This window comes from Centropristis striata, chromosome 20 (genome assembly GCF_030273125.1).
Source record: "Centropristis striata isolate RG_2023a ecotype Rhode Island chromosome 20, C.striata_1.0, whole genome shotgun sequence".
Classification (NCBI taxonomy): Eukaryota; Metazoa; Chordata; class Actinopteri; order Perciformes; family Serranidae; genus Centropristis; species Centropristis striata.
This window is the reverse complement of record NC_081536.1, coordinates 17,163,100-17,224,350: the sequence shown is the minus strand read 5'-3', so window position 1 is coordinate 17,224,350 and position 61,251 is coordinate 17,163,100. Positions and strand designations below refer to the sequence as shown.

The 61,251-nt window shown below is 39.5% G+C and overlaps 2 protein-coding genes across 2 annotated transcripts; both read right to left on the bottom strand.

The window, feature by feature from the left end:
* Positions 1-7,310: 7,310 nt before the first annotated feature.
* LOC131993060 (carbohydrate sulfotransferase 15-like) lies at positions 7,311-22,371 on the bottom strand. Its single transcript, XM_059358766.1, has 8 exons — positions 22,086-22,371; positions 13,297-13,643; positions 11,449-11,788; positions 10,338-10,475; positions 9,423-9,579; positions 9,089-9,245; positions 7,836-7,983; positions 7,311-7,725 (listed from the first exon to the last, which is right to left on the bottom strand). Exons 2-8 carry the CDS (start codon positions 13,618-13,620, stop codon positions 7,535-7,537), a joined length of 1,455 nt encoding a protein of 484 aa, XP_059214749.1. The 5' UTR covers positions 13,621-13,643; positions 22,086-22,371; the 3' UTR covers positions 7,311-7,534.
* Positions 22,372-36,356: 13,985 nt separating this feature from the next.
* Positions 36,357-39,203, bottom strand: nkx1.2la (NK1 transcription factor related 2-like,a). Its single transcript, XM_059359815.1, has 2 exons — positions 38,792-39,203; positions 36,357-37,518 (listed from the first exon to the last, which is right to left on the bottom strand). The coding sequence occupies exons 1-2, from the start codon at positions 39,000-39,002 to the stop codon at positions 36,908-36,910; spliced, it is 822 nt and encodes a 273-aa protein (XP_059215798.1). The 5' UTR covers positions 39,003-39,203; the 3' UTR covers positions 36,357-36,907.
* Positions 39,204-61,251: the final 22,048 nt, after the last annotated feature.

Here is a 61,251-nt window from a genome sequence, read left to right as displayed (position 1 = left end):
TTAAATTGGTTGTCCTCTTTTGCCCTTTTAACATACAGGGGTTTTTTTTCAATTCGTGTGCCTAACAAATTTACTTTATGTCAGCTTGTTTCCCCCCAAAATACCACATACATCATTTGTTCAAGCAGCTTATTACAACCCATATTTACAATTATTGTTAGGAGGACCTCTAGTGGCCGTATTAGGATGTGAGCTGATGTAATAAAGAGCGACACAGTCCACGTAGGGAGTTGGAGTTGGAGCTGAGTCCCTGTTGATTCCATTGAAAGTTGCTCAATGGCACATGAAAACAAAAGTTAGACAAAACAAACAACAGATTTCCATGTATAAATTAACCTGTCTTCAGAATGGGCCCAGAAAGCAAACACAATAGCATTTTTTTAGCCACGTCTCACAGCCACTTGGCCTCAGTCTGATTTATATGAAGGGAGGAAGGGAAATAACTCTCAATTCAGCTTTTAGTGAACTTTACACCTTTTAGGAACTGATTATGTAAATAAAAGGCTATTTAAGTGTTGATACTGGAAAGTTGATGTATCGCAGAAAATGTCCACTAATTTAATTACTCTTTCTCGTTGTAAGTCTATGACATCATGTGATGGATCTGGAAGTCGTAATGACACCATTTGGACAATATATCAAATTGGCTCCAAAAGCTGGTGCTGTTCCTGCAGGCTTGGTAGGGAGGAAATCCTTTGGCTTGAAAGAAACACAGAACTTTGACCCAGGAAATTGCTGTTCAGTCCTATACTGTTTGCATTTCCGTTGCATGGCACCCTTTTGTCATGCATTTACACACTCCATGCTGAAAACAGCAGCAGCAAAAAAGTTCATGGTGAAACCATGAACTTTTTTGCGTCTACTTCATTCAACTCAAAAGTTTCACACAATTGACCCCTGTATAGGTCTTTCACTTTCTTTAATCAGAAAACAATATTAGTCCTATACTATACAATATCCTATACTATACAATATTCAGTCCTATACTGTTTGCATTTCCGTTGCATGGCACCCTTTTGTCATGCATTTACACACTCCATGCTGAAAACAGCAGCAGCAAAAAAGTTCATGGTTTCACCATGAACTTTTTTGCGTCTACTTCATTCAACTCAAAAGTTTCACACAATTGACCCCTGTATAGGTCTTTCACTTTCTTTAATCAGAAAACAATATTATTTTAACATCAGCAGAAAGGTGTACAGCCTATTTTCCACATGCTGCATCCATGACACATCTATGACTAATATGAACATGATAATTGGTGATCCTTTTAGAAGTCTTCTGCCAAAAAATAAGTCATTATCGTGGACCTATTCAAAGAAATTACCACATGAATCTGAAATTGTTTAACAATTATAAGAGTGATTCAGAATCAGGTCTGATTCTCTGTCTGATTAGAGCAGAGATGAACGTTCATATAATTGGATTAATTGGACTGAGTGCTATCTGAATCACAGGGCCAGATGTCTGTAATTTGCTGTTCTCAGTACAGCTGACGTCTAAATTGTAGATGTTTAATATTGGACGTTAAATTGTCCACCTCAAACTACCTTTTTTGTTTTTATCGCTTACTATTTTTATATCATCGTCAGCAACAGTCATTCTTCTCTGCTTACCAAAGATAAGTTTTAATACTTTGCCAGCCAAAACCTTTTTTTTTTCAAGAACAATCTAGATCGCTAGCAAACAAGACGTTTATCTTGAATAACTTCTTCACTTCACGTGAATTCGTTTATGTTCCTGACAGAGACGTGGATTCAAGTCTGTGAGTCTATCCAGTTCTCCGAGTTGACTGCAGGTGAATCTGATTCAAATCAGATTCCTACTCAAATCCGATTTTTAGGGCTGACTGTCCACACTGTTTTAGCAAGTGTCCAAATCGGATATGGCTCTGTTCAGACTGGGCCACATTATTGACTGATCTGACAGGTTGCTATAGTAACGGTGTCAGAGCATCTGACGTCGTAACGGCGTCAGACGTCATATAATTGCGACAGTGACAAGAACAACAACAACAAACATGATGGAGGCAGGTCACCTCAGTATATTGGCCTTATCACTGTCCAGTAGAGGTGCAGAACATCAGACGCACCAGGTGAGAAACCGGGCGGATGGACGCCCCCGTCGGGCCGCATGTCTGCCGGTGGACACCTGTCCGGTGGAAAACCGATCTGAGTGTTTGGAGCGGTTCAGACTGAGACGCATCTGTCCAAATGCGATCTGAAACTACCTCCCGAAGGTGGTTTCGATCCAGTTTGCAAAAATCGGATTTCATGTGATTTGTGACTGTTCAGACTTCAAAAGAGCCATCCAGTTCCAATCTGGATGGGCTAAAGATCGGATTTTGGCTGGCAGTCGCGGCCTTATTGACTCTTTTTGTCGCAGTCTGCCCCTCCTCTGCCTACTCCAGGCTCCAGCTTCACACCTGGTGGTGGCCCCGCCCCCTAATAACACACCTGTGTCTCATCTCCACATTGACTCTCAGTATTTAAACCCTTTGTTTCCCATTCCCCAGTGCCAGATTGTTAGTGTACCATGTGTCCTACTCTCCAGCGTTTTCCTAGTGTGCTTTTTGGTTTTGACCCTTGCCTGTTTTTGGACTCTGCCTCTGCCTCATCCTTTTGGATTGTTTGCCTGCCTTGCCTGACTGAACTCCCGTGTACCGAACCTTTGCCTCTGATTAAAGACTGGTTACCTCCTGTTTCTGCCTCCCGAGTGCTGCATTTGAGTCTTGTTTCTGTGCTGTGTAACACTTTTAGCCTTAGCCTACTCAGTCTGTGTGTGATGCAACACATGAGAAGGGCCAGACTCTGGACCTTATATTATCCTTTGGGCTGCAGTTAAATGTCAGTGACACACAAATTTCTGATCACTTCGCTGTATTATTTAATGTGACACTGCCTCGCTCGCAAGTGAAGCTGTGCACCATGGACCTCGTGTGCACACAATTAACCCGTCACAATTAACTGCTTCTGAGTTTTTTGGGGCATTCAATCATACAGTGCTACATACTCTTGATGAGTTTTCAAACACTTTTAGTAGTATTTGTACTGACATTTTAGACTTGGTGGCTCCATTTAGATCCAAGCGCTCCAAGCCAGCAGCGGAGCCATGGCTTAATGACCGCACTTTAAGACGTGCATGTAGACGTGCAGAAAGAGAGATGGAAGACAGATCGCCTTCACGTTTCTTTGGAGATTTTAAAAAACAGTCTACATCAATTTCAAAAAGCTGTTAAAACTGCCAAGAGTCAGTTTTTTTTTTAATCAAATCTTGTATCAGTCAATAGCCACAAATCTCAGTTTCTTTTTCATACTTTGAATACTCTTTTAAACCCCTGTGACAACAATGGAGTTGTTCCTTCATTTGGACTGTGTAAAAAAAAAAGTTTTTTTATTGACAAGATCTTTGATATTAAGTCCTTCCTTTTGTCATCTGCAGTAGATCTTGCTGTCCTAGCACTGCAGTTTTTGACACATTTGAGCAAGTGTCTATCTCAGAGCTAACTGATGTTGTCCAGCGTCTCAGGCCTTCTTATTGTCCTCTTGACAGTATCCCTCCCCGTCTCTTGAAGAATTTTTTAAATGTTATTGGGCCCTGTGTTACGGATCTGATTAATTTATCTTTGATGTCTGGATGTGTCCCAGCTGCCTTTAAACATGCTGTGGTCCAGCCCCTCCTCAAAAAACATAATCTAGATCCCTCAGTTTTATCAAATTGTAGGCCCATCTCCAAACTCCCATTTCTTTCTAAGGTTTTGGAGATTTTGGAAATTACCTTCTTTTAACAGTGGACTCTGGTAACCCTGCGGTCCTGGTCCTTCTGGATCCGACAGCTGCCTTCGACACAGTTGATCACAACATTCTCCTGTCTCGCCTAAACACCTGTGTCGGCATTAAAGGCACTGCTCTTAACTGGTTTGAGTCATACTTGTCAGATAGGAGCTTCTCTGTGCAGCTGGGCCAGTATTCCCCCGACTCTTCCCCCCTGAGCTGTGGGGTGCCTCAGGGTTCTATTTTGGGCCCCCTCCTCTTTTCTATTTACATGTTGCCATTGGGATCCATATTTCAAAAGTATAATATCTCATTTCATTGCTATGCGTACGATGTACAAATATATTTACTGCTAAAGATGAATAACCAAACCTCTGTGCAGGTCTTATTAGACTGCCTGAAAGACACTCAGTGATGGATGGAAGCAAACTTTCCGTCAATTAATAAAAACAAGGCTGAGATAATTTTATTTGGCCAACAAAATATTTTAGATGGCTATGACAGCACCATTGGTAGCCTTAAATCTCTGTGTTACCCCTCTGCAAGAAACCTTGGTATTATTCTGGACACTGACTTCAAGTTTACCAAACAGATAAGCTCCAGAGTCAAAACTAGCTTCTTCCACCTACGGCTACTGTCAAAAGTAAAGACTTATCTCCCCACAAATGACTTTGAGCGAGTCATCCACACGTTCATTACATCACGCCTAGATTACTGTAACTCTTTGTTTGTTGGTCTTGACCAGTCAGCAGTGCGCCGCCTACAGGTTGTCCAAAATGCAGCCGCCTGCCTGCTGACTGGAAAGAAACGGCGTGGTCACATTACCCCCATCCTTGCATCTTTGCACTGGCTACCTGTAAATTTTAGGATCCAGTTTAAGGTTTTATTAATTGTTTTTAAGTGCTTAAATGGTCTGGCACCGCCTTATTTATCAGAGCTTTGGTCAACTGAGGTTGTTTTTAAATGTGCTCTATAAATAAACTTTGACTTGACTTGACTTGACTTGACTTGACTTGACAATCTGTCTAGTCTACAATCTGGTGAAAGTACTTGCACTTACAACTGATTTGTTATGAATTTTCAAAGTTATAAACTATAGGTCATTATTTAGTGCCAGCTGGACAATCAGACCCCAAAGCTATGAGGACATTTGGGATAGGACTGGACATATGTGCTTGGAAGAAGAAGAAGAACAACAACAAGAACAAGAACAAGAACAAGAACAAGAACAAGAACAAGAAGACAATAACAAGAATTAATAGGTGCCGAGCTGGCCCCTATTGATGGTGACAAACATTAAATGTACAGCAGCATGATGTGTTCCTACTATATCCTGTACGAAATGTATTTTCCATTCAAAAGACATTTGTTGCTTAAGTAGACAATCTGCTGATAAGTAGGTTGTTTTTCACTCAGCTGACGTATACCAGGTAGTTAGATTAAGTGCTTTCAGTCAATAATAAACGTTTTTACAAAAGTGTTTTTTTCTATTTCAAGTTGGCTCTGTAGAAAATCAACAAATACTTTGAAGTTGAACCGTATTAAGATGTGAGGAAACAAGATCAAATGCTATTTTTATCAGATAATGTAATTAAACCGGTGCCTTTTCATTACATTTGGAGCAAGTATTCAGCATTCTGTTACACTGCTGTCTCCTTCAGCAGCTTTGAGCTTCTGGTGCTAGGTCTAGGCAAATGATTTTTATTCATTGTGTTGTCCATTGATTCACTAATCAATGGGCTGGGGATGCTTTAAAGCTTCAATTGCCTTTTTCCTCCCCAACAAGGCTAATTTACTGTGGTTTGTCACAGAAGGGCCGGACAGAAGAGCAAAACAAAACCAAGTAAGACATTGTTGGCCGTGGATCAGAATGTGAATCAAGATAAAATTAATATTTAATCTTACCAAACCATTTTTACCAAACCAAAAATAAATAAATAATTAACTGAAAATAACACCATGTGACTGTAAACTTGTTTTAGTGGACTTACGTCACACTGCTGCCCAATGGACGACAGGTGATGATGATAATGGCAGTTTTCTTCTCGTTAGTTCTGGTGTTAAGGTGTGAACGAGTTGAAACTATGAAACTGCGTGTGAAGAGGAATAATGAGTGCTCAGTTGACCTTCATGTCATTCTATCTCTTTAAATACATCCAAACTCAAACACGTACTGTCACAAAACACAGGTGTGCACCTTATTGGTTTCTTCCACTTTTGAAAATCCTGCAGAGGATTACCATCAATATCACATGAAGAGTGCAATCAGCCAGGTGTGACCCTTTCTCTCTTCAGCCCTGCAGTGCCCTGGACTCTATCGTCATCTGGGAGGCCAATCACATTGTAAATGCACATAATCAAAGAGCTAAAAACAGGTGATTCTCTGGCACAGAGCCCCCGACATCTCCAATCTTTGATTTTCTTTCCTCAGTAAGTGCATATTGACAATCAGAAGCGGGAAATGTCACCTGTAACAACGCGGCATAGTTAAAGGTTGGAAAATGTTTGTAGAGTGTAGAATGTTGACTAAGACCGCGTAAAATATGGACATAGTGTCCAGGATGTCACCCATTGTTCTCAGAAGAGCCTAAATGAAACTCAAGGTGGGTGCCTCCAGCTGTTGCCATTTTAGTAGTGATGCACTCCTCCTTACTTCCGGCTAATCCAAAAAAGGTGGAGCGAGGGATAAGCTAATCCGGGCTGAATGCAGCAACCAGTCACCATGTCACTCATAATGGCCTTGCCCTTCATTTTGTTTAAAGATAAAGCTTAATATAATATAAATGGGTGAGTTGGAAAAATTCAACCCCATCTTAGTTGTCATGAGGGGGAAAATTTGCTACAGAGAGGAAAACAGTTTTTAGTATCAGGCTGCAAATATTTTTATTCTTGATGTAAATTGGAAAGTAGCTGGGCACATTCGCTTTAATACTGTTTATGAACTCTTAATAACTGAGAAAGTAGTGATAATTTATAATTCTGTATTGGCAGCCTTAAACAACATTGGCTGTATTGACCTGTGTTGCTGGAGTGTTTGGATGTTGAGTTACTGGAGTTAGGATTTAGCGCCCTCTTGTGCTTTATCCCACAACATGCACATGTATTATTGGATCAATGAGATTTAAGACGTTTGGACAATTTAAATGCTGCTATTGCAATATATGGAGTTTTAAAAAGTCCCTTGATGGTGCACTTTGTGCACGAACCAGTTTTCTTGAATCATTATAATACAAAGTTGGGACCCTGTGAAAAAACATATACAGAATGCAATAGTTTGTTAATACTCTGCCACCTACAATAAATACAGTGCAAAGATATCTAATGAATATCTAATAGGTTCTAAGCACCAGTGACTTTCTGCAAAGATTTAATTATCACATATCAGCTGTTATAATGCAGAATCATCTCTCCTGATTGAGGAATGAAGAGAAAACTATTGAGATGTGTAGATGAATGAATGTGTGCTGCATTTTGTGGTATTTTATTCAACAGTGGTATAAAGGCTTTCTAACACTGTAAAAGCATTAAAACGAAACACAAATTCAACTTATTTTATTATGATCTTGACTTGATGAATCAATCACATTCTTTCAAGAACAAATAAATATCCAAAAGAAAACCCATACACTTGTTCAGGCCTTCATATAACCCCGTATACAGCTATACACCTGCGTATGAGTTTTCCCATCATACATTATTTAGCTTCTGGTTCTGGTTGTTCGCTCACATCAATTCACACTTTTGTCCATGCTTATTCCCCTTCAGGTGTTTCTCCAGAGGAAGGCTTTGTTGTTCAACAAATTGGCCAGTTTTTGGTTGAAAGGCTGGTGAAATTTATTGAGGAGGTCTTTGGTAGCTGGAAGCATAGGACCCACCTTCTTGTCTGCTGTCCGCCGGGTGTTTGACTTTGGTGTTTTGGTCAGTGCTGCCTCCACCTGCGGCGACAGAGGACCTGAAGGGAGGATATCAGCGTCCTTTACAGTATAGAAGTGAAGACTTTAGGCAGAAACAACCCCATGAATATAGCCAGGGCGATACAGTAGGCGCTTTTTGGATACGTACCTACACTCAGGAAATCAAAAACTTTCTTCATTGTAACTTTGAGGTTGGCTGAGTAGTCCTCGAGTCGAAGAACCAGAATCTGTTCCTGAGGGAAAACTGTCAGCCAGTCCAACAAGAAGACGATGTAAATCCCCAAACTTAGCCTCACCTGTTGGGAAAAATCAAGGTAAGTCAACATCAACAAAAATGTCCTTAAAGTGTCCTGTGTTTTTTTTTTTTGTTAAATATGTTTATTATTTTTTCCCCAAAGTAATAGGGTAACAATCAAAGTGACTAAGATTAGGAGTCAAACATATGCAAAGAAGAAAAGAAGAAAAAAAAAACAGGGTGTACAGCTCAAGACAAGGAAATGTACTGTTGCATCATGGTACTTTAAATTACAACAGAAATTTTCAAGGAAGAGTCGAGTGGCCTTTGTTGTGAGTTTCATAACTACCCAACGTCTTGATCTACTTGAGCAAGATAGTCTAAGAATGGCTGCCAAATCTTGTAGAACTTCCTAAGACTGTCCATCATGACATTGCAAAAAAGAAAAATATATATCTATAACTAGCAGTTTCTGGGGATTTTATTATTTTATTCTTTCCACACCATTTTTGGGACCGCTGAACACACAGAAACTGAACCTTTTAGTTCAGGACTTGTATGAAGAATATTATTTAATGTGCATGAATGAACATGCTTAGTGACACATACTTATGACATATTTGTTTTGCTGCAAATCTGAATTTCCTTTTTTAATGGTAAAATTAAGAGAGACTGGTTTAATCTTGATGCAAAGGACACTCAGAGTCCTCAAGAGGGCACTACAGTGCAACACCAAACTAAGATAATTTGTTGTGAATCACAAGCAGAGTGACACAAACTGATTTTGAAAGCACTCATCTTCATCTCATCCGTAACAGAAGTAAACAAAAAGAATCTGATGGTGTTTTTTGTTAGATATAACATTCTGCTTCTGTTCCAGTGCTTTCAGGTTGAGCTGATTGCTGCTTTTACTGTAGTAAATCTTTTCTGGATAACAGTGCTGTCACAGACATGTTGTGATTAGGGATTGCAACCGACAGAACTCATCACTCAGAGCTGCCTGATAGCATATGTGCTGAAATGTCTGTAGCTAGTTTCTTGAATTTTTCTCTGCACAGAAAGAGATGGCAGTAACCACTTGGAGGACACATAGAAAATGTCCAAGGTTCAATTAACTGTAGTTATGAAAGCTGACAAGTCAAAGTGAGAATGTCATTTCAGCTAACCCGCATAATGTTGTAGAGGTTGGTGTCGTAGACGCAGGAGCGAAGTGACCTCTCCAACAGGCAGGACTGAAACAACAATACAGAGTTCACGACCTTCTGATGGAAGTCCTCTGCAGACTTGTTGGCCATGTTAAAGAATAGGTAGTCAGAGTAAAGTCTGGAAACAAAAAACAAAAACAGAGCCAGTTGAAACCATGAAAGAACATTTTTCTGGAAGAACGGTAGGAGTTATGATTTAAAACAAATATTCTCTGCAGGAAAATCCTTGAGGAGCAATCCAAACTGAAATTCCATCTGGATCGATACAGACAGATGTGTGGATGGATTTCTCTACCTCTCTCCCGGATCTCGAAGCATGATGATGATTTTGGCTTCAGGCTGGACCGTGTGGATGAAGTCCTGGATCAGGAACGGCGGCTCTGTCTCCTCTCCGTCTTTGTAAAAGTAGTTGCAGGCTTGGTTGTCCCACATAGTGGATACACTGGCTTCACCTGTCAAGACATTGACAGTCTGAGCATGACTGAGGGCAACAGTAGTTCATTTTAAATGCAGCAAGTAGTGCAGACAGGTATATGCAGGGGAAGTTGAGCTGAACTTTACAGCTAAAAATATGCAAGATATGTAAGGAAAACTTTCATTATCTGAGAACATTTTGTACTGAAAAAAATCTACACTTGAACAGGTTTGTGATTAGGATTGTTTCACTTCATTAAAGCCAAGTAGCACTTTTCCATTGGAAAAAAAACACACAAACCATTGTGTTATGGATAGCCCATCAAAAGATCAATATATGACTCTCATACAAGAGATACTTGACTCTTACTTCAATAAATCTAAACTATGACTTTAAGTCAGTTTTTATTGTAGGGAATTATACACTGTCTCGTAGGGCCAAATTTGAGTAGAACTCATTTATAATTGCAGATGCATGGAGAGTGGATAAATATGGTTGTGACAGCAGCTCCCAGGGGAGTCTGAGATTCTGTGGACACCTCTAAAGACACATCTCCTGGACCAAAGAATTCCTGCAATACGTGAGCACCACTGTAGTTTCCCTGAGGTCAGAGCAGCTTCCACTAAAAAGAACCAGGCCCGGCAATGAGGAAAGGAGAAAACCTGTCATTTGAATCATGCTCAGGATCCATCTGTTTGGCTGTCAAGAGATTACTCCATCTGATGCACAATGGCAGTAACAATACCAAACCGTACCAAACCACCCACACACACAAACACTTTCACATGTGTTCACCTGTTACGAGTGTGCGGTGGTATCCAGGTGACTTTCCACTGATTCCTTTTTGGATGTTGATGGCTGCCCAGTCAAACAGATCCAGGTAATCTTCCAGAGGAAAAGTTTCCTGGAAGCCATTTGCGAAACGAATATAACCTGCACCCCGAGGTATACCAAATAACATTCATTATTATGTGCACTTTTATAGAGTTGTACTGTAAAACACTGTTAAAATTAATTTAATACATTGCATAAACATTAAATCAGTTTGATTCAAAGGCCTTAGTTACATGGCTCCATTTTGCACAAAAAACATCCATACAGCTATTGTATACAGGGAAATATTGAAATAGAGACAAACAAGCAGACAACAGACACATAGCAAAATTATTATACAATATATTGTCATTATTTTTACATATGTTAATTCACAGTAAAAGCCCTCCAAGACAATTAATGCAGAATTTTATTACCAAGCAGCTGCAGAGCTCCTTCAGTTAAAGTCACTGGGGATCTGGACATTTTCATACCACTGTATTTGAATATTTTTTTATAAAGTATGTGGGAGTTTTTTTCATCATATTTTGATTGTGAATTCAAAATTTAATGTATGGAATTTAAATCATATGTAGTAAAAATCAACAGAATTCCTCTTAAAGGTTGTATATTGTTGGGACTTTGGTGTAAATGCTGTAAAAAAATATATATCAGGTGCAGGTGAATATGTTTCTATTAAAAAATGCCATTATGAGAGCAATTTCAAATCTTAGACTTCCTGTGTGTCCCTCAGTCAAATACTGGCTTCCAAAATCTGCACTCAGTCGTTCTCTGGTGCAAAAACACAGAGAAAGAAGATGCAGAAGACCTGTAAATAGTGAACAATCACAGCAGGTTTTTGGGGACTGAGGGGCTTATAGAGACAGACGGCTAAAAATCACACTGGGAAAAGCAGCTTACTGATTCGTAAAAAAAGTTGCTTTTTTCAACTGATTAACTACTATGCAGCTTTGTTCTAAATCAGTGCATTTCCTGTCATCTATTTCGGATGAATTATCTTATAATCCATCAGACAGCTTCCACCATCATCATCAAAACATTTAGAAACAACATCCATCCCCTGATGACTTACCAAAGCGTCTCCTGGTCCACCAGTGTGGCTCCTTAATCATGGTAAACCTGATCTCTGGGTGCAGCAGCAGCCTGTGGAAAAAGTCAGTCGTGCCGCACTTTGGCTGGCCGATGATGTAGAAGAACGGCAAGCAGCGTAGACGAAACAGTTTGCCGTCTCTGTACTGTAAGTGCTGACTGAAGTTGGTCCTCAGGTTTTCACACATTTTCTTGAAGGACTCTGAGCGCAGAGTGAAAAGGTTCCTCCTGTACGGATCATTGCTGGGTTTACCAGAGAACTCCTCATACCAGCAAGGGCTCTTGATGCCAGGCAGGAAGTGGCGAGGGATTGCAGAGAACAACTGCAGAGACAAACCAAAAAAAATAAGGAGAAGCAAGGAAAAACAAAACAAAGAAAGACAAAAAAGAGTATAAAGCATGAGTAGACACCCTTTTGAGTGGGTGGGTGAAACATACCCAGGACTTTTACCCAGGAGACCGTGTGTCAGAAGTTTTATGTGACCAACATAACTATGTTACTTCCGGCACTCATAATGTCCATGTAGCACCTTCATTTTTGACATTTATGTGCATTGATTTGACTCTTTCTATCATTTATAACACCAAGGACAAGAACGTTTTTGCTCTAACCTTAGAGGAGGGGTTTTGTAGCATATTGGTAAGGAAACTACATCTTTTAAACAAAACATAACTGATTTGTTTTCAGCAAGCGGCAACTGAATGGGCTGATAACAACCCTGTCAATCTGCTAAGAGGTGATGCAGGCCCTTACTCGCCTATTCGTATGGGCTGATAACCACTGATGGCGCCTATTCAATCGCCTGATGACATTTGACGCAGGCGAGCCTGTTGGTCAGTCAAGATTTAAAGAAGGATATCGAAGAGAGTAAGTAGAGTAAGTGTTTTAGTAATATTTTCTGCAAAAGGTCAAACATTTTCTGGTTTCATGCTTTTCAAATGTGATTATATGATGCCTTTATTTGTCACACATGATAATAAACTGAATAACTTTGGTATTTTAAACTGTTTGTCAGATAAAACAACATTTTGAGAGCCCTGGGAAATTACACAGGGTATGATTGACTTTTTTTTGACAAAACAATGAACTGATTAATTGAAATAATGTTCAGCAGATTGATCAAAAATGAAAATATTGCAAATGGCAGCCCTATCTTGAAAGCTGGCAGGTAAAAGATGGTAGATTGTACCTTCAGGGGAACAGCAGCTACTTCGAATTCATGTCACAACGTCCGCCAGCAGTTTAAAGTTTACAAGGTGATTTTGCAGCTTTGCAACTGATGCATTACCACCTACAGTATTTGAAAACTCACTTAGATATTCATGTGTCAAACACTGACACAGAGCACTAATTGGTATTCAACTTTCTGACAAACTTGATCACTGTAATTGTGACTTAAAGTGTCAGAATTGCTGATGCCTTAGCTATAAACACTGCAAAATGATGAAGTGTAGGGTGGAGAAGCATGATGAGAACATACACCAAAAACAGGAGAATTGCAGCACATTAGCACATACAATAGTAACCTCAAGTCCTAAGCAGCACTTAGCAGGAGATGTAACCTGATATTTACTTAACAGCCCTACAAATATATGTTTACTGCAGGAGTGATTATAAGCTGGCTGTTATTTGTCAGTCTCCTTCTATTCACTTTTGTCAGCAAAATATAAAGCACTAATTGTGGCCACTTATTGGACTTAATTATCATTTGCCAACATAGTTTTGACATTGCATAATTGCAGCCTGGAACCATAACAAAAACATCCTTTATTTTAGTTGGCCCACTTATATACAGCAACAATGAATCACAGCATGTTTCCACAGACTCACATGGTAGTCTGTTCCAATGACATCCTTTTCACCAGGCACCTTCCTGGGTGTGTACTCCAGTTTGGAGTTGATGATCTTCACCAGCAGTTTCATGTCCAATAAATTCTTCCCGAAGGAAAATTCGGCTGTGCTGTTCAGGTCGACCACAGGTCCTTGCTGATAAAGCGAGGGGGTGAGCAAAAGACCTTTCCAGTCCCAGGCCAAGATGTAGGAAGCCATGATGAGGAATGTGAGCGTCAAGCCAATCAGGAAGCTGACTACTTTGACTTTTGAGATGCTCGGCAGGCTAGTCAGTGACAACAGGCGAACCAGATTTAGCATCATGCTCCCGTCCTCTGCAGGGCCTCCTGTAAATCAAAAACACTTGGTAAAAACATGGCTTTTCTTATATGTCTTCAGTTTTATTTTCACCATAAGAGCAGCTGTAGTTTCCTTTGAAGTATTTCAGTCACCCCCCTCATAATTCCAAGAAAGGTGGTATGAGGATTTTTAATATTAGGGTATTTGAAGGAGCTTTATTCCCACTCTGAGGCATCAGTATGTGAATTTAAAGCTATACTCCCTTCTCGTCACCTCTAAAAATGTTTGAGGTCAGCGGCAGAGTGTGTGTGGTCTGCTGCAAGATCCCTCGCTTTATGATGAAGGCTATATAGCAGGTTTTCAAGGTCAGAATAATAGTCACTCTGTAATTCAAAACTGAAAACACACAATTATTCTGTGTGAGCTAAAAGCCCACTGAGAGCCTTATTTTGTTAACCTGGAAGCATTATTTTCAAGATCAAGGTTTTTGCACAGAAAAAAAATGAGTTAAGTATTGATACAGGTGGATATGCAGTGTGGCAAGTGCATGCATTTTGTTTTCTTTTCCCGCCACATGAATAATAAGAAAGTAGGAACTGTTATTTCTGCTGATGAATTCCAGGCATGGAAGTGTGAAATGTTTTTAAAACACTTCTCTGACACTTCCTCAGCCAGTAACATATTTCTGTATCTGTTGTTGCAGAGTTTATAACATTTAACAATTCCACTGGAGCGCGGATTGAAATCCTGCACCAGGTCGAACAAACTAAATAGAATTCTCTAACTGAACAGTGTTTTTTCTTACTGCAGAACAGGGAACTGTTGAACATGTTCACACTTACATCATTAAAGGTGCTAATTCAAATATAATGAAAGGACACACTGCATCAATCTTAGGTGACATTATTGGGTTGAGTCTAATGAAAGACTATCAAGCTGCATTATGGGGGTGTAGGGTGTAGTGTTTTTGTAGCTTAAAGCATACTTAGGACTAATACTGTGTCACATCAAACACAAAGCAACTTTTTTTTTAACACGTTTGATCGCTGGACCACATTGGGATCATTTATGTTTGTTTGCATTAGTTGTGCAAGACAGGCGTGTGTAGACAACAACGTTCCCTTCTGCCAATTCTTTCCTGCCTCCATGGCTGAAATATGCCTTTTTCCTGTTGTAGAAGATTGTAAATTTATGGGTTTATAACATCATCCAGAGATGCACACAGGTCAGTGAACCTCATAGTTTTATCCAGGAACTGTGTCCAGATGACTGGCACTACTGCAGCCATGCTAAAATAAACAGATTATGTTGTGATTTAATTGCAAAATACAGATCAAAAGTAGGCAGAAATAACTACATTGTGATTCAGATGTGAACCAAGTCTGAAATCATGGTTTGTCAGGTCTGTCCATGCAAAAGAAAAGAGTAAATGTTCATTTTCTGAATGGAATCCCGGGTTCTCTCGTCTTTGTATTGACTTTGTATGAAATTGTGTTAGGTGGGAACACATCATAAAAGACATATTCAAACAACCATAAAGATTTTAAACAGACAGTGTTTGCTTATGACCTGTGTGCCTTCTATGTGTGTATATAACATGCTTACAGCCTTCCCCTCATCCCTCCTTTAATGTTGCAACACTGACATAAATTGTGTGTTCCTAAATCAAAGTCTGCATGAGTATTGACTTGCTGAACTGTGTGCCCAGAGGGCTTTAAAAGTCCAAAAAGAAAGCTCTCACACACATGCAGATTTCGTAATGGGACAGCTCTGAGACCGTGTAGACTTATCAGGAATGCACAGCAATATCTGCAAGTCTGCGTGGGATTGGGCAAAGAACTTATTTTTAATCCCTCTTGAGGTGTTACGGACCTCATGTAATGAAATATCAGACTGAGGTGGGATCTTTAGCATGCAAAGGACACCACCTGCTAATTACAATTCTGACATCTACAGTAGTTAATAGTTTGAGTTATTAGTGCTTCTGGTTCTTATCATGATCCCTGTCTTATATTTCCATATTTTAATGTTGTTTTTAATGCTTTTTAGTGATGTGTAAGCCCTTTCTTGCTGTGTTTTGCATTGAAGTATTATTCATGAATGCTTCTCTAGTCTCATTTTGTTCATGCCTCTGCATATAATTATTTCTACAAATCCAGGTAATTGTTATCTCCTCTGTTCTCTGCAACTATCAATCTAATATTCCCATTAAAGATTAATGTTTAGTTAGATCAAAATTTCAAAGTGAGAGAGAAGAGAGAGATTTGGAAATGTGACGGAGCATAAAGAGGACAGTGAGAGTCAAGGGTAAAGCACGACATGGGGAAGTGAAGCAGCAGAGATGAGGAAAAAACTGTGAGAAAGTGCAGGAAAGACAGCCTTTAGACCTCTTTGGTCTAAAAAATCGATCTGCTGCAGGGAAGAAAACAGCAGGTGGGATTGACTGAGGTGAAACTCCATCATCAAAATCCTGCTGACTCAAAATAAAAGCCTGCATTCATCATTGTATTAGACGCCTTTGTTGTCCTAAGTGCACAAAATGTCAAGACTCATCTGGTATCGAAGACAGAATGAGACATTTCTCATGTTGTTGGTGCAGTGTGTTGGGTTGTTTGTGCTGTAAACTTGTGAGATTATTTTGGCTCCAGGCTGCTTTTGTTGAATAGTTCAGGTATGAGCTGATCTGATGATCACACTAGACGAAAAGCCCAGAAGAGCATCAAAGTTATTACAAATCATCCTCAGTGGGGTATGATTGTCTCGAGCATAATTCATGGATTTCCATGCAATAGTTTTTCAGATATTTCAGTCTGGACACAAGTAGCCTTATGGTGGTGATTTTTTCAGACAGGTGTTCAGTCTGACCAACACTCGGGGCCAAATCATATCGTGACAACTGCTAGCGAAATGTATTGATGTATTTGGCATTGATGGTCCCAAGAGAGTTAATCCTAATCTGTTAAGTAAAACCCTGATCCTCTCACCAAAATGTTCTATTACCAAATGGGAAGATTGCCATGGAAAGAGTTCAACTATGTTCCCACAGGATGAACTCTTCACTGAGTATCCCTCTTTCCCATCCGTGGGTCAAAAATATCAACTTTGCACAAGATAAACCCCATGAAATAATGTCCAGACTACCATGAAATATGTGGAATTTATTCAGGCTTAGTGGGTAGAACCATTTGATTTAACTTTTATCCGTCATAAAACCGTCATGGCTTGTATTTCTACTCTTCCAATAATCACAAGCTCTGGTGAGGTCAAAATGAACCCACTATTCACATTTTTTTATTCTGTCAACTGAATTAAGGGTGTTTTATAACAAAAAATAATGTTTTTGTCAATGGAGTCTGGTTTATTGTACAAGAATTTTACTGCTGTTTCTAATTAAAATACATTTTACTCTATAAGCCAAAGCAGCATGTGTATAGACATGCTACTTAATGATTAATGTGCTGTACTCTGCTAATGTTAGATCCTCTTTTTTTGCACCCATTTGATTGAAAGACACGTAGGCTATACGTTTTAACCATGACGACCTTTTCTGTATTATATAGATGTCTTCAAGCCTACTGGATAAAACACAAACTTTGGTTGCATGTTACAGAGTTTACAAAGTGTACCAGATTTATATTGCTTATATACAACTTCTAGACGAACAAGACAATCCTTGTGAATACTGATGCAGTCTATGAAATGCATGCGTTGTGCCATAGAATCTCTTTGATACAGCCACCAGGGGCATCAAAGATGAATGCTCCAAATTCTACACATAGTCACATAGTCACTTTAATTATGTCTTCAGCACACACAAATGTAATTTGTGAAATAGGCCACATTCAAGAACTGTAAATAATTAAATAAGTTTCCTTACTTTTGAGATAATATGGCTTCTGTCAGTCTATTGAAGCTCACCAATGCAATAATGAAATACATGATTAACACTGATTTGTAATAAGGATATGTTCAGCTGTGATAATGGTCCATCATATCAGTAGCTTGTGGCTATTACTTGGACAAACCCTGAAGCTCATTATCTTTAATTAGCCCCAGCTGTACAGATTTCCCAGCTGTGTGTCAAATTTGGAATTCAACCTTGTGAGCGGCTGATAAATATTCAAAACGTACAGGCCAATGTCTTGATCCTTCTCCTTCTACATCCTTCATATAGAAGACAAGGTGACAATATATTAACACATGATTGCATTTACTGTGACATTTCGGTCTTCAGATGGGCTCTTGTGCATCTGCCTGATTTGTTTGGTGGAATTCTGTCTGAGGTGTTAAATTAGGTGCAGGTTATGTCATTACATGGGAGTGTCTCACGCCCTCTATTATCCCTCTCTGTCTACCCTTTGTGATAAAACGATGCCAATCAGTCTCAACCTAGTCTGTGCTGCTGCAAAGATACCAACTGAACAGCGACTGAAAATCAGCATCCCTGCAGAGCTCCTCCAGAGACAAAATGCTGCATGCTGTATGCAGATGTAAAGCTCACTTTGGCATTAACATTATGAAACCTTAGCATTAAATGGATCTTCTGTGACTGCAAAAATCAGTTAAAGAGGAGACAATCAGTTCCAAGAACCAGCATTCATTAGAAACACATATCCCTGCCTCTCCTGAAACATGTTTTAATCATGTCTTCATGTTTATAACTGTGTAAACACAGCCTGACCTTGTACAGTACACTCTGTGACTGGAACTTGGCTGAATCCCAGCGCTGGGAAATGGGAGGCACAAGAGAAACTAATGCCACAAAAGGAAATAAGAAAGCCTCCCTGGTGATGGGGAAGTCCAACAAAGATGAGCGGGATACAGTAACAGAATAATAATAATCATAATGTCTCACCGTGGATGAAAAATGAATATAAAAATGTAATTTAAACAACAGGAATTAAAAAGTACTTCTGGCTGGGAGGTACTCTTTTCTGGCAATTTTCACAATCAAGATAATGGATAATAATTGGCAGGAAATCTAACAGCTCCCTGAGAGCAAACATATCTCAGAAAGTGGACTTCCGTCTCATGATGCTGAACTAGTCATCCCTTTCCTTTTCACTTGACACTAAGAAAAAGATGGGCGGGGTGGTTTTCTACCACTTGAGGATGATGTTTGCCTTCGCAGGAATCTGACTCCTTAATCTGTTAAATATGCACACGGTTGAAGCAATAGTATGGTCTAAAAAAAACAGAAGCTTGCTAAGAAAAGCTCTAGAAATATTAAACCTCTTGTTTAACACTGTGTCTGTCTCGATCAGCCAGGTCACCACAGTCCACACTGACATCTGGAGTGCAGATGTGGTCCTCTGAAGCTAAACTGTGTGCATGCATGTAAGTGTATATATTTGCATGCATATGTTTTTCTAATAGCAACAGGTTGTTTGCTTTAGCAGCGCTTTAAGGCTGATGTGATATTCATAACAAGCAGAGGATATTTGAAATGTTTTTCCTACTGTTTAACAAGTGAGAGAGACAGAAGAAATGGGCTTGTCTGAAGGCAAGGGGGGGATCTGAGGTCACTTAAAGGGTAATTCCAGTTTATTAGAAGCCTGTCTACCCAAAGTGTTAGAAATATACCCTAACTGTGCAGTAAAAGTACAGCGAGTACAGTAAGTCCCAGAACCAGAACATCAGTCTATAAACGGCAGATGTATTAAGAGAACCACATTGTTCCAGGATGACGCTCTATTCATTCCAATGAAAAAGGGTTAGTAGTACTATAAATATATGCCTTGTTTTACTGTATTTCCTAGAACCATCATGCATGGGGTAAAAAGGAAAAGTCCCAACAAACAGTATTTTTGTCTTTTGCAAAGGCAGACCCTATGTTTGCTTAAAATTTGTCAGATTGTCTGGCTGCACATGTTGTTTGCTTCATCTGCCTTTCCAAATCTCAACAAATAACATACAATACCAAAAATCAAAGTTGTAGTTAACCAAAGTGATCATTTAATGTGCCCTGGGGCCTTCAGGTTACATAATTAACCAATCCAGAGTCCCATTATTGCAAGGATGGAGAAGCTTAACAATAAAACCTAAACATGGTTAAAGTTTTCTTTTGTTTTCAACATAGACAAGCGTAGCACATTCCATATCAAAGGACAGAAGGGAAGAGGAAAGTTGACCAAGTTCTGTCGGCATTATGGGCCCCAGAAGCAGGGGTGCCAGGGGCCAACAAAACTGTATGCCTAATCACTTTACTTACTATTGATTAACTTAATGGGCAGAAAGTGGCAAAAATTCAGCTGGGGATTTAGTTGGTACACAAATCTTGATGCTCTCCTCAAACTGACACATGTTTCTTCTTGCATTTGGCTGCCGATTACGTTGATGAAAAGCCGTTGAAGACAGAACTCTCAGCACCCTTCCACTAGCTCTGCTTTTGATTGTGTGTGAATCCCTACAACTGTAAATTCTGTTTGTACCCACAATGACTTTTGAGCATATTTTCACTTAAGCATTGCCCGATCCCACAATATAATGCTTTTAGAGATTATGGAAAATATTTGTCTTGGCTGGTGAGTCATTCAGGATTACAGCACATATGCAGCTAACTAAAACACTTTTGATTTGTTGAATTTTGTGAACTTTTACAGTTGATTTAAACTATTTGGAGTTTTAAATTTGGATGGAGATAAAAGTTGCATTGTTAGACAATGAAGTCAGCATTTAAAAATCATTGTGTATTAATTAACTGCGGCCGATTGGGTACATTTATAAAGTACTTTTAACATGTTCTAAAGTTTTTTTGTTGTGATGCATGCAAATTCAACCACAAACAAATGGCAGAATTGGTTTCTAAATCAACTGCAGGTATCTGATACAATTGTAGAAAATATGATCTTCAAACAAGGCATCACTGAATGGAAAAAAATAAAATAAAAAACAAAAAAAGTAAATAATATTCATCAGGAAAAATAGTCAACAGCAGAAGAACAGGGGAGTAACAGATCCAGATCAAAGTTTGACTACATTGAATCTTCTTCTGAAAAAGAAATAATGCAGAGCCAGTCCTGCATTACTGAGGATGCTTGTCATCCAAAGTAAAAAAGAAACCAACTCAAATAGAAACTTGAAGCTGTTGCCAAAACAATTAAGTATCTTGCAAACCTCCCACATTCCTAATGCGCTGTTTCAGAAACTTTTTCTTCCATTTGTGGTGGACCCCCAGAGTCCAGTCTAAACAATCTGATATAGTTCAACCCTCTCGCTCTCCCTCTCCCCTCTCATACTTTTAGCATTACCTAAGCCCTTGAAACATTAGCCCTTGCCAAAAGAAGCATGGCTTTGACATCTCAACAGCTCCGGCCAGACATTTGTTCCGCAAACTCGGGGGGCAACTTAAAACCTTCCTGCCCAGTAGACCTGACAGACTGCAGGTCTGGGTTCAGCAGCAGGGGTGAGGTTTTTAGCTTGGGTGGGAGCAGTTACTACAAACTGTCACAGCATCTATGCTCCATTCTCCCCCTCTCCGCTCTTTCTCCATCCAATTAACAATAAAATGTAACTTTGGTGATTTAGAAACTGCACTGAGAGTCCACAGAGGCTGCCTGGTTTGTCCAAAGGTCATCTGCCTACCTGTCAGGACTGCCGCGCTGCAGCCCATTTAATAGACCAGAATGGGGAAAGCAAGAGAAGGAAAATGAACTAAATGTCAAACCGAAACTGTGAGCATGCAAACATCTCACACATCAACACATCTCACCACAAACTTCCAACTAAAGCCCGACAATGAGCTGGAAAACTAATTCACACTTCACGGCTTTTTTTGCTCGGATGCATGTGAGAAACCATTTAGGGCATAAAAGAAAGAATTATCGAAGGGGAAATCTGTCAAATAGTCAGATGTAGACAGGGAACACAACACTTTGTTAGGTTACAATAAACAGAATAATAATTACAAGATAAGATGTCAGGCATGTGTGTACAAATGTTTACAGCTGTGTATCTCTGCCTCATAGCACACAGTGTTGTTTGTGGTTCAGTCTCTGGTAGACCAAGAGTCTTTTACCCCCCTGGAGACATGACACTGAGATATTCTGCAGCTGTTCAGTGTGGAGGAAGATTTTACAACGAGAGGATGTTAGTTTAAACCAACGCATAGCATTGTTTTAAGGGACTTTATAGCTAATTCTGGACATTTGTTAAAAAAGCTGTATGCAGTGTTTTGATAATATACAAAGTTTAGACTATTATGTGGTGTTACCTCACATACAAGCTGTCTTTTCATAGACACAGCTATACTACTCTGGTGTCAAATTGTGTGATAACAGATTGCCATGTTTCCTGTGAGATTGATGATAAAAACTGATAATACAATTAAATACAATTAAAAAATTCTGCTACAAGGATAATTAACTTTTTTTTAAAAAATCAAAACGACATAAAGCTGAGGAATAATAACAACAGAACTGGCAGAAAAAAAGCAAATTCCCTTCCACATGTTTTTTTAATCGATTACGATGTCAAACAAAGATACTCACACTAGAGTGGGTTCAATCCACGCGCCTCTTATCCGCGTTTAGCCGCTCACGAGCCATGATGAGCACCATTCAAGGCGATGAAAACCACCTGACGGGCGTCTGCGATAAACGAGAAGTGGAATAAATGTGAATAAACGCCGGCTTCTTTTTGACGCGGATATGCGAAACAATCCGGAGTCTCCATCTGACTGAGCTCCACTGCGCGCGGCTCAGACTGAAGAGGAGGGGCGGTGCGCGTGAGGAGCAGCAGCGCAGGAAACACCAGCGCGAGGACCAATCTTATCTGCGCTTCAACCCTCCAAATGCTTTTATTAACTTTGACGTGCCGTTATGACGAACGCTAAATCACTTTAAAAAGCAGGTCACATCTGCAACTGAGTCTCCTATTGGTCCCTGTGTGCGGTGTTACCCACTACGTAGTTCACCTACCTTACTTCATTAAAAGTTATTCTATTGAGAGGAATGCCCAAACACACTTGATGGAATTTAAAACTCCAATCAAAACAAAAGTTCCTGGATTGAAACCTCTAATATACAGTGGCACACTTAAGCATTTGGGGCACCGGTTCAAGCGCCACAGTGGGTATCTTTTAATTTGTTTTCAGATGGTAAGAAATGGTAAGAATGTAAAATTTGTGCTGTTTTATTTTCTATAAATTATTTTAAAAAATAAAAAAAGGATGTAACAACCACATGGAGCATTGTTTACTTAAAAAAAATAAGACAAAAAATATGTGCCCTTGGAAATAAAATAAAAAATGAACTGATTCAACCTAATATGCATTTGCAAATTATTTTGGGGATGCCATGCTAGCTCTTCTATACTTTCCTAATGTTATCCAACCAACTTGAACAAATTCTGATTGTGAAACATGTAATTTCACAGGGATTGTGTAACTTCAAAACTATTTAAACTCAATGTTATAGCTGCAACAGGAGCCAACCATAGACTCTATGGCGGGGATGGGCAACTGGAGGCCCGGGGGCCGCATACGGGCCGCACCCTCACTTGAAGTGGCCCTCAGTACAACTACATTTAATTGAGCATGAAATCTTAAAAGTGCTGTGTAAAAATGCACAAAATTACTTCTTGCATTTAATGTTGGTCTGCTGTTCTTGCACTAAAAAAAGAAATCACAGTAAGTGGTTATTTTTTATTTGCTTCAAACCTTTTGTATGTGTTATACATGCATTTGAGCATGAAATATGTTAAGTTACTGCACTGTAAACATATTTGAAATTGCAGTTTCATCATATCTGGTGAAGTCCACAGTCCTATATGTGGCCCTGTGGTAGTGTCGATGAAAAATTGTGGCCCCCTCCAGCATTTAAGTTGCCCATCCCTGCTCTATGGTATTGACAAAGTGGGCCCTGGCTGTGTCTACAACATAACCACAAGTTTAACTAACTTGTTTGTGATTGGCCAGTGAGCCCAGTGTTTAGTTACTTTGTATGGGAAAAAAATTGTCTTCCAGCAGCGGGGAGTGAAGTGGAGGGACTGTGGAATGCAATAGCTAGCTCATTCTTGTTTCATTTTTGATGTGATGAATTTTAAATTCATCCCAAAATGCTCTTGTTTCATTTAGAGTGGGTCGAAGAAACGATTGGCACATACAAGTCGCTCTGATTACCACAAAAACGTGACAAGAGAACAGGCACACAGAGCAGGCCGATTAAGAGACAGACAGGGCAAGATGTCTGGGGAAAACCTTTTTTAAAAGTGTTTAAATTATTCACTTGTTGCATGTCAACATATCTAAGACCACAGGTGACATAACATGCCTTTGTGTTATTTCACGAATGTATTGTAAGAACTCCCTTTATTAAAAGCTACTGTATTATAGTGTCTGAGATCAGATTCTGATGCACAATGCCCTAGGGGCTTCATAAAGCTTCACATAAATCAGTAACATACCATACCATGCACACCATTAGCTGCAAATGGTCCATTTTATTTAATTTGGCTGCATCACAGCAGGCTTATTTTTATGGACAGATCAGACTCTTTGAATACGTAGAAGCACTGCAGCCTTGATGAGAAGGTGTAGTAAAACACTGCACGGCCTTCAGCAATTTGGAGAATAGGTGCCCTCAAACTTAATCATTCACCAGCTGTCAGTGTATGTTTTTCTTACTTTTTAATTATCTCTAAATTGGACTTTTACTCTTAAGAACAACCTGTTCTTAAAGTGAACCGACAAATGTTTTTGAAAACAATATTGTGCAATCAGGGATTTTTATTACTTACATAATATCTACAGTATATCTTATTATTACCGGAAAAGCTGTCATGTGCACACACGGTATAACGACTTCTCTTTAAATGAGGTCATAATGTTCCTTTCAACTTACTCACTTATTTGTCATGACTCATTCGTTGTGAGTGGGAGTCTTTGTGGATGTTTCACAATGTGGCCTAATGATAAAACCACAAGCTGTGTTGAAACTGAAATGCAGGTCCACACGAATGTCAGGCAATGGTATTCATCACTTTGTTTATAAAGCACAGACTACATATTTGTTCAATTATCCTTTTCAAAATCTGTGGGCATGTTTTGCTGTTTACCATTTGCCATCTCAAGACTCTTAAAGAAAAATTAGGCAAAAGCCTCTTATCATAAACGCTCAGAATAACCCAGGGGTTACAGTATTTGCAATAAATTATTTTGTCTTATCTACTTTTCCCTCAGTGAATTTGTTATCAGTAAATGTGAACATGTGCCATAAAAACACACTGTAGCAAGCTAACCGACTACATTTTGAACATTCTTGTGCATCTGCGACCATGTGCTTTGCTAAAAACCCAAAATGAATTGGCTGGTGGTGTTAAAATGATGTACTGAAGCATCAGGCATTATACATTTTCCCATGTTCTTGTACTGTGTCCTGTACTTGTTATATCAAGCCGAACCCTTTTTTCCTATGAGGTGTGGTGCCTAACCTTAAGTCATAATACAGCCAGCATGTTTAAAACAGCAATCATCTCCTGTTAAAAACAGCCTCTGCCACTAAACAACAAAGCAAGCCCCAAAATGCAAAGTGCATTGCCAGTTAGAGCTTTTATCAACATTCATGGTTGTGAAAAGAGCCTATCATGATGAAGTAAAATCCTGTCAATTCACTTTACATCACACAAGATAGAGTATTCTCTATAAGCCCTGTCATTGACACATTTCCTCCTCTTTACAGGAAGGAAATTAATTCTGTTGTCAAGAGCCGACTCCCTTGCCATTCGTCATGACATCTGTTTCTTGAAGGGAATAAACAGAAGGAAAAAACGAGAGAAAATAAAATGAAATACTGGGGGATGATGTTCATCTTTGAGCTCCCGCTGGTAACAACTTTAAAGAGGTGAGATGGTTCATTTCTGACAAGTGAAAGGGTCTACCCTGGGAAACTGACACTGCTCTATGAAGATAAAGTCTCATTTGAATAAACTACCTCCCCTTCAGAACATATCCATATGCATGAGACGCTGAGTCTAATTGCTGTTAATTCCTGTTAAATTGATTGTGATTTATTCGCATCTCACAGAGACGCACAAGCTGTGTGTGTGAATGGAGTCTAACAGAGAGATTTCCCTACAGAGTCACCTGAATCAGTTTTGATTAGTTTGAATGTATCAGATGTGGTTTGGGGAAATAGATGAGCTCATATTTCTACAAATATTCAAACATGTCATTAAATGATGTTATCATTCTAGGGATGGCAGTTTGGGTATGTCAGTTGGTCCGCCACTTTAGTTCAGACTGGGATATCCCCAAAAAATATTGATTGGACTGAATAGGTATACACATTCATGTCCCCTTAGGAATGAATTGTAACAACACTGGCGGCTTTATGTGGCTGTACACAGGATTCCGAGAGTATTTTCTGCCTGTACATGCTCTCAACATGGCGGTGGCTAAGCATAATAAATCAAGAGACAAGCAGGGTCATTTTCTCAAAGACTTCTATACAACACAAAATAAAATAGAATATAGAAATAATCCAAGTTTAAGGCATTCGCCTCGCTTTTCAGACCCAGTTGCCGTTTGTTTAGAACCAATAACCTGCAAAACAGATGACATTTTCCTTTTTTACAGCTCTGTTTTGCTAATACGCTAAATTAAATTGTGAAATGCTAATATCTTCTCTGTATATTAGCATTGTCTTTGTTAGAAGACTTTGTTAGATTTTTTGTCACTGATGCACTGATGACCCCAAGTACAGCCCCACAAAGCTGCTAGAATGGCTGTAGTTCTTCTCAACCTTATGGAGTTTCATAGTGACTTTCAGCTCAGTGTTTAGATACCCTGCCCACAGCTTTATAGTTTTGGTTCACCCTCACCACAATAAAAAGCCAGATATTTCCATCAGGTACTGGTAGAGACTAAAAATCGAGCTAAAAGAGAGTGAATGTTGGAATAACATCCACCAGGTGGACACTAACAGGACTACAAATAATTGCTAATGTTGCTCCCAAACAGCTGGATGTACAAACAAGCAACTGCTTTATATCAATATTAACTCAAAATGTGATATGTCAATGGTGTGCTCATACCTTGTTTCTGCTGCCCCCCAGGGAACAGAAAAGAAAAAAATCAGTTATTGCAGGTTGGAAACTCACGTTTTAAACTTGCTTTTATATTATCTTCATACATTATTCAATCTACCAAATTATACCAAAGCTGACACTTTCTTTTTCAATTGCAGTTTATTCTCACTGACTCTTGGGAACCTTGGAGTGTTTACTATCTCGCACATCAGGATTTCAACAACAAATAGACCCTTTGCTCTCTTAACTCCTGATTGAGAAATTGTGCTCTGCAGATTCTGTGCCTAGGATGTGAAAGGAAGACAGACTGTTGCATCTCTCTTCCACATCTAACAGCAGCAACCGAGTTCATTACACTGCCATTAGTTCACTCCGCAGCCGTTGCGAGATAATGTTCTCTAATGAGCATGTGTGCGAGGGAGGACGAGTTCTCTTCCAGCACTGTGGTCTTTGACTTTGAGACAGACTGTAATTAACAGCGCTCTGTCCTCTTCTGCGTTATTAGCTCAACTGACCTTTGAATGCATCAGATGAGTGAAACAACACATCTGGTAAAGCTGCAGTGTTTGGGGAGAGGAGAGGTGAAGAGAATATTAAACAGAGATTGTCAGTGAGAGATAGTTTCACAGATCATTGCAGGGTTTTTAACTATTGATGCATTGTTTTGACTATGAATACCCAGATTCTGCCTCAGTATCCTTTTAGGATTTTCAATATTTATTCTCTCTGAAAACCATTATATAAGACTTCATACAAAACGTATTACAGAAGTACAACTTTTTTCAGAGGATTTAAGAGAAGATTTAACTAATGGTGTCTCTGTCGCTGGTCCAAGCTAATCAGATGGTAAAATGATTTAATACTCAGCCCAATGGAATCAGAGTCAGAAACTACTCCTTTCTAAAAAATGATGATAGGAAACACACTCCTGTCAGCTCTGCCTGGGTTCAGCCTGGGTTGATTCAAGGATCTGGAATCCCCCCTTATTTTACTCCCAATGAAATCACATTACACTCATTTCCCAAACCATGAAGCTTTCCCTTGGAAAATCTGTTTTTATCCACTGCTTCACTCCTGTGCCAGTTGTCTTGTAATCACATCAGCGTGTCTACGCTGGCCTGTGTGCAAAGATTAGAAGACATAGTCAAAAGATTTGTGAGGGACAGGGAAAGATGGACCATGCAAGCTTAATCAAGATTGCCTGCCTGAGATTCATCCAACACATCGCTCACAAGCTGCCATGCCATTTCCGGACGGTCTTTAGCAAAAATCCCAACTGGGGAGTTATCCAAATGTTTCCTGAAGTCAGATCAGGCCTGCAGTCTCACTCTTAATCATACGCTGTATAAAAGAGGTGGACATAACCACAGTGATGTCACCTGTTTGTGGACTACCATTTTGATGCCTTGAGTTTGGCATTTTAGCCATCACCATCTTAGTTTTTTTTGGAGCCAGAAGTAACAATATTAGGACGAGAGGTTAACAGCTTGGTTGGGTCAGGTACTGTAGTATGGAAAATGTTAATTTACCAGCAAACACTAGAAGTAGCTACAGGTTTTGTTGGAAACACCCAATAACATGTTCACTGCTATTTAAATGTACACAGTGTCATTGAAACACATTGCTACACCTCTAACCTGACTGACGACAATTTAGGTGACTTGTCAATTACAATGTAACCCCCACCCTGAAGCTTACCCTGCTTTAATGTCGATTTTACTCGGAATAGGTTCATAATTTACAAAATGAACATCATGCAGTGTAAAAAGTCTTGGCTCATTTTCTGATAGACTTCCATACAATTGGATAATTTTATAACCAGTGGTGTTGCCCTCTACAGGCCATTAGAGAGAATGCATGTTTAAGGCATTTCCCCATTGGATTCGCTCTTTCAGGGCACTTCTTAATAGAAATTGCTTTATCAGACAAAATATTGACTTTCTCTGAATATCTGAATACACTCCCTCGGGCAATTTCGTAGACAAACCCCATTAGGTTACACCAAAAGGAAACTATGATTTAATTATAAATATGGAAAATATGATACTTACTTACTTTTAACACTGACAGATTTCATTTTTTCCAAATGTCTGGTAACAGCTGGAGAAGGCAGCAAAATGATGGCAGACTGCAGGCAAACAGAAGGGAGCAGTTGGATTGTCAAGCATTTGGCAGTTCTCCTACTTCTCAGGCACAGTAGCTGTCTGAGGTCTGGGTAATTTGTGTTGTAGCTTTGAGGATTTAGTCAGAATTTAACTGAAAGAAACAGCTGGTGTTAGAATCATAATGTAAATATTCTGCATGTATGAAACAACTGATGTTGACCGATTTCTTGTTCTTTGTAATGGTGTTTAAATGTTTATGATTTTCATTGTTTGTCATTGAACCAAGCCCAGAGAAGAGGTTGAACAATACAGCTCACTTTTGAATACCCAAACAACCAAACCGCTGAGGACTCGCTGCCCTCCTTTAAACCTCACACAAACTTTCACTTTCAACAACTGATTAAAACACCATTACAAGTTGGTGCCTTCTTCTGGCTGACTGCCACTTGGTACTAAAGAAATCAGTTTTATCTCCCCCTGCCTTGACTAGGGTCCATGCTGCGCTGGAGGATGCAGATGAAATACAAAGCAAGCATCTGAGAGAGATGTCAACGATTCAAGCAAAAGCAGACATCTGAAAACTCTTCAAGGCTAACTTTTGCTATCTATTCATTCTGTTTTTCTTACTCACAGCGAGGCCATTCTGTTTCCAACAGAAGTGTCCAGTTGGAAACCATATACCATTATTGAGGAAAAGATTTATTGTTTTTTTTTTTGCCTTAATCATCTCCTCATGACGCCAGCCACCTATGGCCTCTACATCCTCAGTTGATCAGATCATGTGATTTTACCCCTTTAAGATCATCACTTCTTTGACAATTTGCCACATTCATAGGCATCAGATAAGAACTCAGCAAAGAAGAGCTAGAGGGAGATTGTTTAGTTATCAGTTTAGTTTATCAGTGTTTTATTGCTGACATTAATATTGGTAACACTTTACTCTAAGGTGTATACATAAGAGTGACATGAGTGTGTCATAAACATGAAATGGGATGTGTCATGAACATTAATGACACTTTGAAGTAACATTAATGCTCATGATACTTGTCATGTCATGTTTCTGACAGGCTTTTCACCTTCAAAAAAAAGTGTTACCATATCTTGCTTAAGTCACAAATGTATTTCTCTTAATTTACATAATTTACACACAGTGTTATTACTATGCCAATAGCCATCCTTTGTTACATCCTTTTTGAGTGAAATCATCAATAAATGTCATACGTTACACTTTTGGTGAAGTTTTTTGTGTTTGTTGCAAAACTTGAAAAAATGAGTTAGGTGATTATTATAACAGGGTGACGATTTACAAGAACGCAAATGGTGAAACTCAATGTAGAAAACTAGGTATAAATATGAAATTTTAGTTGTTTCACACCCCTTGCTCCGTAAATTTATCCATTGACCATTTTACAAGACGGCAAAATTGGACTTCTGACTGCAATGAAAAAAGCTGGAAGCCACAAAAAGTAAAGAACAAGAAAACTATAGCGATGGGACTTCACAGGCAACGGATTCACTTCATATCAGGTAACGTTAAGTTACAGAACACAACGCTTACTAATGTCAACTAAGGTTTTTTTAAATACTTTTTTTATTGATTCACCTGTAATACTCATATGACAACTTCGTTTTATCATAAAGATATGATTTTACGTCTGTGGTACATTTCAAAACTGATTTATAGTTAGCTAAACGGTGATAATGTAGGTATGTGAAGATACAGACCAGCTAACACTATATACAAGTTAGCACACTGGTTACGTTGCTATGCTAACTTTAACTCCTCGTTGCTACAGTTACCCTGCTAGTGATGACACACATCATTAAAGTTACCAGGTAGACTACATTGTTGAATATTATTCACACATCCAGTTTTCGTCCATCTCTACCCCTTAGGGCTTTTGATACGCTGTGAGGGACTGTCCAGAGCAGGATGAGGGAAAGTTGATCAGTTATTGTAAGATGTTTGAATGCTGCAGGTCTGTTGCTTTGTGTGTTCCGGCTGTTTCAAGGCCGGTGAAAAGCATCCGGGGGGCATTATAGGGTCAGTAATGTGTAATCCAATTTTTACAATATAACGTTCAATGTCCTTTGACTTTAAGTGCGCAGTGAGCTCTGACGGCTTGTTTGCTGACACCATTCATTTTGCAAACACTTTTCCTGCCAAACTGGCAGAAAGGACCAGATCATTTTATCAGGATACCAGAAAACAGGCTAAAGGAAGAGTTAATACTTGGACACACATACTAAATCCTTAAATAAGCTGATGTAGCCCCAATGCCATAGAGGATTGATTTATAAAGCAATAATGTGTCAATGACATTTAAGATGTTTTAGATGTAAAATTCAAATAAGCAACAGATACTTGTCTTTTCTCAGGTCAAGGTCAAATCAGCATGAACGTCTTTTTTTATGTGTCTGACACTAGGACCACATGATGATTAATGCGAGTAAGTAATCATAAACAAACCATCCGGATGGATAAAAATTTAATTATCATAGGAAATCAGAAATACTCAGTGTGTTTTCTACCTAGAAAAGCTATTTTTTCTGTCTTCCTATATCTATTTTCACCTCCCTATCCCACTCCATGTTTCCCTTCTGAACTGTGAACCTCAGTGTAGATGATGCTTGTCCCTGTGGACCACCACAGCTGAATATACCACACACACACACACACACACACACACCAGGAAATCCTCAGCTCCCTTTTATTTATTCAAGCCTCCTACTCGTTTCTCTGCAAAAGATAAGTACAGCGTACAGGGGCTGTAGATGGAATTTTCTCCCCATACCGCAGCACACACATACACACACACGGACATGAAAGTACTATTAACATCTGACCTTGTCCCAGAGCATTCTCCAACATTAATTTTAAACACGCGCCCTCTTTGCCCGGACCTAAATGACCCCCTCAGATAACTTGAAAAATTATTCATCACATTGTCATATAAGAGTTGCCTCCAGCCAAAATACGGGATGGCTTCCTTATGCTGTATTTCCCAGAGTAATGATCAAAACTGTCAAATTCTTGGGCTGCATGCCAGGCCTCGTTGGAATGAAAAATATCACTGAACAAAAGCGGGAGACATTCATATGTGCTGTATATGAAAGAAGGAGGACATTTTTTTAACTACACTAACACCAGCATCTCAGCGACAGGTTGACACTGGCCAGGTTTTGACAGCAGTGAGAAAATCCCATCTAATTGAAGGATGCTTGTCAACCTTCTAACCATCAACCTGATGTCAGGAGGAAAATTGCCTATCAGCCACTCTAAGTCTGTTCTCCTCCTGTTTCTTCCCCAAGCAGAACACTCACTGTCTGCAGATATAGACAGAAGCCTCATATTCAACCAGTGTATTGTAGATCAAAGTTGTGAAAGCACAACACACCCTTGAAAGATGTCAACTAATGACACTGCCTTGACAGTGGGTTTGAAGCTCTTCTATCTTGCCCCTCTGCTATAGGACTACACACATCATCCTGGCTACCTATAGCTGATTTACTACATCTTCTTTGTCTGTCTTTCTCTGGCTTGCTGGCTTCTTTCTGCTCGGTCGGGGAGAGATTGCATCCATCATGTGCACCTGTTGCACATGAAAATGGAGGTAAATGAAGTGTAATTAAAATAATTGTGTATTCCTCAGAAGTAACTACTAAGTAGTTAGTAAGACATAACTACTAAGAAGTAACTACTAAGTAGTTACTAAGACAAAGTGAGTACATGAACCGAGACGGTTACGTTAGTCAATTAAAAACATGAAGATCTAATAATATATTTTGAAAAAAACATGAAGATCGAATATTATCTTTTGTTTTCACAAAGGACACAAACCCCAATGTCCTAAACACTGGTAATAATTTGCAGCCATGGCTGATAACGGCCTACTGGCCCTACTTGCAGGCCCCTAATCGCCCATAGTCATGGGATGATAACCGCTGATAAATGTCCATTCAAACGTTTAATAACATCTAAATCTGATGGTCTTTTTGCAGCTGTTTCTTGTCTCAGTAGTTGTTTTGGTCTCTTTGTAGTCTTTCTGGGTCACTTTGTAGTTTTATGTTAATTTTTGAGTCTTTCCTGGTTGGTATGCATCTCTTTAAGGCCTCGTTCAGACTGCCAGCCACAATCCGATTTTTAGCCCATCCAGATTGGAACTGGATGACTCTTTTGAAGTCTGAACAGTCACAAATGACATGAAATCCAGATCAAAATCACCTTCGGGAGGTAGTTTCAAATCGCATTTGGACAGATGCGACTCAGGCCGCGTTCAGACTGCAGGCAAATCTGATTCAAATCAGATTCCTACTCAAACCCGATTTTTAGGGCTGACTGTCCACACAATTTTTAGCAAGTGTCCAAATCGGATATGGCTCTGTTCAGACTGGGCCACATTATTGACTGATCTGACAGGTTGCTGTAGTAACGGCGTCAGAGCGTCAACAACAACAACAACAAACATGATGGAGGCAGGTCACTGAACCACTCCAAACACTCAGATCGGTTTTGACTGTCCGTGACGTCACTCTAGCCCAGTCTGAACAGAGCCATATCCGATTTGGACACTGGCTAAAAACTGTGGACAGTCAGCCCTAAAAATTTGAGTAGGAATCTGATTTGAATCAGATTAGCCTGCAGTCTCAACATGGCCTAAATGACAATCCATGTCATTCCTATTGGGTCCAGGTAAAGACCAGGACCCAATAGGCCTTTTCAGTAATCCCTCCATGCTCATATATAATGATGAAGAAATAATAAAGATGAAGTACGGCTTCAAAAATTCTAAAATGACTGACAAATATGCCATAAACAGATGACACTGATGATCATAATACATCATGAATTCCAATAAATTGGGTCTTTTCTGTCACTGGTTTTCCAATTTAAACTGAGCTTTTAAAGAAATAATGAAAGGAAATGGCGACACTGTGTGGTTGTATTATGTAAGTGAAGGTTGTACTATGTCCAGATGTATCAGCAGCTAAATGTACGAGTAAAACAGCCCCTTTGTGGCTTGGTACTACTTTCTAATTCAGCACCATGTATAAAATGTTTGTAAAATATAATTAATGGCTGGTTAATAAATTATTTACAAATGCAACTGTACAGTGTCAGAGTCAAAATTACAAAAACAACTAATAAATAACAATAACAATTGAACAACCTAGTGAACAGAATGGGGATGTAATAAGTGATTTTTAGGTACAATATGCCAGCTTAAACAGATGGGTTTTGAGCTGGGTTTGAACAGTGAAAGAGAGTCAATGTTCTGGAGTTCAGGGGGGAGGGAGTCAGACGGGCTGGGGGGACGATGAGGTGGATGGATGAGGAGGACCAGAGGGAGCTAGTGGGAGTGTTGACTTGAAGGAGTTCAGTCAGGTACGGAGAAGCGAGGTGGTGAATGGCCTTGAAAGTGAGAAGCAGGAATTTGTACTCTGTGCAGTATTTGACAGGAAGCCAGTGAAGTTGCTGTAGTACCGGAGTGATGTGACAGGCGTTCTGGTGGGCGTTCTGGTGATGATCCGGGCTGCAGCGCTCTGAACCAGTTGAAGTTTGTGCATGAATTTTTGAGGGAGACCAAAGAGCAGGGAGTGACAGTAGCCGAGGCGAGATGTAACCAGAGAACAAACCATGATGGCAGTGCTGTTGGGTGTGAGGGACCGATGGAGGCGGTTACTGAAAAGAAAGCAGACTGGGTGAAGTGATGTTGGCATGAAATGATAGAGTCCTGTCCAGGATGACACCCAAACTCTTGACCTGAGGGGAGGGAGAAATGATGGAGTTGTCAATGTTGATATTAGAACTGTCAGTTTTTGATCTTGTGGATTTTGAACCAATGAGAAGAACCTCTGTTTTGTCACTATTGAGCTTGAGAAAATTGGAGGAAAACCAGGATTTGACTTGTTGAAGCCAGTCACAGAGGGAGGATGGTGGGAGGGTGAAGGTGGGTTTGGTGGAGACAGAGCTGGTTGTCATCTGCGTAGCAATGGAAGTGGATGTTAAACTTTCTGAAAATGGCCAGGGGGTAGGAGGTGGATAATAAATAGACCTGTTGTACACAAACAAGAACAACTTTTGGCTTTCCAAGTTGTGTGAAATTCTCCTTCAACACTGAATTAGCTGTTTAGTGAATCAATCTTTAAATTTCTCGCATTTTAATCAGTAACTTATCTGCAGTCATAGTACGTTTCTTAATAAACAGTGGTAGTTTGTCAGTTTTGCCAGTGATCGGCAAGTATTTAGCTACTAATAAACCATGGATAAAGGCTTCTTTTAATAATCCATCAAGTCCACAATTGTGATTTTAATACATTTTTAATAGATCTATAGATTTTCTTCTCACTTCTTGTTTTTTATCATCTCTTTAATGCAATGTTATTGTTTTCTTAATGTATTATGTGTAATGGTGCTGTAAAAATAAACTTGCCTTTCCTACTTGCAACTTTATAATCAACTTGACAATAGTTGAATGATGTGTTCACAGCTTGTTTCTACTGTCACCGTGTGGCCACATTTAGTTATTGCAGGCTTAAGAGCTAAAACACCTAAAAAACTGTCCTGCTGGAGGATTTTCCACAACCTGGCAACCCAGAAGTTGCTCTTATTAATAGCTTAACTGATCTATGAAGCATTAGCAATTATTTGTTATCCATAATTAGAGTGATAAGTGGTGCAATGTAACAAAGTACAATTTTGATATACTTGTACTTTACATGCAATTTCCGTTTAATGCTTCTATTTAAGTCCACCACATTTCAGATGCAAACTCTGTACCTTGAACTCTACTCCATTTATTTGGCACTTATTGTTTTATGTGCTTTTACATATAAAAACCTATGACAATACACCCAAAAACAGTGAGCTGAACTACAACATTAAAATGAATTAATTAAATGATCTTACATGTATTTGTAAGTGAGAAAAACTGAATAATATGGTATTAACAGAAGGTATACTTTATAGATCCCACTAGAGGAAATTCAATTTAAACACATGACTTGGTGTCAGAGTCATTTGTTTGTCACTGTTATTAATTCCAGCATATAACCCCTTTATTATTATTCCTGATTAAAAATGTGGTGCCTGTATATTTCAGTTTTAGATTATTTTAATTAACACTTACTTTGATATTATATACTGTTGAAATCGAATCAATAACAATGCAGTCTATTAAATGTTTTGTGTGTAAATCTGGAAAGTAACTTCAGCTGTCATAATACACTATTTACCACTGAAATGTAGTTGTAGAAACATGAAGTTTAAATGGAAAGTAAACTTAATTACTTTCCACCAGTAAACAGAACATATTTGGAAATGTTTTCAAGTTGTTTGCTTAAGTTGAGTGTCTTTAATGGATGCTTCATTTGCTCATAAAGTAATTCAGATCCCTCTTCTTGCATCTTGTTGCCCAGGAGATGGCAGCATATGAGTAATTTCCACCGGGCCTTTTAACAAGGACATGACTATTACAAACCTATTACTGATGTCACATTTTGCCTAATTAATGTTAAGATAGTACCAAATGTCCCACTATTTATTTTAATTTAAAATGTTTTACTTTGTAATACACCAGCCACACACAGATGTTTTATGTGTTTTTTTAATTAAGTTACACTGATTATGTTGTTGAAATGGCAGCAGACAGGGGCTATGCAAATCTTTTGAGAGGTAAACACGCAGCTGCTGCGTATTGGATGGTTGCAATATGCCACAGTCTGATATGCAAGACAGTACACCAGTGCAGAAAATGATACTGTATGAGCTGTCAGATATAGCCTACAGCATGGGCAGGACAATCAGTGCGTAGTTGAGCCGGCTTTAAAGAAATGTTGATGTTTGAATACTTGCCGGGCTCAGTCACATATTCTGTCTTTTGTCTTGATGTTAAAGTTTTGGAAGCATTCCATGACAAAAGATTAAAGACAGTCAACAGCTTATCTGGACTTTTATAGGGAAGTTTTATTTTAATTAAAGGTAACTCAGTTGAGGGAAATGGTAATGGGGCATGACAAGAGCTGTAACAAACAGGTGTCTTGTCTTCTCCTCAGTTTGTAGAACATGATATGGCATTAGGTCACAGTTACACTGATTCTGGACAGCAAAAGTTCAGCTGTGAATGGTTATTTTGTTCCCAACCGTGCCACCAGCTGTATCATGTCAGTCTTGGCTTCTCTCATAGATGTGGATTAAAATAAGTGGGCTGGACGAAACCACTAGGCATGAATGGGTGTAAGAGCCCCCCAGTGGATGAAAGCGGAACTCCACTCGCCGTGTGGAAGATCACGTTCCCAGAGCTGAAGTTAGGGAAAGTTTGGTGGAAGCTGGCGGAGCTTGCAGCACAGGTGGGCGGGTTTGGACTGACGTTGATCAGGGAGTTTGAGCCGGGCTGCAAGGTGCTGTCCGCCCCGGGGTTCTGCTTTTTCCACTTGGTCCTCCTGTTCTGGAACCAGATTTTCACCTGGGTTTCGGTCAGGCTCAGGGACAGAGCCAGGTTTAGTCTCTCGCACACGGACAGGTACCGAGTCGCGCGGAACTTGTTTTCCAGAGCCACCAGTTGCTCGTACGTGAACGCTGTTCTGGCGCGACGCGGTTTGGCGCAGGCCTGGTCCGGGCGCCGGCGCTTGTGGGGTGAGGGGTCCTGCAGAGTGGCCGCCGCTGACTCCTCGTCGTCCTGCTCCTCGGTGAGACAGGGCTCCGCTTCAGCCGGTGGGGAGAGCAAAAGGGGGTCAGCAACAACCGCAGGATGCCTGGAGTCTGCACAGAGTTCATCTCCTGTTTCTTCCTCTGTAAAAAAAAAAAAAAAAAAAAAAGGGTGTAAGTGCACATCCTGTAAACACCTGCAGAAAATTTAGTATCGTATTATCATTTAATTTTAAATTCATTAGGACACTTATTTAGGGGTCAAACTGAAGGCCATATCCACCGTTTTGAGGTTGTAAAATAGCCTATGCAGGGTTTTAATTTATTTTAAAGGATAAAAATAATGAACATCAAGGCTTGGCTTCCCTGGTATTTTAACATTTTAACTGTGATTTACAAGATTGAACTATATTTTTGAAATTTTTATTTTCTAGAGAAATAAAAGAGGAATCAAAATAGACAGACTATTAATGTGTCTGGGTTTTGAGTTGTAAGCCTGCTTGAATGGGCTAAATTGGTGCTGAAAGGACAGCTCTTTCCAAGACAAAAGTCACGTGTCAAAGGCCCACACCTGCTTAAGAAATGTAGGCTTATTGTGCAAAGATGTTCCTCTTTGTGCTGTCTGAACTGCGGTTTAAATACCAAACACAGAAGAGCTGAAGTTTACATCTGTAAAGCGTTTGATTTGGATCCTGAGGTCGCTGGAGCGGAACGGAGCATAAATTCAGAGGAGAGAGGGGGAGACTTGGTCACTAATCCTTAAATAATTTATAAACCGCACAGCGCCTCAAATGTCATGTTGCGGAAAGAAATCTCGTCTAAATCCAGCTCCGCCACCTCAGCCGTGACGTGCTAATGGAGTTTCATATTTGCGGCTGGATCGATAAATGTCATCTATTTAAAGGGAAGTTTTAATCGAACGATATTTAGGATCAGACATGGATGGGGTGTGAAGTTTGTACCTGCAAGGTGCTGGAGGGAGATATGCAGGATGCAGTAATGGGATATCGATCAAAGCGCGCAGAGGCATCCTCAATGGGACGATTTAAACAATTATCTAGCCTGCCTGTCCCAGTGCCAATCACACGCTGGGGCTCTGGGAGCAAGCCTTTGTGGCTTCCTTGAAAGGAAACGCAGCCTTGGAAATTAAGGGAAGGTCATAGCGAGATGACAATAAATCTGATAGAAAATAGCGTCTTACTTTATCGTGTTTAAACCAAAAGCAAAAAACTTTTTTATTGTAAGAAATTCATAATAAAAATGTATTTGAATGTCTTATGTTGCAGTGTTTAGATATGACTGTGCGTATTAGTCTTTTGAAATCACTAGTATACAATAAAAAAAAAAAATCAAATGAAAACATTACACTTAAACATTTGATCTATATAGGTAGTATGATACTCTAAAATGCATTTACCTGCTTTCGTGCGCTCAACTTTGAAGTCTGCACCTGCAGTGCAGTCCGACTCCAAACTTGTCTCTTCTTCATGTGGCGCATGGAACTTCTCCTTGGAAAGTTCGTTTCCCCGTTTGCTGTTGAATTTGTTCGGATCCAATATATCAATTATAGAAAATGAAATCTTATGACTGGACGTCATGGTCACTCCACAATCCTTGGGGTCCAGCATCCTTCACAAAAAAGCACCCTTTAAAGATGGAAACGTGCGTAATTACGCGTGTGGAGAGGGATTTCTCATAGTTTAGCCTACTTCTTGTCTTCAAGCTTCATCAAACAAGATTAGCGGTGGTTTTTCCTCGGAGTGTAGACTTCGCTCCTCTGCTTCTGTCTGTCAGTCTTGCAGCGTGAATGAGATGACCGGAGCGCGGTCTTTAAAGCGTCTGTCCCCCTCCACAGACACGTGACACAAACACTATTAGTGTTTCACACGACCACCTAATGGGCTCAAAGCATTCGTCGATAATCACCCATATCATTAAATTCAATATCCACGACCTGAAAGTAAATTGGGCACAGGTGGCACTTGATCCATGTCAGAGATCACCCTGTCTTTCCAAATTGGACTCTTTATAGATTCGGTGCTGATAGAAAGAAGATTTTGTGTCCTCTGAGCTCCAGAAAAAAACGGCTCCTGCTTATAAACTCAGAGTCACGACTCCTATCAGTTCAAATAGTCTTTTTTTTCTTCATTAATTCTAAAAGGCATTGAAATGTTTCTCTTCCCAATTAATGTTGTCAGTAATGAGAGAATCAGTAAGCATTAAAGCACAGATATTGTTAAATTAGTATTAGCATGAAAGAAAATTAAACATTGATAGGCAATTATAATGTTTTCATGTAAAATATAGGTGTTGATATAATATTCAGGAGCACACAGATTATTATTATTTCCAGATATTATGAGGAAATTGTGTTGCAGCTGCTTAAATTTGTTTTTTTTTTTTTAAATAGATGGTAACTCATTGTTATGGCATCTATCATTTAGATTTCCTGTTTGCTTATTCACAATTGCAGGTATGTTATCTTAATAATTTTATATATCTGCTCTCATTTGTTTCTGTTGTTATTTTAAAAACTTTTTGGATGATAATGTTCCCGATATTGCATTTCTGACATCTTTTTCCCAATATCACACTAGACTGCAGCAACTTCCATAGAATTTAATGACAGAAAATGACTCCCAATTAAAGAAAATAGAAAAATAAAATTGTTTCCACTTAATTTAGTGATAGAATATTCCAAATGACTGTGACTTCTACTTGCTCATTGGAGAAAACAAAATAAGGATGTGTGTTTTGGACAAATCATGATTCTTGATGCCTCTTCATAGCATCCAAAGCTAAACTGCAAGATGAAAATAAATATAGCTGATTGTTTTCTCACCTAAGGTGATAGATTTATATTCACAATCAGTCGGCTCCCTAGTCTTTGCTATTAGTATTCAATATAAAGTGACATAGGGCTGTTTAAAGCTCGATGCCTGGTGATGGCTCAAATGGTGAAACCAGCACAGGATCAATATTCTCAGCAGGTGTCCAATACAGATAAAACCTGATGGCTACAGACAGTCATTTTGGATACTGGAAGGCCAAACCAGTAACTGCAGCAGCACTGGAGCTTCTAGTCCTTAAACAACCTACTTGTTTTTTTAGTGAATGCTTTTCCTATAATTTCATTAAGATTATTTGTATTTTTGTAGGATTAGAATATGTTCAAATTTGTGGTACAATTTAGCCTTTCCTTTCATAAGGATAGCTGCGGTTTGTTGCTACTTTTTATTTTATTTTTATTTCTTTTAACATATTAACATATTTTACCATCCGAGCCTGTGAGGTCTGAGACAGATGCCACTTCTCTGTCCGTCTGCTGTTAGTGACATGGGGGATCAGATCATGTTTACACACACAAATTCCTCTTTATACAATTTCCTGTGTTACTTCTACAGTTCAGGGTGATTACTCTGCTACATGGAGGTTTCATTGCTACCCAGTCATAGTCTGGTGCACTGGCATGGTCTGCAGTAGTTACATAGTCAAACATTTGTTAAAGCCGCCCCTACGGGGTGTATGCATGTCTGCATTTGCATGTGTATGGCACTTGCACGGCCATCACTGTAGGCCTTCCATATGAATAGAGCTCGCTGCACACTGGAGGTTTACAACTTCCTACGAGAAATCCCAGTAGCTGGACATCTGTTTGTGTGGGTCAGCAGGACAAAGGGCTAAGCCCTGAGGACAAAGAGGCCCTCAGGTAGACTTCAGAGAGCGGGAGTCTGTACGGGTCGGAGCAAGACTTCAGAGAGGAGGAGTATTCCACTGCAGGGAGCCAAAGAGACACACTTCCATCCAAGACCCCCCTCGAGGGTCAATAAAGTAATCACTTCACGGGGAGGCTGCCCCAGTCTGCTAAACGTCAGATAATTTGTCTAATGGCAGGAGCAGCATTATGAGCTGGGGTTCCACTCACAGACTCTTGTGTCTATTGTTTCTTATATTGTTCTCTAAAGTCCTCCAGTGTCTCCCCAGCTCTCCTGTAAAGTGGGACTCAAACAAAGCGTCAGCAAGTGTCCGGTGAATCATTAAGTGAAGCTGTTAGATCCTCCATGGCAGATTCCTAAACTTAGTAGTTATTGTGGTTTCTAAGATACAGTGACAGAACATGGTTTTGGCCCGTAACTGTAAACTTTAGTGTTTAGTGTTTGTCTGTACCCTTTAGTTTTAGACGAGACACACGTCGTTTGTCAAGTTAGTTTTTCGATTTGGGGCTATTTTCCTTCCTAAACTCGTCTTTTTCTGACTAGTTTAAAAATAAACTTAGTCACTTAGTCTATTTGTGTCTGCAAATTTCTCTCAAATTCCCCAAACATTAGATAAAGCCTCATTTGCATATTTAAAAATATAATTTCAGAAAACTTACCAACTTAACAAAAAATAATTGTCTTAATGCCATGGATCTTTAAAGGCCATTTTCTCAAAATTAGTTTTTTCCTCATACTCCGAGCCACAGATCTCCTCCTCAGTAGCACTCAGATTCACTAAACATTCCAGTTCCATTCCTAGCTGCATTATTTAGGCTTTTACGGAGGGGTTTGTACATATATCAGTCATAGCCTGATTACAACTTTTTATATATATAAACATATTTTCTAATTTATGAAGTGATAAAAAGAGTTATCTAACATTACCCTTGACTCTTATTTGTCAACAAAATGAAACAAGAAGTATGATCCTGACTTTATCTTTTTATATATGAACAAGAAAACTGAGCAATGGATAATGTATCATTAGCATATTTTCAGAAAACTTTGTCTGTATGCAAGTTATTAACTGGGAAAGTGTCATGGTGATATCTATTAGTTTAATATTTTAGCCTATTTACCTAGTGTCTCTCCTTTCGTATATGTTGTATCAACTTGCAGATACCTCCTTGGTTTTCTATTTTTTATATATCAAATCCACATCATCCTTTTCACAGCATCCACATTCATATTTAAGATCTGGGGTTGATGACCAGTAAATTGTGTTTGGCAGCTAATCTGCAGCTGTTCAGAGACTCCTAAATGATAATTGATTTATTACAAATTCTACACAGATTTAGGCTTAGCAAGTTGGTTTCCATAAAAATTAAGCCCATAATGTACAGTGTGTTGTTGTTATTAGGAAAATTGTCAGCATGGTTTTGTCATTTGACTTTCTAATGTTGTTTCTACTTTATTTGCACTCAGAGGCAGTTAGCATCGATGTGTAGATCTGTAGACCGATACAGTACAATCCTCCCGTTTTGCCAAGTCTCCTGTCTGCACTGCATGCCTGCAGGTTTTGCTGCCAGGCCTCCTTTCAGTAGACCTCTGTGTTTGTTTGACTCTCTCTAACAACAAGGTCAGTGGCATTGCCCAGTAATTGTCCTAACGGCCTGTATACCTGTTGGGTGGAGGCGAGTAATGAGAGTTTTTCATTATGGGCGGGACGGGTGAGTGCGCCTGGCAGATGCTGACAGGCAGCAGATGTGTAAAGTTGGGAGTGATTTGTAAAGGGGTCAACTGCATCACAGAGGAGATGGAGGGCGATGTGGGGTGGGGGTAAATTATGCTGAGGGACACTGTCAGTCATACTGAACTCCTGTCACAACAAGGTAAAGGTCAGTTCAAACGCTAATATTGTCAACTAACGACCAGCACAGTGTGGTCATGTCGATAAAGTGTACAAACTTTCCACCACATACTGACCAGAGATGTTTGGTTCAAAGTTTATTGCATTTTCGAATGTCTTTTTTCAATGTGTTATCATAGGAAAACCTTCCTTATAGCTGAATGTACATGTGCAACAAAATCATAATTCATATATGATTCTTCTAATGTTCTTTAACACTTCAAAGTACACTGGATCTGTTTTTTTACCTGCTAAGAACATCTTAAACATAACCTCATGCTGCCAGATGGTTTGTTACACAGAACTATCTGAGAGGCCTCCAACAGGGCAGACACTTTCAAAAATTACCTGGCAAGTGATTGGATGAACCTTTCGTCTATCACCATCTCACACACACACACACACACACACACACACACACACACACACACACATCTGAAGCCAGTTGGGAGAGGAACAAAAGCCAGTGCTGTTCTGTGCTCTTCTTTTAATGAGAAAATGCTCTCCAGTTCTTAAGAACTGCTGTTGTAGCATCTATGCTAAAGCTAGAGCCAATACCTTGCTGTTTTTTTAAAGAAAAGCCACCTCTCTCACAAATCTAAACCACTCCCGTACCCTCCAATATTTCCTCACAGGACGATGATTGGTCAGAACCCCCAGTTGTTTGACTCAAATCATCTTACTTGGAGCCTGACAAGTAGGATTTGTGATCTTGTGATCGCAAGAACCCTAATTCCTGCATGTATGTATGTATATATATATATATATATATATATATGTATATATATATATATATATTTCTCTGTGTAACCCCTTGGGCAAAGTAAGCGACAATACCTGCAGAGCGTGCCTTTACTTACTAATTTACTATTTGGGCTTGTGTTAATGCAGCTAAAGTTATGACAGCAGAAACAGAAGGCAAATCTGCAGTCACATACTGTTTCCATGTCAATGTTGAGTAGAACTGAAAACAGTGCTGAATCATCGTGTCTCATTAATATCACATACTATGTGCATTAGTTTCCTCAGGCATTTAAATGGCTTTGCAGATATACATGGATTCAGAAATCAATAAAAATAATGATCTTTAGTTGTGAGATAGCTGTAGGTGATGTACCAAAGGCTCAGAGCATCTCCATTCCTTCAGCTTAGACTCACTTTAATTGTATAACAGCAGAGAGCTGATACAGGTAAAAATGTCTTTCAGGGCACAAGAACTGGCTACAAAAGCTAAGCTATCTCGGTCTAATGCCTTGGCTAGACCTTCATATTGTTCTGTCTGTAAATTAGGCTACACAGATGTTTTGGCCGGCCCGTCCTCTCGACACATAACGCTATAGCAGCCACAGGGAGGTTAGTGTACAGAAGAGTGTGAGAGACCAGGAGAAAAGAGCTGCAGCTTCCTGTTTCCACAAGGCTGAGGCCTGCTAGTAATGGCTCTGTGCTCCCTGGCATCTGCACAGAGCACACTGTCACTCAACGTGAGCATTGATTAGCCATTGTTCTGAGAAGGTCACATCATAATTCATTAACAATAATTAGTCCCGCAGTGCCACCTGCACTCCTTCTCTCGATTGCCCTGTTAAATTACGAGCAACCATCACGGTTCACGCGTGGAACAATGAAGATGTATCCAGAACGCAAAGGCAAGAGCTATTAGTTACATTATTTAAATGGACCCGTTTAAACCTGGGGAGCTGTCTTTATGAAGGGCAATTAGGCACTAACCGTAATTGATAATTCGTGCTAATTACAATTAGGAAATATAAATAGTGGGTGCAGGATTAATCATCATTGTGGTTAAGCAGGGAGCAGCCACAGTGCAGGCTGGGTAGGTGTGATGGAAGGCAATGGATTATGTCCCATTCATCTCCATCTAGTGCAGAAACAGATTGTGTTTGTCCCTTTATATTTCTCCATTGACCATTATCTCTTTTTTGTTTCTGTGCCCTTGCCAAATGGTCCACTAGGTTGTGAAACTGTTGGACTGTAGTTAGTGAGCTGCAGAATGAGAGCTCAGTGGCTCTGATGCGGTGGATGTTAACTGGGAGGACTGGTTTCTTTTAATCCATGCCCAGCCTGAGCTGGTGACATTAAAGTCCAACAGAGGGGCTCCTTTTACTTCTGAGCAACATGTCTTTCTTTTTTTTTATTCAGTTCAGATTTGATAAAACATTAGCATTTGGTAGATTAACTTGTTATTTGTTTCTTGCTGTGGGTTGGGGCAGCAATAAAACATGTTTAAGCCACCTAAAAAAAATGTGATTTCACTTTACGTGTGCTTTATTGAAAAGATTTTCACCACTTTACTTTGGAGTTTCCACTGACACATGAGGCGACTGAAACTATGTTCTTCTCCAGACTCCATCGACAAAAACAGGGATTTTACCCTGCAGGACATGGGAGTTGCTGTTTTACTGTTGCCATGATAATGTAGTTTTTAATGGTTAGTTCAGATTTTCCAAAGTTGCACAATAATGCCTGTTTCTGCAAGATTAAATTACTATTTTCATCAACTGAGTCTGGTGACTTTGACTAGAGCATAGACAACGACTTCAGTTCTCCCTGCATATACTTTAAAAGGGCTTCTTAACTAAGGCTGCTTTACTTTAAATTCAACACATAACATTTTCCAGGACACCAAAATTCCAAATATGATGAAAGTAAGAGGTGCCAATGTTGAGGCCTAAAGCATTCTTCAATTTATTTGATTATAAAGAGTCAGAAATTCTCAGAAATGTAAAGATAAATCAGAGATTTTTTTTCCTTACTTAAGTATGCGATTTTAGTTCACTTTGAGTTTTATTATTAGTATTTAGATTTATAACAATAAAATCACCATTATCTTAATTCAATATCTTTATTCTACCCTGTGTTTGGGTCAATTTAATGTTTTTGAGAGCACCTTCATGCTGTTCGCAGAGCACCAGGTCACATTTCTAATTAAATCTTGGCCCTTCATGTCTAATTAGATGTCGGTTCTCCCAAGGTCACCTCATCTGACCTTTGAACTTGGTATCTCGGTCAAAGGGACGAAGATCTCTATTTTAATCCAGCTTTTTCAGTGCATGCTGATAATATCATGTGACACAATAAGATGTAATTTATTCCGTCTCATAAAGAATACATCTCGGTCTGCAAATGTTAAATTTAAACTGCATACATTTATCACCATGCTAAGAGAAGACGCCATTTCAAGCCACCCATGCATGCGAGTGTTTGCAATCTAAATGACTGCACTGATAAGTCAACATACACATCAATTGGCTGACAGCGTCTTTGGTCTAAGAGGAGACAACAGTCTGATTTAAATACAAATACAGAGCTGTCTTAGCTGAGCAAACAAACGAATGGAAATGATCAGACTGGTCTCCACAGAAGGTTTAGAGGCATGTAGACTCAGATGTGCCCCCATAAGACTTTATTGCTTTATTCACAAGGGATTTGAATTAATCATTGCTGTTGGTTTGTGTGCTTGTAAGAGGAAGACAAAAAGAGGAGGACGGTGCTTTATTCTGAACGAGGAATCAACCTAAAAACTCCTTTACCCTGAGCCTGGAGGTGCATTCATTACCATTATGTGTCTATTCAGAATCTTGCTTCGAATATTTTTAATGTGTATTCTGTGTGTGTTTGGTATATTAAGAAAATTGTATTAAACTGAAAAATATTCAGTGTAATTAGGTTTAAAAATAATATTATTTTTTGTTTTTTTCTGGAAAAAAGTTGGTCATTTTCTTTTGTTTCAGTTTAATTTCTAATCAAAGGCTAATGTTGGTGCTTTCTGTTAAAGAAATTGTAAAAATGCTTCCTCCTTCTTTCACGTTGTGGTCTTCAAATGGGGCCCTGCACCGTGAGGCCCCCCTACTAGCAGCAGGCGGCTGGTGGTAATTGCTACAGTGAGAGCTGGATCAGTGGAGCTGCTCTAATCAATAAAGTCTTCATCAGCCATTTCCCCTGATGATTCTCCCTCATTTCTCCCTTAATTGTTCTTTTTCATCAAACAAGGTCTGTGCCGTGAGCATGTGTGTGTGTCTTTGTATGTTTGTGTGCTCCCAGGAGCTCATGCTCCACTCCTCCCTCTCCATGGACTGCAGCTAACAGATTGCTAATGGAAGTTGTGCTGAAAACAGCAGAGGGAACCTTTGCCTCCTATAACTAGACTGTGACCTCCATGGGAGAAGGATTACTGTTGATCCACGCTCCAGCTTCCCCAGAGCAGCTTCACTCCTGACACTGAGCACAACCACTGACTCAAATAAAGACCTAAATATGTTCAGGTGACAGCTCAGCTGTACTGTACTTTAACCCTGTGTAGTTAAACAGAATTTAGGTTCAGCATCGAACATGCTTTTCATATACTCAAAACCGTAATTAGCTAAAATGTTGTTGTTGTTTTTTTAAATGCACGGGCACATGTGGATAACAGTCGGTTCACCCAAATCATGGAGACATTTCAGAGATTTTTTTCAAGAATTGCATTTTTCGAGCACTCCTGTTCTGGAAACTTGTGAAAATGCAGGAAAACATCCATTCTCTGAATGCCTAAGGCTTCTAGTTTGTTGTCATAAAGTTTCATGATGCTGGGGTTATCCAGGTCACAATAGGCCATTTTATCCAATGAGGTAACATTTTAAAAAGTGCTCTCACTACAATTAAATGCTACTATGTGGACTAACATTATCACACATGAATAAATTGAATCTACAGAAGTCATAGCTCTCCAGCCATGCCTGATTTATGCAATTAAAAAACTTTTCAGGGACCGCAGGATGCAGAAATACTCAAATACAATATGCTGAAAAGCTGCATGGGATTAGTATGAAATGGGCTGTAAAATGGAGACACGTACGTATCATTAGAACCCATTTTCATTCAGAGATTCCTTTGAAAAAGCCAATAATAATTTTTCCCTCACCAAAAGTTAGCCTTACTTTGGTGCATTATTTACCCCCCTTAATGACTGACACCTAACATAACATGGTTGGTACCATTGGTTGCCTTATGACCTCTAGTTTCATACACCAAAATCTTCACTCTAGCTTTAAAACAGGGCCTGCTATAGCCTCTTAAAGACAGTATTGTTGGCCAAAATTGCTGCTGGTCTCAGAGGTTTAAGGAAGCAGTTTTAATAGATAGGGTTGAGGGTTGAGATACCCTAAATCTGCCAACAACAATTTAATAAGGGAACAGACAGCCAAATGCTTTTGTCCCCAAAGAAAGTGACTCATATGTCAAGCATCAGTGTCTTCATCAGTGCCTGATATTTCTGTCTTTAAATTCAGTTTTTAAGCCTCCAGTGTTCACATTTGCCCTCTGCTGCTCTGTAACCTTCATCCTCAAGACTGTTCTGGCCCATGAGTGCCAAAGACTGGGAAATGATTGGGATATAATTGTTTTCCTTTAGCACTTATTGCCCTTCTGTGCTAGTAAAACGGTGTGGGTCCTCTCCTTCCCCCAGAGGGAGGAGTCACTGGCTTTCATAAGGCGTCGCCCTGTTTGTCTGGCTCTGCAGGCATCACTGCACATGTGGAGCATCCGACAGGCAAAAGACCAACTCTGGTGCAGAAAGAGAGAAAAACTGGGGGATATGGTGTGTCTTTCAGGTGAATACAATGACACCAAATTGCTATGAATGTTTTTTTGTTTTTGTTTTTGTTTTTGTTTTTTATTAAAGGATCCCCATTAGCTTGTGCCGTGGCAGTTCGCTAGTCTTCCTGGGGTCCACATATGAATGGCATTATGGATTAAAATAAATCCCCAAATAAATAAATTAGACAGTAAATTTATATTGTAAGGATTACAGCAGGATAATATTCATATGAGCATAAATGTAAATATAAATAAAAGTGTCAATATAGTTTCAAATAAATACATGAAAATGATTATATTTCAAGGGACTTCTATTTCATAATTCCACATTTATGGAATGGAAAACTTACCCTTTCCTAAATAAAATAAAATAAAATGAAATAAAATAAAATAAATGTAACTATTGACTGATTTTTGACTAATGACTTATATATTTATATTTACATTACATTACATTACATGTCATTTAGCAGACGCTTTTGTCCAAAGTGACTTACAATAAGTGCATTCAACCTGATGGTACTAGACATAGACCACAGGAATCAAGTACATAACTTTAAGAGCTAACTGTCATCGCTACAGGAGTGCTATATGTTAAAGAAGAAAAGAATAGAAAAGAAGAAGAAGAAGAAGAAGAAGAAGAGCATTATTTATTATTATTTTTTTTTTTATATATATGTTAGGTGACCATGGCTTAACCGAGGTATTGTTGGAAGAGGAAGGTCTTCAGCCTGCGGCGGAAGATGTACAGGCTGTCTGAGGTCCTGATGTCGGTGGGGAGCTTGTTCCACCATTTGGGAGCCAGGACAGAGTAAAGTCTGGAAGTGGTTCTGAGGGAAGTTGACCCACGAAGGGTGGGAGTCGCCAGCTGTTTGGCTGCTGCAGAGTGAAGAGGATGGGCAGGGGTGTAGGTCCTGGATGTAAGTAGGACCTGAACCATTAGCAGCGGAGTACGCCAGAGCTAGAGTCTTGAAGCGTATCTGCGCAGCCACAGGTAGCCAGTGGAGGGAGCGGAGGAGGGGTGTTGTGTGTTAAAATTTTGGAAGATTGAAGACCATCGAGCAGCTGCATTCTGGATGAGTTGCAGAGGTCGGATGGCTTTGGCAGTCAGACCTGCCATGAGGGAGTTGCAGTAGTCCAGGCGTGAGATGACCAGTGCCTGGACCAGGACCTGTGCTGCCTTTTGGGTGAGAAACGGGCGGATTCTCCTGATGTTATGCAGCAAGAATTTGCAATATCTGGTGGTGGCGGTGATGTTTGTGGAGAGGGACAGTTGGTTGTCAAGAGTTACGCCAAGGTTTTTGGCGGTTTCTGTGGAGACAACCACCGTGTTCTGGACAGTGATGTGGAGGTCAGTGGTGGGGGAGCCCTTCCCTGGGAGGTAGAGTAGCTCAGTCTTTCCCAGGTTGAGTTTGAGGTGGTGCGAGGACATCCACTGGGAGATGTCGGCCAGACATGCAGAGATACGTGCTGCTGCCTGTGTTTCAGACTGGGGAAATGAGAAGATTAGCTGGGTGTCGTCGGCATAGCTATGATAGGAGAAGCCATGCGAGTGGATGAGGGAGCCAAGGGAGTTGGTGTATATCGAGAAAAGGAGCGGACCAAGGACAGAGCCTTGAGGGAGTGAGTGGACAGGGTATTTTCAGATGTATTTTCAGCAAAATGTACTTAAAGTGTCAAAAGTACTTATTATATAGAAGCACCCTTTCAGGGTGTTTCATTATCAATTAATTGTGATACTCAGAATCAGAGCTGAGACATCAATCACACACAGTGAATTACAGTGAATTAATTAGTATTTCAGCAGTCACTCTTTCTTGGTGCTTTATTTTCTATTCTGTACTGCAAGTGTGACGTCAATAAGGTTAATGTGACAGAAGTTAATTTTAATTTCAAGGAATGTTGACTCATATCTTATTAAGAGCAGTTAATGACCCTAGTGGGTGGTCCCCATTCTTTATATATTAAATGCCCCATTTATTTATTTCAGGATGTGTTTCATCAGCTTATTTATTTTTTCATTATTTATCCCATAGTTAATAATGACTTAAAATTACATTTTGTATTGTACAGCTATGACCCCCCCCTTTTTATTTTTTTCTGGCACTTATGATGATCCACATTTGCACATTTGCATTTTGGCGTGTAATGAAAGAGTCACTGTACTTTGAACAGTTATGTTTAATTTAAAATGAAGTCAAGAAATATTGACATAATAAATGCTGTCTAGCTATCAAAAAGGTTAAAGAGTTTACAGATTTTCAGGAGTCAATGCACATTAAAAGTTTCTTCATTAAATACTCAAAATTATGTCTTGTAAAATCACCAATAATTCTGGCAGGTAGAATGGGGACCACCCACTAGGGTCATTAACTGCTCTTAATAAGATATGAGTCAACATTCCTTGAAATTAAAATTAACTTCTGTCACATTAACCTTATTGACGTCACACTTGCAGTACAGAATAGAAAATAAAGCACCAAGAAAGTCACTGCTGAAGTACTTTTTTTTTCAATTTACTGTGTGTGATTGATGTCTCAGCTCTGATTCTGAGTCATTAGTATCACAATTAATTGATAATAAAACACCCTGAAAGGGTGCTTCTATATAATAAGTACTTTTGACACTTTAAGTACATTTTGCTGAAAATACATCTGTACTTTTGCTTCAGTTACATATAGGATCTGATTGATACTTCTTTCTTCACTGAAACTTACAGAATGCACAATAGCCAACTTCTAAAGGACAAGGAAAATTGTCATTATAAGTTTAGCATAATTGTGATAATTAATTGTCTGAAAATGTGTCCCTATCACTAAAGTCCATTCCCTGATTGCAGAATGTTGATTAAAGGCACATCCGCAACACCAGTGCCCATCACTATTTAAAATATAAAAATATTTCCTGTCCTATTTTATCCTAAATTTTCCCTAAAAAACACAAAACAATAATTACATCAAAAAACACACATGTTTAGCATTATTATTAAGCAAGATTAGCAGAGAGATCCTTTTACAGGATGACCTGAGACAAATTATGAAGAACTAGTTTAAAAAATGGAAACCTAAGAATAACCCGCAAAATCAGAAGTCAAGAACAATAAAGCTTTGAATGGTGGAATAATAGACTAAATATGACAATCACAATTAAACAAAATAGACAGTCAGCATTTTTTTATTTATATTTGTTGGTATATATGTATGAATGTGTGTAATGTATGCCTGTATACTTATATCTATATATATTTTATTTTTCTTGATTCATTTCATATTTATGTGTTATTTTTTTGTATTTTTATTTATATTAGTTTGATTATTTGTATTACTAGTATTACTATTTTCATTATAGAATAAATAAAAATAAGTGTGAGCAAGATCAAATGCAAACAAATTTTAAGTAATGTTAACCCCTGCTCTTTAAAAAAAAAATACTGGAGAGCTAGAATAACTGTACATATTACACAAACAAAAGGGCTATTTGCCATTAGAGCAAACACAGTGATGGGATTAATGCTGGGCTGGCGTTTTGCCATAACAATAAATACGGTCTTGATTAATCTGTCCTGTATTATGATTTACTGAAGCTTTAGGGTTGTTGACTTACAGGGCTTTATTGAGAAAATTAGATTTGAGTTGTCTAACAGCCGGGCCACTCATCTCCTCAGTAAACTGCCGTAGATTGTGCCGCCATGGGTTTTATCGACATATCCCATTACTGAAGTCTTCAGGTTTTATGACTATTTCCATAAATTCTCTGTGGGACAATCTCAGCTCTCTGTGGGGCTGATGGAAAGATCATCTTGGGGTTGTCGTTTGATGCTCCAGCACCCACACCCACACCCACACACACACACACACACACACACACACACCCATATTCATCTATATATACTATGAGCTGTGTGGCTCACTCTCTCTATCTCATGATCAGAGATCCCTCCCACCCCCGCTCAATGATGATTCAGACATCAGGGGAGAGAGGACGCAGAGTGTTGAATGAGTTTACAGATGATGAGAGTCTTCGTTCAGGTCAATCTGTATTTACAGCTCAATCACTTAACAGAGCAGGCCTCTCTATTAGACCTCTATCTATCTGGCGGGGTGACAGTCAGCAGCAAATAGGGCTGTATAAGGGACAGCGAGGGCAACCGATAAGACCTCTGGGACACAGAGAGCACTCTCAAGGGGTTTCTCTCCATTTTCCACTCATTTACGCTCCACTATTATTCCATTTATGGCAAACTATTTGTCAATTATAGATGATACCCTTAATTAAAATAGGATTGTTAGGTGAGGCTAATTGACTGTAACCAGTTCCATCTAGTAGTTTTGTGTTTAATGTTAAAGGGGAGTAATATATATTTTGGATTGTATAGAAAAAAAGCTGCCAAAAATAATCCCTTTTTAGTCCAGTTAGCTTCAGAATCCTGAATCATTATCTCAACACGTATTGTGAAAAATGTTGTTACTTTCATCTTAAGCCCTTCAAAGAATTGGGATTTTTTCAAATGGGGTTATATGAGGTACCTATCCATAGTCATTGTGTTACCTACAGTAGATTGCCTTTGCCACGCCTTCAGTTTGTAGAACTAAACAGGCAAAGAAGCTAAGCTGCATCCTGTTTCTGTTCAGATTTTGTGAAAGAGTAACAAAGTGACCATCCAGACTCTTTGACATTGCCTCGTATGAAGGATGAGGTCTGTTTCCACTACCGGGCAATATCCGGACAATACCCGGAATGAGGCTGGTCTCACTCGCCGAAATGCCCCTGATTTGAATAAGAGCAGTCCGGAGCCGGCTTTTGTCGGGACTGTTTTTGTCCCCGTTGAAGAGCAGGGCCTTTTTTCTCCCCTGAAAACAACCCGGTTACTGATTGGATAGATCGCTAAGCAGGATGTGACGTAGTACTCTACACCACAACAACACATGCCATTTTAAAAGCAGTGTGCACAGTTAGTGATGGCGAAAACCATACGTCACCTCCAGAGTCTCTAAATCCCTCTGGGGGCTAACTGGTAGTGGAGACACACAGAGTTAGCGGACTTTTGAGAGGGTGAGACTTTCCCGGTGGCCACTCTTCCCAATAGTCGAAAACACGACTACTGGGACCAAGTTACTCTTGTGGTCACATTGAGCAGTTTCCACACCTCTAAAAAGGGGCCTATGTGGTTTCTTGGGATGGTGGGGCATTACTGGTGTTTCTTAAAGAATTTGTCTACTGTTGTGGCACCTTTTTAGGGACTCAAGGGCTCAGTTTGTGTTGTCAGCTGAGTGCCAGGAATATTTTTGTCACGTCTCTTTTGTGCTGGATGCACCCCATTCTGACCATCCTCTTGTGTTATAGGTTTATGTGAGACATTTTGGAGAAGGAGCCATATTGATGCAGGCAGAGGAGCAGGAAGTTGATGAGCAGTCTTTCTAAGAAGTCCAACCGGCACCAGGTAAACAACACTTGAGATGTGGTTGAGATGCAGGCCCTAGCTTTGATCTAAGCCCTGCAGCATTTTGCAGTCTGTGGTGTCTGGGGTGATACAAGTGGTGGTCCAGACACAGACCCCAACCCACTGACTTTTTTTGCACACCCTTCGATGTCCTAACCAGAGGCTGATAAGGTGGTCACTGTTAGTTTAGGTTTACCTTATTTTTATCCTATTTATTTTCACATAATCTATGACACCTAATTTACACAGTCAAGTGATCTACTAAGTGATATTTTCTGTGTCAGAAGAGGGAGCTATGACCTCGGAAATCTCACCCTGAACACTCATTACAGGAGTTTTTCTGAAGGTCTGCATGTGTGTTGAGAGAAATGAATAAAATATTTAAATAACTGAAACAGTATAAGGTTGATTCAATTAACCATATACTGTTAATTCAATTTCTTTCCTTTCCACCAATTTAAGGGTTGCTTTTTATTTTATTTTAGGGAGTTCTGTCAAAATACCACATGATTACTTTTTTATTTTCAGAATACAAACATACCACATTGTGCAACATAGCAAAAAACTGTCTGTGCAATTTGTGGCTTGTGTGAGTATTTAATTGAGACTTTTGGACTGAGCATTGAACTCATCACCTCTGCACAAAAAGCAGAAAAATGCTGCCATCTGCTGGCTTTGCACTGTAATGAGGTGCTACAGAGTGCTGGCTGCAGTGTCTTCCCACAAATAACATGGTTTTTATGATGGGCTTTATTATTTTGGTCACTGTATTTAGCCTTTATATGCTCAGTGTTACTCCAAGTAATAAAGCCAAGTTCAAATATTGCTAAAACATGTGGTGGCTTGTATACTACGTGTGTGTGTGTGTGTGTGTGTGTGTGTGTGTGTGTGTGTGTGTGTGTGTGTGTGTGTGTGTGTGTGTTTGTGTGTGTGTGTGTGTGTGTGTGTGTGTGTGTGTGGCACTGTTTGAGTGACACGGGGAGGCTGCTAGATGCCTTTATTAAGTATGAGCATTATTGGCAGCACAGTTTGTTCCTTGGAGCCAGTGAAAGGTGTTGTGCAACAGTCTGTGAAATGATTAGTGGCCCTGACAAGGACTATTAGAAGATGAGCCCCTGATAGAAAGGTCAGGAAGGGGTTATCAAAGGATATAAACAAACACACACATATTCACTCTGTCACCTGCCTGTGTTAAACATTAAATGTTATTCTGGGTCATTTCTGCTGGTCGACAAAGGAAGGTTAACTGCCATATCTAAGATCTGTGTGTACACACACACACACACACAGCTGCCATGCTGAAGTCAGAGCCACAGCTCAGCTTCATCTATCTTCTCCCACGAAGGCTCTGCTCAGGTTCAAAGCCGTGGGGAGTGTTTGACTACGTATCCCTGACAGCTGCCTCTCGGCCGTAGTGTTGAATAATCATCGCTGGGCTTATTAGTTTGGTTATGGCTTCTCAAATTTCATGTCCTTCTGCCAGATAGGCATCTAGATGGCTTTTTACTGGAGCACAGTGCAATCGAATTGCAGTTCAGGAAGGGGATGTTATACCCCTCGCTGTAAATATATTATGTTTCTATGTACATTAACATTGCACTTGAATGCAATTTGTAATGTGGTTTTTATTTGTTCAAGGACAGATGCAAAAGCTTCGCTTCACTGCATAAATAGTTATGTGATGCCTTACCCAAACCTGTTTATGCCTTGCTGCTTTGCTCTCTCAATTACCTCCATTGTGTATACAAACGTTGCAGGGGCAGACCGGCTGATTAGATGAGATTATTCTACCAAGCCAGGAATCTAAAGGCAACCTGCTTGTTTGGTTTAATTGTCTTTGAAGTAAACAGTGTTACTACTTTACTCACTGAAACCAAATCTTGGGAGATTATTAGAGAGTTCATAAGAAATCTGCTGTTCCATTCTCTGTATTCCATTACCTGACGCTCAGGGGGATTTCAGATGCACTGACATCAATCTCTGAATTACGGGCATCGTCCAAATGGGAATTTGGGGGGAAGCAGTTCAGTTTGGGGTCCTATTGTTCATGTAATGATGTAAACAGACAGATAGACCCTGAAGGAACATGTGGGCCCTGTTTATACTCTCTGCCTCTCTTCTCCGGCAAAACCATCAGCCGTTCTGGGACCCCTCTCTCTCTCTCTCTCTCTCTCTCTCTCTCTCTCTCTCTCTCTATCCCACTCTCTCCCCCCTGTCAGTTCCAGACATTTTTTTTCCTCCAAGAGATTCATTTTGTAAGGTTATCTTCGATTGACCAAGAGTAAACTACATTTGACTATAGTTTGAAAGGCACCACCTTTATAGAGTACCTAAAATTACAACTTTATCATTAACAGCAGTTATCACTTAAGTGAACAGTACATTTTATTACAGATGAGTCTTTACCAAGACTGAATAGCCCACAGCTATTTCTGGTTAAATGATCTCTGTTTTACTTTTCTTCTGATTATTCCGGCATCCTGGCACACAACAACTATCCACCCTGTTCCCTCTGCTTGCGGCCACAAAGCCATACTCCCACTTTCTAAATATGTGCGTTTTGATTTGGACTGTTGATTGGGATTATGTGACAGGAGCTTCATAGCAGTTTTAACGGGTTATTTTAGAGATAAAAAGGGAGAAAAAAACACTTTATGGCAACTTTGTTTGAAAATTGACTTGACGAAGGACAGTATGAATGGCTGGAAGGTGACCATACACAGAGCTGAAATCCCCCCAAAAAATGAAGAAGAAGACGCTCACAATCTTTATGTGGATCTTGTGCATGGCTTCTTGAGAACTGTTTTTCCCATTAACATTTCAGCATGCCATTGTTCACACTAAAATCAATCTGTCAGTTGACGTTTCCCAGACTCATGGACAAAAAAGTTGCACAAGACAAAGCAATTCAACAGGTTTTCTTATCTCAGATGAGCTTGCATTGGAGTTCAGATTTATTGAGCTCTTCTGAGGAGGGAGTGTTGGATAAGTTGGCCAGTGTGAGACAGTGTCATTCACCTCTCTGCTAGAGGTAAAACCCTGGATCAGCATTCATCTGATGCACGCAAACAGCAGGCCTGGTTTTAAACAGTCATATAAAACTGTCAACTAACTAAGATTAAAATAGAATTACATGCTGCCATAGCGTTATGTATTACAAGTTATTCCAACATTTAAAGATTTTATCAATGTGATTCATAGGCAAATTAATAATTTCCTTTATGAACGGCTTAATTCTTTTAAAATTTCAACATCAGCTGGGTGGATCGGTGGGAGAAAACACAGAGGAGTTTAAGAAACTCCTTATTATTGAGAAACTAACACACTAATTATTACTTATTACTATTTTTTAGAGACTCTTGCCCCAAAGCATTTTTTTACTGTTATGGAATTGTAGCAAAAAAATGCTATTGAATGCAGCCAACTTGTCTTTTTCACATGTTCACATTGTCACATTAGTCTCAGTTGTGCTGTGGGTGATACAAATCAGCCCAATCCATGTCATCACCAGGAAAACACAAACACACAAATCAGTAAATGGAGGTCAGTGTAAACTCTAAACAGCCTCGGGGCCTCCCTTGCCTCGCCCTCCCACACGATGTCCTCTCCTGTACAAACATTGTTTTCATTCCTTTAGATTTATAATTGATCAAAGATCACCGTCATTTGAACACACTTTGTGAGAAATCCTGCACAGTTCTTGACTTGTCTACTGTGTCCTCCTCCCTGTTACTTCCAGATAAGTGCCGGCTTCCCGTATTGTTGTGCCAGGCTTCCAAGCAAGCAACCACAGGGTCCCAGAGTAGACCACTCTGCCAATTAGACTGCACACATGCAACCACATTGAGCAGAAGAAAGGGAGAGCAAGGAATGTTTAAAAGACCCAGAATGTAAAAACATGATTGTTTTGTTTGAATTCTGCCTCCCTAATCATGAACTTTTTTTCCCACATTTGCATGCGGTGGCGTATTTGCATACATGTCATTCACAAAGATTACTCAGTATGTAGGTCTGTCTCACTTCTCTGATAGATTATTTTTTGTCCATTTAGAGGGATGCTTTCAGGGCTTTTAAAATCTTGTTTCTTTCTGTCTGGATTGTGTTTTGCTTGGCATCAATCTATGTCCTTATGCAGATGAAAGATCAGAATCAACAAATACATTGTGGTAATGACAGCCCTGTGGCTGTCGTGAACGCAGACAGCCAGACAGACAGTGGCAGAACTAGATTCTGTGACAGTGTTTCTTGATGGCAGTTATGGCTGCCTGCCAAAAGTGTACACACATACTGCTAAAATAACACTCGCACACAGTGTCAGGCTATCACAAATGTATTATTCAATAACAGGATCTTAGATGTGTGTAATGTCGTAGAAGTGTCACAGCACGTGATATTACACAGTAAACATTCACAGAAGAAAGGGCGTACTGTCTCACACACATATGCACACATAGTCGTAGTGTACACAAATATGTTACACACTTGATGGATGAGAGGGTAGTCCAGGCAACCGTTGTTTTGAACGAAATATATTTCCTCCTTTTTTATCCCCAGTAATCACAGAACACACACTCAGAAACTACTACAGTCTATTAAATTACACAAGACCCCTGTAACTGCCCAATGTGCGTAAACCTAATAAATCTCAAGTGAAATTATAGAGAAAAAATGTATTAATATGCATACATCAGATTTTCTAAGTATGTGCTTAGCAGATAGACAATAAAGCATACCATGCTATTTTGTTCTAAATCATAATTTACAAAATGAATATCATGCATGTACTGAAGAAGACTAGAAACAAGCGATTTAGACCGTAAACACATTAGGAAAATGTTTACCAAGGTAATAAATTAAGTGAGAAGCAGGGTCACTTTGGTCTTTGTTTTGCAACCAGTGGAGTCGCCCTCTGCTGGCCTTTCAAAAGAATGCATGTTTTAGGGGCTTAAGCATTGGCTTCACTTTTACAGACCCAGAGGTTGCCCCTTGATCCATGCATGCATTAATAAAAAATGTTATTGAATGCATATAGCCTCATAAATAATTCATGAGCAAACCAGTACATTAACATAATAAAGCCAAAAAACAAGACTATGAGGACTTTAAGTCCCTGATATAGTTATACAAGTAATAACAACAAAGTTACCACAGGAATCATGTCATGAGTCTTCTCTCACAGTATTTGTTTTGTTTTACTTGCAGAGGCCGAAATGTCCCTTCAGGGTAATTTGTTGAGTTCAGTGTCAGTGACTGCTGCTGTCAAAAATTTCCATCACCATTTTGAGTCAGTTTTTAACATTACATAAGTGAAAGCCTGCCTGTCTTCATTCCTTCAAACCTTCTTATCTTTGACCGGGTTATACTGAGGTGGTATCCTTTGTATCGTCCCGTTCTCATAACGTAACTCATCGCTCTGACCCCTCCAGTGCTTCCCTATAAACACCCATTTTCCCCTCCTCCCACAGCAAACCTTGACTCATGCCCCCCAGGGGCCACCCAATGTGAAAAGGCAGACACCCCACCCCCACATCTACTCGCCCATGACCCCCTAAGACCACAACAGGAACCACATTCTTTCCTTTGTGGCTGGTCTTTCATCCTTCTCCACCGCCGGGGCACCAGAAATAACCTGCAAGAAGTATTGTGTGGCAAAAAACTGGGCCTTTTGTTCAGGCTGTGCCACGACGAGCTGATAAAGTAAACACACTGTGCTGCGTCTTTCTCACTTTCTTTCTGTGCGTCTACACATGCGGCTGTCTGTTTGTGTTAATGCCCTTCACTGAGTATGTGTGGGAGTGACAGGTAAAGCTGACCTCATGCTTAGTTTCATTGAGAGAATGCCCTTTATTAAGAAATCATCATACAAGTATGAGTATGCTTAAGGAGTGCCTGTCAGTGCATCTTTCTCCGAAAGGACACAAGCGGAAACTGAGATAACTATGTGCATTGAACACACCTAGTTTCATGTATTTTCTTAGCAGTTTGCACATGGATTTAGCATTCAAACAGGAGCGCTGCAACAGATTTGATGCATTCGGGATAATAAAGTTAAGCCTGGTAACGATTTAAAAAAGTCAGGTATATGCAGCTGCCACTCCTGTTGACCCAGAGGCAGCAGTCAGGCAGAGTTAGACAGGATCTGACAGGACAAGACAGTACGAGGTGTGGTGTGTTTATCTTTTAGTTAGGCTTCCTTCATTACACACGTACTTCCTGCATTACAGATAACCCCTTGGAATTGTGGTAAACATCGCCCTGTTTTTGCACTGTGATACATGTGCGTGTGTAAGGATGTGCTCTTCAAAGTGTGTGCTCGTTTGCTTACATTTAAAGGAACTGTTCATTCCCAAATAAAAAAAATGAGGTCTGCCTTTTCTTGGAACTGAACTAGATGGTCCAAAAATATATATAAATTTAGAAAATTTCAACAGCATTTCTCTTTACTTGTTACTGAAGATAATCCATGGACCTTGTTGTGAGCAGTTTCATGCAGGAACTATTTTCTTTTCACCAAACTACTCCCAACAACCGTATCATCGCACTGAAGCTGAAGGAATAGTTTGACACTCCTACCCCACCTGAGCTAGCTAACATTAAAGCTCAGCAAAGGTGGACGCCATTAGTGTTCACATCCTGCACTGTCACAAGCCTTTTATTAGAGGGACTGATAACAATGGTATCAAACTTACTCATAACTGTCATATCAGTACAAAAAAAAAAAAAAAAGTGAAAAACCACATTTCCCCAAAGTTTCAAACTATTTATTTAAGCACACAATATATGTCATTTTCTGCCACTAGGGGTCTCCCAATCAAAATAATAACAAAAGACTGAGTTTCAATATGGTCCAGCTGTGGCCTATAACCCCTGCAGCCAGCTTCTCCTGGTTAGTATTCCATCAGTGTTAATCATTCAGGAGGTTTTAACAAGAGCCAAATTATTCACAGAAGTCTCTTCCTCTGCAAACAAACACAAACCTGGTGATTAAACTGGTAACACTGAATAAAGTTGTTTGGTGGACAGCTGCTGCTCACTTTTGATCAGCTTGTTTCTCTGTTAACCTAAGATCCAGACACCCGATGATTGAAATCCATCATCCTTTTTCAGAATATATAATTATAAACGTCCTTAATCATAAAAATATGTCTTAAATCATGATCAGAAAAAAACAACATATTTATGACAGCTTCTGATAATAGGGACATGAACTGGACTCAACAAAATGTAAAACATTGATG

Excerpts from the sequence above, each read along its gene's own strand:
- LOC131993060 (XM_059358766.1), bottom strand. The coding sequence starts at position 13,620 with ATGATGCTAAATCTGGTTCGCCTGTTGTCACTGACTAGCCTGCCGAGC. Across the intron at positions 11,789-13,296 it reads TCATTGGAACAGACTACCAT|TTGTTCTCTGCAATCCCTCG; the intron begins GTGAGTCTGTGG and ends TTGTCTCTGCAG. Across the intron at positions 7,984-9,088 it reads ACCTCTACAACATTATGCGG|GTGAGGCTAAGTTTGGGGAT; the intron begins GTTAGCTGAAAT and ends TTTTCCCAACAG.
- nkx1.2la (XM_059359815.1), bottom strand. The coding sequence starts at position 39,002 with ATGCTGGACCCCAAGGATTGTGGAGTGACCATGACGTCCAGTCATAAG. Across the intron at positions 37,519-38,791 it reads AGTTGAGCGCACGAAAGCAG|AGGAAGAAACAGGAGATGAA; the intron begins GTAAATGCATTT and ends TTTTTTTTACAG.